At 39.3% G+C, this 72,089-nt stretch overlaps 1 long non-coding RNA gene across 1 annotated transcript; it reads left to right on the forward strand.

Annotated features, from left to right (window-relative positions):
- The first annotated feature begins 16,874 nt into the window (after positions 1-16,874).
- Positions 16,875-45,466, forward strand: LOC149122989 (uncharacterized). Its single transcript, XR_016218512.1, has 3 exons — positions 16,875-17,110; positions 42,666-42,784; positions 45,020-45,466. It is a non-coding gene; the product is annotated as an uncharacterized LOC149122989 (long non-coding RNA).
- Positions 45,467-72,089: the final 26,623 nt, after the last annotated feature.

Genomic DNA, 72,089 nt, shown 5'->3' on the forward strand with positions numbered 1-72,089 from the left:
GGTTAATAACCAGAATCTACAAAGAGATCAAGAAACTCCACAAAACAAAACAAACAACCCACTTAAGAGATGGGCCAAGGACCTCAATAGACATTTTTCAAAAGAGGAAATCCAAATGGCCAACAGACACATGAAAAAATGTTCAAGATCACTAGCAATCAGGGAAATGCAAATCAAAAGCACAATGAGGTTTCACCTCACCCCGGTTAGAATGGCTCACATACAGAAATCTACCAACAACAGATGCTGGCGAGGATGTGGGGAAAAAGGGACACTAACCCACTGTTGGTGGGAATGCAAACTGGTCAAGCCACTATGGAAATCAGTCTGGAGATTCCTCAGAAACCTGAAGATAACCCTACCATTCGACCCAGCCATCCCACACCTGGGAATTTACCCAAAGGAATTTAAATTGGCAAACAAAAAAGCGGTCTACACCCTAATGTTTATTGCAGCACAATTCACAATAGCCAAGACCTGGAACCAACCTAAATGCCCATCAACGGTAGACTGGATAAAGAAATTATGGGATATGTACTCTTTAGAATACTATACTGCAGTAAGAAACAACGAAATCCAGTCATTTGCAACAAAATGGAGGAATCTAGAACACATCATGCTGAGTGAAATAAGCCAGTCCCAAAGGGACAAATACCATATGTTCTCCCTGATCGGTGACAACTGACTGAACACCAAAAAGGAAACTTGTTGAAGTGAAATGGACACTATGAGAAATGGAGACTTGATCAGCATAGCCCTGACTGTTAATGAACAACTTAATATATTATCCCTCTTAGTAGTTTTTTTTTTGTCTGTTCTACTTAATATGACTGGTTTAATTCTGTAATTATCACACAGTTATTCTTAAGTGTTGAAATTTAACTGAAATGTGATCCCTGTTAAACATAAGAGTGGGAATAAGAGAGGGAAGAGATGTACAATTTGGGACATGCTCAAGCTGACTTGCCCCAAATGGTAGAGTTAGAAACATACCAGGGGATTCCAATTCAATCCCATCAAGGTGGCATGTACCAATGCCATCTCACTAGTCCAAGTGATCAATTTCTGTTCACAATTGATCATAATGAAAGGACTAAGAGTCAAAGGGAGCACGTAAACAAGTCTAGTACCTGCTAATACTAACCAATAGAATAAATAAAGGGGAGAGTGATCCAACATGGGAAGCGAGATACTCAGCAGACTCATAGAATGGCGGATGTCCTAAACAGCACTCTGGCCTCAGAATCAGCCCTAAAGGCATTCGGATCTGGCTGAAAAGCCCATGAGAGTATTTCAGGCATGGAAAGCCAAGACACTCTGGCAAAAAACAAAACAAAACAAAACAAAACACCTAAATGAAAGATCTCTGTGAGTGAGATCCCAGTGGAAAGAACAGGTCTTCAAGGAAGGAGATACCTTTCTCTGAAGGGAGGAGAGAATCTCCACTTTGACTATGACCTTGTCTAAACAAGATAAGAGTCGGAGAACTCAAGGGGCTTCCATAGACTTGGAAACTCATGACTGGTGCATAGGGAGATTACTGATGCCATAAACAGGAGTGTCAATTTGTAAAGTCAACAACAGGAGTCACGGTGCACTTACTCCTCATGTAGGATCTCTGTCCTTAATGTGCTGTACGTTGAGGCTTAATGCTATAACAAGTACTCAAACAGTATATTTCACTTTGTGTTTCTATGTGGGTGCAAACTGTTGAAATCTTTACTTAATGTATACTAAACTGATCTTCTGTTAAAAAAAAAAAGAAGAAATTATCAATTCCCAACTTGACTCTCACTGGGATTAAACATGACAATAGGTCTGATCTGATTTCATCATCATTTAAAAAATCATCTATTATTTTTCACTTTATGTTTCTGTGTGGGAGCAAACTGTTGAAATCTTTACTTAATGTATGCTAAACTGACCTTCTGTATATAAAGAGAATCGAAAATGAGTCTTGATGTGAATGGAAGGGGAGAGGGAGTGGGAGAGGGGAGGGTTGCGGGTAGGAGGGACGGTATTGGGGGGAAGCCATTGTAATCCATAAGCCGTACTTTGGAAATTTATATTCATTAAATAAAAGTTAAAAAAAAAGTATTTATTTATTTGAAACCTACAGTGACAGAGAGAGAGAGGGAGAGACAGAGAACGAAAGCAATCTTCCATCTGCTGGTTCACTCCCCAAATGGCCACAGCGGCTGGGCCTGGGCCAGGTTCAGGTAAAGAGCATTAGACTCTATTGGGATGTCCCATAGGGCTTGCAAGGGCTCAAGTGTGCCTTTCCAGGCACATTAACTTGCCACTGGATTAGGAGCAGAGAAGACAGAACTCCAGCTGGTGTTAATTTATCAGATGCAACATTGTAGGTGGCAAAACCGCTGCACCACAGCAGCCCCACACGGGCCCCACTGATGCATTTCTGTTTTTCTGAATATTTTTGATCAGTGTTTGGCTGAATCCACAGATGTGTAGCCACTGTATATGGAGGCTGATTGTAAGTGTATGTATATACAGTCACAGGGTGACTTCAAAGTATTCATAGAAAATGATGTATGTTTATTTTAGTGCAAGCATATTTTGAAGTTATATATATGTGTGCATGTTACATATATATATAATTTGTATTATGTATGTATAGTATGTATTATGTGTTTTGATATATAGTTTGTATTTATTGTATATAGCTTGTTTATAAAATGTACATGGTCTTTTAAGTCCATTTTCCATGAACTTTTTATGAGTGTGTGCATATATGTGTATGCACATATCCAATTGGAGATGTTAATAGATAACAAAAGACAAGACTCCATGTACATTAGAAAAAAAGAAAGAAGCATAACAGCAAATGAGTAAAATATTTTTGAATAAATTTAATTTCATTTTTGTAGAACTGCAAAACCCATAGTACATACTCATAGTATGTTTGCACAAGACAAACTTCGTAAATTGACAGCTTATGAATGAATTTGTTTATACATTTAGTGGGATTTCAGTGAATATGGTAACATGATATTTTTATATCAGAAGAAACTGATTTAAAGTTCACATGAAGGCCAGCGCCGCGGCTCACTAGGCTAATCCTCCACCTTGTGGCGCCGGCACACCAGGTTCTAGTCCCAGTCAGGGCGCCGGATTCTGTCCCGGTTGCCCCTCTTCCAGGCCAGCTCTCTGCTATGGCCTGGGAGTGCAGTGGAGGATGGCCCAAGTACTTGGGCCCTGCACCTGCATGGGAGACCAGGACAAGCACCTGGCTCCTGCCATCGGATCAGCGCGGTGCGCCGGCCGCGGTGCGCAGGCCACAGTGGCCATTGGAGGGTGAACCAACAGCAAAAGGAAGACCTTTCTCTCTGTCTCTCTCTCTCACTGTCCACTCTGCCTGACCAAAAAAAAAAAAAAAAAGTTCACATGAGGGGCTGGCTCTGTGGCGTGGTGGGTTAGGCCACCACCTGCAGCACAGGCTGCTCCACTTTTGATCCAGCTCCCTGCTGATGCTCCTGGGAAACCAGTGGAGGATAGCCCAAGTTCTTGGGCCCCTGCACCCATATGGGAGACCCAGATGAAGCTCCTGGCCCAACTCTGGCCATTGTAGCCATTTAGGGAGAGAACCAGTGGATGGAAGATATTCTCTCTCTCTCCCTCTCCCTCTCTCCCCCCATCTGTAATTTTGACTTTCAAATAAATAAATAAATCCTTTTAGAAAAAGTTCACATAAAATATGAAAAAGCAAGAATAGTTGAGAGAAAGAGAGCAAGAGCGAGAGCGAGTGTGTGTGTGTGTTCTCAGGATACACATCAAAACATATATTGTTAACCATCATTAAAAAGAGCCTGATTATGCATCTATACATAGATTATCAAAAGAAAAATCCACAAATGCATGCAAATTATCATGGGAATTTAGTTTATGTTGAGGATGGCATTTAGCATCAGTCTTCTAAAGATGGATTTGATAAATAGCTTTGGGAGAAGGGATAGACATCAGGGAAAACACTGGATCCTCTTCTCCAAATTTCATAAAAAGTTTTAAGTTTATCAAAGGCTAGATTTTTTTCCTAACGCCATGATAGTATTAGAAGAAATCATGGAAAAATATTTTATAACCTACAAGTGGGAACGATTTTTGGAAATATGATTATGAAACTAGAAATAAAAAAATAAAATTCACCTGGGAAAATATTTACCATTCATATTATAATTAAGAATTAATATACAAAAAAGTTACAATGCAATAATTGAGGCCAACCAAGCAACCCAATAGAAAAATGTAGCTTCTCACAAGAAAGGAAACACAAATAATTCTCATACAAATTAAAAACTCCTTAGAGGATGGCCTAAGTGCTTGGGCCCTGCACCTGTATGGGAGACCAGGAGGAAGCACCTGGCTCCTAGCTTCGGATCAGCACAGCACAACGGCTGCAGTACACCGGCTGTAGCGGCCATTTTGAGGGTGAACTAACAGAAGGAAAACCCTTCTCTCTGTCTCTCTCACTGTCTACTCTGCCTGTCAAAACAACAACAACAACAACAAAACAACAAAACAACTCCTTAGTTGACTAAGGGAACTAATTGAAAAAAAATTTTTTTTTTGACAGGCAGAGTGGACAGTGAGAGAGAGAGAGAGAGACGGAGAGAAAGGTCTTCCTTTTTGCCATTGGTTCACCCTCCAATGGCTGCCGCGGCCGGTGCATCGCGCTGATCCGAAGCCAGGAGCCAGGTGCTTGTCCTGGTCTCCCATGCAGGTGCAGGGCCCAAGGACTTGGGCCATCCTCCACTGCACTCCCGGGCCACAGCAGAGAGCTGGCCTGGAAGAGGGGCAACCGGGACAGAATCCGGCGCCCTGACTGGGACTAGAACCTGGTGTGCCGGCGCCGCCAGGTGGAGGATTAGCCTATTGAGCCACGGCGCCGGCCCTGAAAACTTTCAATGATCATATACCACTATATTTGATACCATGTGTCAGCAATAAATTATGTCTCAATATTAGAAAAATATCAGTCTGAGGTGTTGTGTATAGAATGGAAAAATGAAGAGGGAGGGGATAGTAATGGATGAGGGAAATGTTGGGAGGTTTTAAAATCCAGGTGAGAGATGATGGTGTAGTAGTGGATGAAAGTATTAGCATTTCTGACGGTCAGTAATACCCAGTTAAAGAGGTGGAGCGGGCTGGACATGAGGAAGAATGAGACGTGAGGAGTGAGAGAAAAGAGGTAGTATGAATGATTCCTCATTTAGACCTAAGCAACTGAGTGAGTATCAGCAGCCACATGAACTTGGAAGAGACTCCTGAATTCAAGAAAGGAATGCCACCCAGCTAGCACGTGGATCATAGCCTTGGGTGCAGGATCCTGCCATGGCTTGCCCAAATCCTAACTCAGAAACTATGAAGTAATACATATTCTGCTGTTGTAATTTATTACACAGCAACAGAAAGCTAAACATTTAAGGGTACTTGCATATACTTAAATACTTTATATTCTACCACTAGAGTAGTAGAATTGTATAAATATCAATGAGATCCTTACTTTTGATAATATTTTTCAAATCTTGTCTTGTCTTTCTTATTTTCTGTCTGCATGTACTAAATAGAAGTGTCCTAAAAGTTTCACTTCTAGTTTTGGATCTATTTCTCTATTCTTGTCTGTCAGTCTTTCCTGTATTTTAAAACTCTTTTATTAGGCTCAGATGCATCAACTGAATCAAAGATTGACTGTTTCATCATTGTGGAATGTTTATTGTTATTCTTGGTATATTTACTCTCCTAAAATCTAATTGTCTGATAATACTGCCAATCTTTTTCTATTTGGATGTATGTTTTCATGTTTGATAATTTTTAATCCTTTTATTTTTGCATCTACCTGTGTCTTTATAATTAAAGTATATTTCTTATGGTCAGACTAAAGTTAAATATTGTTTTTTTGTCTACTGTTAAGTTTTCTGCCTTTTAATTAGTATGTTTAGGCCATTTGCCTTTAATATAATTACTGATACAATACTATTTAAGTGCTTCATATTTCTCTTTGCTTTCTATTTGTCCCATGTGTGGTTTTTTACTCATTTCCTGCTTTTAGAGGATCATTTGAATATTTTTATATCAACTTTGTCTCCTTTAATGACTTTTTATTTATGTCTTCCTTTTTTAGTGGATGTTGTGACAGTTGTAACATATACCTTTATAATTACTCTTACATTGAAATTAATTATGCTACTTAATGTGTGATTCAAAATTTTACATTTATTTCTTCTGTCCTTTCTGTTATTGTCGTACATGTTGCTTATGTTATCAAGTCCATAATGTAGTTTCGTTAGGTTCCTATTGCTGCCATAGCAGATTACCATGAACGTAGTGACTTGCACAGTCTAATTTATTTTAAATTGTTTCAGACTGGTATGGGTCTCACTGGGTTAAGATCAAAATGTCAGTGGATCGTATTCCTTTCTGTAGGTTCTCAGGGAGAATTTGTTTCTTACTCATCTAGGTACCCAGATTCAGTTCCTTGAAATTATAGAATCAAAGTCCTCATTCTCTTATTTTTCTGTAAACTGCAGCTTCCAAGCCAAGCTCCCATCCATAAGCTATTATCCAAGACTCTGGGGATCACCCTTCCAACACATGGGTTTTTTTGTGGGGCATCCAAACCATAACATGCAGCACTAATCTGATGCCTACATTATTAATATTTTTGCTTTATTTTTTTAACTTTTATTTAATGAATATAAATTTCCAAAGTACAGCTTATGGATTACAATAGCTTCCCCTCACATAACTTCCCTCCCACCCGCAACCCTCCCCTATCCCTCTCCCTCTCCCCTTCCATTCACATCAAGATTCATTTTCAATTCTCTTTATGTACAGAAGATCAGTTTAGCATATATTAAGTAAAGATTTCAACAGTTTGCACCCACATAGAAACATAAAGTGAAAAATACTGTTTGAGTACTATTTATAGCATTAAATCACAATGTACAGCACATTAAGGACAGAGATCCTAGATGAGTAAGCGCACAGTGACTCCTGTTGTTGACTTAACAAATTGACATTCTTTTTTATGGCATCAGTAATCACCCTAGGCTCTTGTCATGAGTTGCCAAGGCTATGGAAGCCTTTTGAGTTCACCGACTCTGATCATATTTATTTTTTTATTTTTTGACAGGCAGAGTGCACAGTGAGAGAGAGAGAGAGAGAGAAAGGTCTTCCTTTGCTGTTGGTTCACCCTCCAATGGCCACAGCAGCCAGCGTGCAGCGGCCGGCGCACTGTGCCGATCTGATGACAGGAGCCAGGTACTTCTGGTCTCCCATGGGGTGCAGGGCCCAAGTACTTGGGCCATCCTCCACTGCACTCCCTGGCCACAGCAGAGAGCTGGCCTGGAAGAGGGGCAACCGGGACAGAATCTGACGCCCCAACCGGGACTAGAACCCAGTGTGCCGGCGCTGCAAGGCGGATGATTAGCCTAGTGAGCCGCGGCACTGGCCCTCTGATCATATTTAGACAAGGTCGTAGTCAAAGTGGAAGTTCTCTCCTCCCTTCAGAGAAAGGTACCTCCTTCCTTGAAGACCTGTTCTTTCCACTGGGATCTCACTCACAGAGATCTTTCATTTAGTGTTGTTTTTTTTTTTTTTTTTTTTTTTTTTTTCCCCAGAGTGTCTTGGCTTTCCATGCCTGAAATACTCTTATGGGCTTTTTAGCCAGATCCGCATGCCTTAAGGGCTGATTCTGAAGCCAGAGTGCTGTTTAGGACATCTGCCATTCTATGAGTCTGCTGTGTATCTCGCTTCCCATGTTGGATCATTCTCTCCCTTTTTTTATTCTATCAGCTAGTGTTTGCAGACACTAGTCGTGTTTATGTGCTCCCTTTGGCTCTTAGTCCTATCATTATGATCAATTGTGAACAGAAATTGATCACTGGGACTAGTGAGATGGCATTGGTACATGTCACCTTGATGGGATTGAATTGGAATCCCCTGGTATGTTTCCAACTCTACCATTTGGGGCAAGTCAGCTTGAGCATGTCCCGAATTGCACATCTCTTCCCTCTCTTATTCCCACTCTTACATTTAACAGGGATCACTTTTCAGTTAAGTTTCAACACTTAAGAATAATTGTGCATTGATTACAGTATTCAACCAAAAGTATTAAGTAGAACAAACAAACAAAAAATACTAAGAGGGATAATGTATTGAGTTGTTCATCAACAGTCAGGGCAAGGGCTGATCAAGTCACCGTTTCTCACAGTGTTCATTTCACTTCAACAGGTTTCCTTTTTGGTGCTCAGCTAGTTGTCACCAATCAGGGAGAACATACGATACTTGTCCCTTTGGGACTGGCCTATTTCACCCAGCATAATGTTTTCCAAATTCCTAACAGGGATCACTTTTCAGTTAAAATTTAAACACCTAAGAATAATTGTGTGTTAATTACAGAGTTCAACCAATAGTACTAGAACAAAAAAATACTAAAATGGATAAAGTATTACATTGTACTTCAAAAGTCAGGACAAGAGCTGATCAAGTCACTGTTTCTCATAGTGTGCATTTCACTTCAACAAGTTTGCCCGTTGGTGCTCAGTTAGTTGTCGCCGATCAGGGAGACCATATGATATTTGTCCCTTTGGGACTGGCTTAGTTCACTCAGCATGATGTTTTCCGATTTCCTTCATATCCCTGATGAACATAGATGCAAAAATCCTCAATAAAATTCTGGCCAACAGAATGCAACAACACATCAGAAAGATCATCCACCCAAACCAACTGGGATTTGTCCCTGGTATGCAGGGTTGGTTTAATGTGCTCAAAACAATCAATGTGATACACCACATTAACAGACTGCAGAAGAAAAACCATATGATTATCTCAATAGACGCAGAGAAAGCATTTGATAAAATACAACACCCTTTCATGATGAAAACTCTAAGCAAACTGGGTTTGGAAGGAACATTCCTCAATACAATCAAAGCAATCTATGAAAAACCCACGGCCAACATCCTATTGAATGGGGAAAAGTTGGAAGCATTTCCACTGAGATCTGGTACCAGACAGGGATGCCCACTCTCACCACTGCTATTCAATATAGTTCTGGAAGTTCTAGTCACAGCCATCAGGCAAGAAAAAGAAATTAAAGGGATACAAATTGGGAAGGAAGAACTCAAACTATCCCTCTTTGCAGATTATATGGTTCTTTATTTAGGGGACCCGAAGAACTCTACTAAGAGACTATTGGAACTCATAGAATAGTTTGGCAAAGTAGCAGGATATAAAAATCAATGCACAAAAATCAACAGCCTTTGTATACACAGGCAATGCCACGGCTGAGGAAGAACTTCTAAGATCAATCCCATTCACAATAGCCACAAAAACAATCAAATAACTTGGAATAAACTTAACCAAGGATGTTAAAGATCTCTACGATGAAAATTACAAAACCTTAAAGAAAGAAATAGAAGAGGATACCAAAAAATGGAAAAATCTTCCATGCTCATGGATTGGAAGAATCAATATCATCAAAATGTCCATTCTCCCAAAAGCAATTTATACGTTCAATGCAATACCAATCAAAATACCGAAGACCTTCTTCTCAGATCTGGAAAAAATGATGTTGAAATTCCTATGGAGACACAGGAGACCTCGAATAGCTAAAACAATCTTGTACAACAAAAACAAAGTCAGAGGCATCACAATACCAGATTTCAGGACATACTACAGGGCAGTTGTAATCAAAACAGCATGGTACTGGTACAGAAACAGATGGATAGACCAATGGAACAGAATAGAAACACCAGAAATCAATCCAAACATCTACAGCCAACTTATATTTGATCAAGGATCCAAAACCAATCCCTGGAGTAAGGACAGTCTATTCAATAAATGGTGCTGGGAAAATTGGATTTCCACGTGCAGAATCATGAAGCAAGACCCCTACCTTTCACCTTACACAAAAATTCACTCAACATGGATTAAAGACTTAAATCTATGACCCGACACCATCAAATTATTAGAGAGCATTGGAAAAACCCTGCAAGATATAGGTACCGGCAAAGACTTCTTGGAAAAGACCCCAGAAGCACAGGCCGTCAAAGCCAAAATTAACATTTGGGATTGCATCAAATTGAGAAGTTTCTGTACTGCAAAAGAAATAGTCAGGAAAGTGAAGAGGCAACAGACAGAATGGGAAAAAATATTTGCAAACTATGCAACAGATAAAGGGTTGATAACCAGAATCTACAAAGAGATCAAGAAACTCCACAAAATCAAAACAAACAACCCACTTAAGAGATGGGCCAAGGACCTCAATAGACATTTTTCAAAAGAGGAAATCCAAATGGCCAACAGACACATGAAAAAATGTTCAAGATCACTAGCAATCAGGGAAATGCAAATCAAAACCACAATGAGGTTTCACCTCACCCCAGTTAGAATGGCTCACATTCAGAAATGTACCAACAATAGATGCTGGAGAGGATGTGGGGAAAAAGGGACACTAACCTACTGTTGGTGGGTATGCAAACTGGTTATTCCACTCTGGAAGTCAGTCTGGAGATTCCTCAGACACCTGAAGATAACCCTACCATTCAACCCAGCCATCCCGCTCCTTGGAATTTACCCAAAGGAAATGAAATTGGCAAACAAACAAGCTGTCTGCACATTAATGTTTATTGCAGCTCAATTCACAATAGCTAAGACCTGGAACCAACCCAAATGCCCATCAACAGTAGACTGGATAAAGAAATTATGGGACATGTGCTCTATAGAATACTATACAGCAGTCAAAAACAATGAAACCCGGTTATTTTTGCTTTAAATAGTCAATTATCTTTAAAGAGAAGAAAAGAAAAAACCCTTTTAATGTTTACCCACATAGCTACCATTTTTGCTACTCTTCATTTCTTTGTCTAACTCCAGATTTCCATCTGATGCAATGTTTGTTTCGCTTGAAGAACCCCCCTTACCTTTTTTTTTTTTTTTTGATTGAGTGCCTGTCTGCTGGTGCGAAAATCAGTCAGCTTCTGTTGACTAATAGTGATTTTATTTTGTGCTTATTTTGGAATTATGTTTTCACTGGTTATAGAATAGCAGATTTATGTATTTTTTTCAACTCTATAATAATGTTGCTTCGTTGTCTTTTGCTGCATTGTTTTTGATGAGACATATAAGTGATAACTCACATTTTGGTTCTCTCTTGCAGTGTCTTTTATCTCTGGTTGCTTTAAAGATTTTTCACATGGACTTCAGCAATTTCATTGTGACACGCTTTGGTGTTGTTTCCTTTGTGAAATTCATGTTTATGGTTCATTGAGCTTCTGTGATCTATAGTTCCTCAGTTTTCCTTAAGATTCAGAAGATTCCTGCCAATATTTCTTCAAACATTTTTTCATCCCTTCCCTTCCCAATTAGACTCCAATAACTGTCTTTTAGATGTTTGCTGTTTTGTACATTTCGCTGAGGTCCTGCTTAGTATTTTTTAGCTGTTTCCTTGTGCTTTAGTTTTGGTAGTTCCTATTGCTGTATTGTCTTATTCACTTATTTCATTATTTTTCCTTTGTAATGTCTATTACTATATTTGACCCATAAGGTAAAGTTTTTATCTCAGATAATTGATTTTTACTTTTTTAGGAGAAGTTGTATTGGGCTATATTTTATATGTTCTGTTTTTCATCTTATTGTGTTTCAAATCCATGAAACTTTTGTAATAATTATTTCAAAGTCCCTTTCTCTTTATTGTTTATATCTTTTCTCCTACTTACTAACTTTTCTTCTATTTGTGTATTATATTTCCCTGCCCCTTTGCATGTCTAATAATTACTGATTGGATAATGAGCAATGTCTATATTCCATTGCTTCGGTCTAGATTTTTATTGTTCTTTTAAGTGTTGCATTTTGTTTTGCAGCAGTTAGATTATTTGCAGTTTAATTGCAATATTTCCAGAATTATTTTTAGAGTTTTTAAAGGAAGGTACAGAGTAGCTGGTACTCTGGTGCTAGTTCAGTCCCACCAGTAATTTGTGATTTACTTGAGATTTCTACTAAATGCCCTGGGTGCTCACTGAGGTCTCTCTGCCCTGGCTTGTTGAAACTCATATACACCTTACTCGTGTTTCTGTTCTAGTACCCTACATACAATTCATATCACTATTATACGTCTTCTTTCTCTGCTAACTGTTCTTTGCCAAGCCTCATGGAACTTCATTCTACTCAGGTGCAGTTGTGTTTTGGCCAAGACTCAAACAGATCTAATTCCAGCCACCATATTCACCTGAACTCTTAGCTCTGTTTCCTGAACTGAATAAAGCTGCTGTACTCTGCTTAGATCTTCCTTTCTTATACTGCAGCCCAAAAGATGGAACTAGAAATCAAACTGAGATGATGACAGGGTTCATTCTGTTTGCTCTTAGGTTTTTAGGGTTCATAGTCCTCCACTCTTGTTGTCCAATCCAATTTTCTGGTGATGGGAAGGGTGATGCTGCTCTCATTATGCCATTGTTAGAAACATATGTTTGACACTAATTACTGAATTGTGGCTGGATACAGAAATGTGAATCATTGATTTAATGATTTATCATATTAAAGCAGATTTCCCTTACTCTAATTGATAGATGACATAGATAAGACATACATACATATATATGTATTTATACACACATATATATATATATAAATTAGGTTACACTTTGATTTTTTTGAGTTTGAAAATAAAATGCTATAATATATAGTTTAATCTACAAATTGTGTGTATACTCATCAGGTTAATAGATAAAACCAATGGATTTTGGGTCTGTGTTGTGGTCTAATGAGTTAAGCCATCTGCGATGCTGACATCCCAAATGGGTGACAGTTTTGAGTTTTCGGCTGCTCCACTTCTGGTCCAACTCCCTGCCAATGCACCTGGGAAAGCAGCAGAGGATGGTCCAAGTCCTCGGGCCCCTGAACCCACATGGGAGACCCAGAAGAAGCTCCTAGCTGCTGGCTTTGGCATAGCCTAGCCTTGGCCATCGTAGCCATTTGGGGAGTGAACCAGCAACTGAAGTTCTCTCTCTAACTTTTTCAAATAAGTAAAATGGATCTTTAAAAAAAATTGGATTTTCTGAATATCACAGTTTTAACATAGTCCTCAAAATTATGTGTAGACATAGCTTTGGACAAGGCTATCAGATTTCAAGCGTCCCAGCCTAAGTACCATGCCATCTTCTTTCGACATAGTTCATAATATTTACACAATTTGTTCTGTGTAGGGCTCAGTGTTTGCCAGGGTTTATTTTATCTATAAAACAAGGCTTTAATTTCCAAGTCTTTGTATGAAATTGTCCAAATCTATGCTGATATAAAAGAACTGAGAGGTAAACTTATGCTTTCATGAAGTTAGTAATAGTTTGCAGTCTCCAAGCTAATAATTACATGATAATGCAAGGCATATAAGAAATTAAAAGTGTAGTTTTTACCATGAGTAACTTGAAAAAGTGAATACACAAAAATACTGGCGGATGCAACATTTTTTAAAATGGTAATTCACATTAATGTAAATGCATATCTAAAGCCAAGGAAAGTGAGGGTCATATCTCAACTGACATAGAACAAACCACTAAAAAAGAAGTGAGTATGCATTTTATCTAGGCAGAGAATGTATTCCATCAGTGTGTGGAGATGTGTTTCTCTTGAGGAGTGGGTGATTCTGAAAAGGAGAGCACTTTGGATTTCAAGATTCAGCTGGTTGAAAAGCTCACCCAAATGGAAACAGCACAAAAAGTAGGAGATCAGTTGATTAGCTAAGTTTGGGGAGGCCTTGACATTCATTTCTACTTATTGGGAACAACGTGTTTCAGTTTATTTCTTGATGTAAGTGCGCTTTCTGATCTGTCATTCTTACCACCGTGAGTGCTGACCACTTTGACTGGTTCTGAGTTCACTGAAGTGTTCAACTTACCTATCATGGGTAATATTTATGTGCATATATTCCTGCATGTGATACATTTTAAAAATAATTTAGGGCAGCGGAAAATAATCATCTACATAGAAGGTATTGAGTGGTGTTGAGTACTCTGTTATAAGAAAAAAGCTGCATGTAGAGTGTAGTTTATTTCCGTGGTTGCTGAAAATTTTGTTCACAGGCTCATAATAAGGATGCAAACCACAAACGACTGTTTGCTACAAAATGTACTACAATTTCCTATAAATGATGCTTTTCCATAGGCCGCTTCTTTATGCTTGCCATACTTTAAAATTTCTCAAATCTATTTAAGAACACAGACATCTGTGTGGACATCTTTATTCTTTAAATTTTGTCTCTGATTGACATTCTAATCATTTTTTTAGAGAATTAGTTTATTTATTTGAAAGAGTTACAGAGAGAGGTAGAGCCAGAGAGAGAGGTCTTCCATCCGCTGGTTCACTCCTCAAATTACCATAATGGCCAGAGATGAGCTGATCGGAAGCCAGGAGCCAGGAGCTTCTTCCAGGTCTCCCATGCCGGAGCAGAGGCCCAATGCTTGGGTCATCTTCTACTGCTTTCCCAGCCATAGTAGAGAGCTGGATTGGAAGTGAAGCAGCTGGGACTCGAACCAGTGCTGCCCATATTGGGGTGCCAGCACTGCAGGCTAGGGCTTTAACCCACTGCACCACAGCGCTGGCCCAACATTCTAATCATTTTTGTCCTTCTAATTCCTTCAGTTAATTTTAAAGTGCTGGAAAGCAAAATATTCATGATGATAGTCAATTCTTAGAGATTATTTAGAGGCATAAAGCTGCTGCCTGCAGTGCTGGCATCCAATATGGGCACTGCTGGCTTGAGTCCCGGCTGCTCCACTTCCAATCCAGCTCTCTGCTATGGCTTAGGAAAGCAGTAGAAGATGGCCCAAGTCCTTGGGCCTCTGCACCAGCATGGGAGACCCAAAAGAAGCTTCTGGCTCCTGGCTTCGGACTGGCATAGCTCCAACTGTTGTGGCCAACTGGGGAGTGAACCAGTGGGTGGAAGACCTCTCTCTCTCTCTGCCTCTCCTTCCCTTTCTGTGCAACTTTTTCAAATGAATAAATAAATCTTTTAAAAAATTAACAAAAAACATTATTTACAAAAGTCCCATTTTCACTCATAAACCCTATTTGACAAGTTACCCCTAATTCTTGCTGTACACAAAAGTTGAAAGATTCTCTTGAACATGTATTAGGGAATTTAGCAGTAGGTTGTGGATAACTTCCACATGGTATTCTCCCCACACCCACATCCTCTTTTAGTTCTCTGAAGTGCATATTTCTTTAAAGGGCCATTCATATACAGATACTAAAGCTATTTTTCATATTTAATGATGGTGAATCCCAAGACCTAGACATGGGGGGACCTGTTCTACGCACTGGCTATTCTGAATGGACAATCTTGCAGGAGTCATTAGGACAGCATTCACATTCATAATACCCTCTGCAGTTACTCTGCCTGCAACGGTGCTGAAAATGTATGGAGCCCTTTTAGGATGTTTTCTGGCACAAAATCTCATAATTGGTGCCATAATCATGGTGGCTGGTCTTGATTATTGCAGAAAGTTTAACTGATTCGATATCCAACACTAAAAGGATTTTTGTGAATGCGACTGTTTTGACTACATAATGTGTTAAGCACTTTTGTCCTTAAGTGTAAAAGTACTAAGGGTTACAATTCAAAGGAGGATGCCCCTGTGAAAGTGCGAGTAGGCATCTGAAACCCTCAAAGATGAAGAGACTAACAATTATGCTCAGAAAACTCCCTGTGGGAAATGTGATGGTTTGCTTTGTTCTGAGATTCTCGTTTTCCTGTTGTGGTGCTGTGATCTTCGTGTTTGAAACTCGAGATGAAGTAGACCTTCATCTTCTATTCAGAGGCCTGACCTTCAGTTTCCTGTGATCCTCTGACTACAAGAGATAAAAGGGCCTTTCTTTGCAGTGGGATTGTCTAACAGGCATTAGAAACCATTTCAAATGCTCTGTGGAGCTAGGTGGGGCAGGCTGGAGTAGGATGGGTCCCTGCTGAGTAACCTTTACCTGGGACCTGACATTTGCAGTGCCTCTTGTTCCATTCACTGAGGTCCGTCTCTATTTTCAGAGTAGTGGTAGAATCTGGTAGAAGAAAATGGAGAATAGACCTAGATGGGAAGAGGTACTAAGAGTGGACAGATCAAATGACAATTGGAGCCAGACCAGGCCGCCCTGTTAGGTTCGTTTCTGTGGAATTGAGAAACCCAGGTTCAGAGTTAGAGGTGTTTGATGATTTTTATATGTTTTTGTATTTATACATATATATTTACATATTTTACATTGCTTAGCTTTTTTCTTTATTATTCTTTGGTAGTGTGAATCTCTAGTTCATTTCCTAGATAATATCATTCTGTGGTGCTAAAAAAGAAGTGGTTCTCCATCAGCAATTTCAGTTATTAAACACATCCCTTCCTGCCATTTCATCAGTTAAAAACATTGAATTTTTTCTGCTGCTTCCCCTAGAGAACAGTTTCCAGTCCTTCAGCTTGGAACACGAGACTTTCCCCTTCTTAACCTCCTTCTTGCCATATCTCCCAGCATATTCTAAGCTGCAGCTACAGGCCGTCCGCATACCTGGCTTAGAATTGAGTTTGTGCTGAATACATGGGCCGCAGTTCTTTTCTCACACCACACAGAGTGGCAGCTGATCTTCGTTCCTATCCTTACTTCCAGTCTGCTTGCCTCACTGCCACACCTCTATTTTTACTTTCTTCCATTCAACATTTTTTTTTTTTTTTTTTTTTTTTTTTTTGCAGTTGGCCGATCAGTTGTGTTAGGTTTCAGTGTCGTTTACTAAGTGCTGCACGTGACCTCACGGATTTGCTCCTGTTTCCTTTAAGGTACAAGGTTTAGTCTCTGGCATGTCAGTCTCTGCGCCATCTTCTTCCTTTGTTTCCCAGCTGCAGGTCAAGCAACTTCATCTCTCCATAGTCCTGATGGGTCAGAGCTGTTTGCCAGCCCAGGCGTATCCCGTGAAAGCTCTTTGGCCGAGAGCTACTTCCTGATGGTGCCTCTTAACGCTCACCGGCTGAGGCTATAAAATGCCGTCTGGTGAGTAACTCTTATTTCAAGACAACGTTGGAGTGTGCTCTGAGAATGTGAAAACTACACATGGCACAGCGTGTAGGTATGTAAGTTTGCATATGACACCCCCACCCCTGCCTTTTAATGGAGAATACCCAGAGAGCAACGGTTTTATTTTAAAAGTTTCCCTTAGGAAACCATCACTAAGCAGGATAGCTGTATGCTCTGTTTTCCCACAATGTGCTTTTTTACTTTCATATTTTTGTGTTTTCCCCCTCAAGTTGTTTTCTTTACTTGAAATATATCTTCTAGTTGTCCTTTTCAGCTTGGTGAACTTGATGACCGTACTTTCATTTCAATATCTCTCTGAATTGCCATCTTTCTGGGAAGCCTTCTTATGGCCACCTCCCCCCATTCCCACGTTCGAACTAACTACTATAAAAGTGAGCCCAATGGGTATTTTAGTCTCTATGGACATAGTTATCTAGAATATGCATCTGTTTACAAGTTGTCATCTGTTTGTCTAAAAGCCCCTTGAAGCTAAGTGAGAAGTATTGAAACATCTTCAAGAAATCTCTTTTAAGCCTCTAATAATTAGGACTTGGTCAGTTCTTAACTCCAACTTCAATATTACTTTCCCTTAAAAGTTCAAGGGTCTTTTGTTAGGCACGTGTCAGCTCCAAAATTGCATGGGCATCCTGGGAGGACTTTCTGAGGACAGAAGTGAGGGAGGAGGGTAAGAGGGTGCGTTTTGAGGGGACTTGGAATTCTCAGAAATTTTAGATATGACCTCCATGGGATTTTGTAGCTATCCGGTTGTGGCATCAATCTGATCTGGAGTGAAACCACTGGGGACAAATATGGTTGTTGAAAACATCTTGTGGTCCTTGAAATATGCTTGGCAGGTTTTTTTAAAGACATATTTATTTATTTGAAAAGAACTACAGAGAGAGATACAGAGATACAGAGAGTTCTTCCATCCACTGGTTTACTTACCAGATGGCTGCAACAGACAGAGCTGAGCCAGGCCAAAGTCAGGAGCTAGAAGCTCCACCAGGTCTCCCATGTTGGTGCAGGTGCCCAAACTCTTGGGACATCTTTAACTAATTTTCTCAGGCCATTAGCAGGGAGCTGGATCAGAAGTCGAGCAGATGAGACATGAACTGGTCCCATTTTGAATGCTGGCAGGCAGGATCTCTCTCTGCTAAGCCGAAATGCCAATTGCTCTCAAATCTCCCTTTTTAGATTTATTTATTTGAAAGTCAGAACTACAGAGGGAGGGAGGGAGAGAGAGAAAGAGAGAGAGAGAGAGAGAGAGAGAGAGAGAGAGAAACGAACAGCAGTTCATGTTCCAGATGGCCAAAGGCCTATGATTGGCATTTAAAACTGCTTTTCTTTGTAGCAAATTTCCATTTAGTATATTTACATGTTAATATCTGCAAAGAAACCCAACCCATTTCTTACGTTAGTAGATACTTAGACCTGGGAATAGTCCATGTAGATTAACCTGTAGTTTGATTCTGCCAGAAGACAATTACAGTAGATGGAGTTTGATTAGATAAGTTAACACAGGAGTTGTTCACTTTTTGGGTTACAGTCACATGGGGAGAGAGAAGAAATAGAAGCATTTACGGGTGGGTAATGCTCATTTGTTGGTGTGTGTGGCTGAAACCTTCTCAGTCACACACGTTGCCACCTCATTTTCCATAAAGGCACGATCTGATGACTACCTCTGTGTGTACCCCATTCTGTATTTCGTAGATTTCACCTATTTCATATCCTGGCCTATATTTCATAGAATCCTCCTGACAGTGCACTACTTTGGCAGATAAGGAAGCTGAAGCTCAGAGCTACTAGTGTTACACATCTTGTAAAGTATCGCCCATGTTTTGAAACCAGGGATTTCAGTTCCCAAAGCAGTTTATTGTATTCCCTTTCAAATAAAAACAACAAAGCTTTTACAAAAGAGTTTGCTTTTACCAGTAGCTCACTCTGACAGTCTCAGAGCCACAATACGTATCTGTAAATAATGAAGTAGTAATTATAAACATAGGAGATGGTAGCAGAGAATTGGTAAAAATGGCTGGAGCCATTTTTAAGAATCTCAGTGTGGTCCTGGCTTGCTTTTTAAATGCAGGAGCCACTGACAGTTTTGGAAGTGGTTGAGCTTCAGATGCTTTGCCTAAAACAAACTTGCAAAACTTCTAAGTGAGATTTTCCTATCACAGGAACTGACTGTGTACAAGGATACGTATCATTTGGCCCTATAGTGTTTACTAGTACTGTTGCTCGTCAAAAAATATATTTCAGAAACAGTGCGATTCTGAAGGCTATATTTCAAGAGGAAAAATTCAATATTTTTTAAGTTGAAAAGACCTATTTTTGAACATTGAAGTAGACTAGTCTGTGATGATTTTTTTTTAATGTTTGGTGGAATTTAACCTTTAACAGAATGATATAGCACTTCTAAGTTGTCTGACACAGAGACCTGCACTAAAATACCAATTTCCATCATAATCTTTACAAAGGTTGTTGAGGTAGATTAAACAAGTGTTTAAGGAAGCAAGTATATCTGATACTTTCCATTCTACCTTAGAAGAATGTGAATTCTACAGATTTTTGACACTTGGCGAGGGATCTACAAATGTCTCTGCCTCAAGGACGGTTTCACTTTTCTAAAAAAAAATCCCAAGGGATGAGATTATGATAACTTTTCAAAGGTGACAATATTTTAGTCACCTCTTCAAATGCAAACAAAATCAATCATGATTCTACTGCACATTGATTTTTTTTTACAAATCTTGTTGTATAATGTATTTATGTAAAATATATAGCCATTTGTTCATATTTCTGTGAAGCTTCTCTGTAAAAAATTAAAAGTGAATATAACTTTGTTTATGGTGCCAAGGTTTTCAAGATTGTTAAAAGGACTTATTACTAGTAAGAGTTTTATTCTGTTTTATTTTTATCCCCACTGAGTGTTCTATGAAGGAATTTGAAAAGCGTTCATAGAAAAATGGAATTACAAGATAATGTCCCTCTTATTTACGGAGGACCTCCTGCAAAGGCAAGTGCTATTTCTCAAAATTTGCAGGACTAAATTAATTGAATTCTCTTTGCAATCAAACGAAGTTGGTACTGTTATTATCTTCATTTAGCAACTGTAGAAACTGAGTTATAGAAGTTGAATAATTTGCCTAGTGCTATGTAGCTTGTTTAAGGGACCTTCAGAAAGTTCATGGAACATGTGTATTGTAAAAATCTGAGTATATATTTAAACATTTTTTTAAAGATGAACTTATTTTAGTTCTATACTTTCATGAACCTTTCGAAGTACCTTTGTATGTGAGGTGCCAGGGTTTTAGCCTATGTGGTTTCCCTAGGAAAGCCATTTGGCATAAGAAGGTTTGAAATTCTCCTTTCTCCTAGCTGAGTGTTGCTGAGATAATGACAATTACATGTAATGGGACAGTCACTCTGATCTGGACATGCCTTTGCTTGCACTGCTGATTTACCGGGCACACGCGCATAAAGGTGCGTGGGATGCTATGCGGGAAAGAGGGAAACACTGAGACAAGGAAGCCAGTGATAAATATCAGAGACCTGGAAAATCTCAAGGGCACCATCAAAGGTGAAGGCCTGCCTTGGCATCATGTCAAGAGGATCTGCTAAACATGGAAAATGGAAATCTTCATCCAGAGAAAAATAGAAATTCTTTAGGTGACAGAAGGACCACAAGCAAACGTCATTAAAATTTTGAAATCGCTTTGCAGGTCAGACTAAACAAAAACAGATTCAGGGAGTGAACACTGAGTGACTCCAAGTAAAGTAACTGCTGTGCCATTCTTGCTATTAGGACTGCTGGCTCCCATGTTAGAGAAAAGACAGGATCTTTTTCTGATTGAGGTTGAGGTGCCCTTCCTGGTTATTAGCTGCTAGAAAACAGAGTTGTCTGTTACTTCATTAATATGGATGGCTGACTTTCCTGTTGGTATGTAAAACCCAATAAATATAAAGATATCACATAAATTTCCAGCTGTCAGTTGCTAGGATTTCCTTGAGTTGACAGATAGAGTGAGTCACTTCCATCAGTTTCGGTAGAGTTGGGTTGACTCAAGAAAGTGAAGTCCACTCTAGACATTTCCACCAGGGGAAAGTAGTATCAGACTGTTTGATATATAGGTGACCATTCCAGACCCAATAAGGGACTGGGCATAACTCACATATGAACAACAACAGGAAACTGCTAGTATCTACAAAGCTGGGAGGACAGTGGATTACCTACAGGAAGCTAAAACTAAGGCACCGACACACCAGAGTTGGTTCTGTAGAAACTAGAGCTGTGAGATCCGGCCATTCCAGGTGATGCTTCTGAGGCATAAAGACAGAGTGACAGATGCCTATGCATGTTCTAAGCTAGCCCAAAGCCAGTGACAAGAAAGGTTGAAAATGTAACTATTAGGAGAAGGGCTGGGGACAGATTTTAGTAAGCAGACAATGATACTTGCATATTGATAGAATATGTATTTCAGAGAGTAAGAAAACATTTTGAGAGGTTACGTTCCCATGTTTCTCCAGCCCAGCCACACCTGCAGACAAACTTGTGGTATCCCGCAGTATTTTCTGTAGCACAACCCCTAGGTGTAAGCATTTCTGTAATTCCAGGTCTAGTTCTTCTAAGATAATGGAGGGTTTATGTGATTGAGAATTATCTCCTTGACTGAAATTTGATCCCCTTCTCTTCTTCCTCTGATGGCACTAGCTGAGTGGCATAAAACCCAGGTAATTAGGGTACTTTTCTGTCCTAACGATGACCTCCTGCATCCCTGGATCCAACTTTCCTGAGTTTAAGTTAGATCCTTGGTATGTTCTTCCACTCATCATCTGTACTCTGTAGACCCCCTCACATTGCTGCTGTGACGTTTCGTGCATCTGCTGCTGGGTCACACCTTGGGCGGGGCTGTGATACATTACATTCTCTTTCCTGCCTAAAATGGGTCAGCCCACAAAGCAGTTCTATTCTCAGCACCTGCAGACACCAATTAAATAGCTGATTGTCTTTATTCTATAATTGGTATATGTTCATTGCAAATAATTTAGAAACTGAAAATAAGCTAAACTAATAACACTCCCCCAAATCCTCTAATGCTACCAATCTCAATCTACAAGTATTGACATACCTTGTTGTGCCAGTGAATATACTTAAGCTACATGTTTTGAATGGCTCCACTTGCTTTTGTTATACTACCCAAATATTTTAATCTGTTGTTGTTACATGGGTATTACTTGCTGCTACATGTGTGGATAGTTTCTAATCCTTTTCTTTATAATATTATGAACACCTGTGTAGATATTGGTTGTATAAAATTCTCTCGTGCTTTGGTATTAATATATTAAGGGTTTCTAGTAAAAAGGGCAACTCAGGAATGTTTTCAAGAGGCAATGTGAACAAGGGCTAGGGACCATCAACACTGATTATATTATGATATATCCAATAAATCCTCTTTAAATTGTGTGATGCCTCCTTCCAATGAATTGGCTCTGATGAGATTATTCCAGGAAGCTCTCCTTTTCCCTTCTGGATTAGTCCATTTTTTCTGATAATCCAATGCCAAGACAGGATTAAAGATGCGATGAATTTGTTAGTGAAAATACCTGTGAGAGGAAACAGGGAGGAATCTGGTGGAAACTGAGAGAGCTGCTATACAGAAATGCCATTCTGACCCCCCAGTGAGAAAAGAAATGCCATTCTGACCCCCCAGAGAGAGAAGGAGCAAAGGAAGGATGATTGAGTGGAAGGAGATTCCAGTTGCTCAGTTCTAAGAAGAGGTTAGTAAGGCCACAGCAAGACATCAAGTCCAAGTTATCTTTTGGAGGAGTCTTGTGTCTCTCAGCAGTGAGTCTCCTTTAATATCCTTGCTGGCTGGGAGCAAAGACCTTGGGGAAATCATGGAGATGGATTACAGAGCACAGAATCCGGGGCTTTTGCTCAGTTATGCTCTTCTCTGAGAATCCGACAGGCTCATTTTTTGTGGTTGAAAATCATTACATTTCCATCCAGCCCCTAGAATAGCTCCTACTCATATCAGGTAGCTCTCTTCTGAGATCTTTCCCCTAAATTACCTTTGTCATGTGTTATTGGCAGGTCAGTCCCTAGAATTTGAGATGCCTGATATAGGAATCTAGATGGTGGTCCATGTATGTTGTAAGCTGACAAATCCAGGTCCATAATGACCTGGAAAATTTTGTTCAAATTTAGAATTCTCAGACATAGAATTTCCATCTGGAATGTGGTGGCCCAGGGAGAGTTTTCTTTTGTCTTGCTTTACTCTTTCAATCATCAGAACCCTCAGCTCAACAATACTCTACTCTTAGGCATGACTGTAAACTCTGTAAACCACAGGCACATGCCTGTTTGCCTCATCTTCCCCTCTGCCTGTGAATAAAGAGAAGTCCCTGAGCATTGCTACACAGGGTCACAGAGAATCATCTAACTGTGCACCTTGCTAGATGATAAGGCATACACAATTAGGGCATGGACTCCTGATCCATAGAAACATGGAGATAATAAATGTGTGTTTTTTAAAAAAAGATTTATCTACTAATTTAAAAGCAAAGTTAAAGAGAGAAAGGGAGAAATGCAAAGAGGAATCTTTAATCAGCTGATTCACTCCCCAAGTGGCCACAGTGGTCAGGGTTGGGCCAAGCCAACGCCAGGAGCTTCATCTGGGTCCCCAAAATGCATTCAGCTGCCCAGCTATTTGGGCAATCCTAGATTATGTTCTAAGGCATATTAGCAGTGAACTGGATGGGAAATGGAGCAGCTGGGACTTGAACTGGCACCCATGTGGGATGTCAGCACTGCAGGTGGAGGCTTAACTTTCTACACCACAGTGCCGGCCCCTTTGGTAATATTTTTATGCAACAATGGATAATTAGTATGTGAGGAGGGGACTGTGTTAATGTATTTATCACCTAGTGTGCAAATAAGTATTTCCTAAATGCAGGAATTAATCCAATGTGCATATCCACTAAGTGTAAATAATCATTTGAAGAGGCAAAGGGTGAAGATTCTACTAAACCAGGAGGTACAAGAGAGCAACTGTGGAGCTGCAGCTGAGAGCAGGTGGCAAGATGTGGATGCTGTATTGTCCAGGAGGATATAGTCATTAAAGTTAATGAAGTGCTTATAAGTAGAACAGGAATAAGTTTGGATGTCTCACCTGCAAGTGTAACATATTCCTCCTATTAGCAAGTGAAAGGTGGAGAAAATGAGAAACAAAACAAAACAGTCTAGCTGACAGGCTGTAATTCCAGCGATGTTTTCAGCCCTAGAAACTAGGAAGAGTGAGCCTCGGAACATGCTCCTAGGACTTCCTGTGGGTTGTGGAACTGACTCTGTGTTGTTGATCCTTGGTTTCTACTCACCAGAAGCAATCTTGCCATTAATACCTGGGAAAATGGAGCAGCCCCAAAGGTAAAAGATGTCAGCCTTGAGTCAGGAAGTTATTTCCCTTGTGAGGTCAGATGCTGAAGGAAGATGGTTGCTGTACCATACTACTGGATGCTTACTAATTCTCTAAGATTGCTTGAGTGTCCTTATATTTTTACTTGTGACTTTATCTTAATCTGAGACATTTTCAAACAATTATCAGGAAATATCTTGGTTCTGTGGTACAATGTGTGTACTGTTTCTCACGATTGAAGACCTACGCTTGAAACCTTTCTGGCTGCAGCTGAGTCAGAAATCTGAACTCTGAATTACCGAAGTCAGTATTCTCATGGGAAGAGAAATGGAAATACACCCAAGTCATGAAAACAGAAGCAAAAACTCGTTACTTCCTAATGGTGCACTTGTCTTTTGTAGGGCTGACCAAAAATAACCTACTGAGCTTTGACTCCCATTTGAAGTTCAAATATGATGCCCCCAGTATAAATTATAAGGCTTTTATCATGCCATTTTTATAAAAGTGAAAGATATGTACTGTGCTTTAAATTGTAGTAATGATTTGCTCATTCAGAGGTGGAATTTCTGACAACCTCTACCCTTGGGAACTCAGTCCACACATGGAAGTACAAAAATAAATGGATAAGTAAAAATGAAACATCCTTTAAGGCTGACATAATGGTTACGAAGGCATACACTTAATTCCTAGTGCCATCATCTTATTGACTTCTCTTTAACACATTTTTATTTTAAAAACAAAGCTTTTTTTAAAAATCTGATTTCCCAGTTTATAGCAGACAAAAAAGCACAAACTAGAAATGAGTCAGAGAAGAAGTTTCTGGAGGTGGTCTTCAAAATAGCAGTGATAGCTGACAGTCTGACAGGAGAGACAGACAGCAAAACTCAAAGATGATCACAGTTGAGAATAACGACCCAGGCAAATAAGGATCCTACAATATCCAGGAAACGCACAGTTAGGTCCAGCATTCCTTACTGAATAAGTCCTGTGTAGCAGTGTAATACTTTAATATTAAATAATATTTTTTTAATTCCTTCCAACTTTTAACTTTCACTTCTGTTTCCATGATGAGTAGAAGCTATCTATATTTGTTTGGTGTGTAGGATGGAGATGGAACAAAAAAGAGTCACAATTCTTGGCTTTTGAGTTCCTGTGCATACTTTTGAATATCTATGAAAGAGATAAAAGTCTTAAGCGCTCAAGCTCTCAATTGGAAGAGCCAGGGACTCAGGTAGGAAAAAAGATTTCATGAATTCCAAAAGCTGGACTTCACATAGTAAGACCCGAAGCCTGGAAGATTCGGAGCATGAAATTGGAAGCATGCTTGATGAGGTGAATGCCATCTCCCAGCCAGAGAGGATAAGAGAAATGGAGGAGGATAAGACTAGAACTTAGATACTGCCCAGGTCCCTTTAGGGGCCCAGTGCTACCTCTGGCTTTAGTGAATCTTGAGGGGAAGGGATTGTGATTAAAGTCTCAGATAGATTTAGGAGGTCAGAGGACAGCATCTTACAACTCTGGGTTGTAGAATAGGAATGCTGTGAGATTCTTAGGTAAACTATATGTACAATGGAATACCATAGGTCTCCAAAGTTCTCAGGAAGTAAGTCTTTCAGCGTTTGTCTAATACAGTGTAAGGATTAATAAAAGAGATTTCTAGTACCTTCGCACCTCCGAAGCACTCCCCTGAAGTGGCTGAGATGAGCCTGTACTCCCAATATCCATCCTTGTATCAGCAGTTGATGTGTGTGTTCCTAGCTGCCTTAGGCTGGAGACAAAAGTGATGAAGATGACTTAAGAAGTACAGTCAGATGAGGATGTGAAGGGATGAATGGATATGATAATTAGCTTGGCATAATCATCCCACAGTATACATGTGTGAGAGGGCATGTGTAGTATACATTGTTTGTCACAAAGGTATGCAGTTATTATTAGGCAAAAAAATAAAAATTTATGAAAGAAAGGACAGTAAGTATACATCATGACGTGTGCCTTTCTCCTGCACCCTCCTCTTGGTCCAGAACCCAATAATCTCAGAATGAGAAAGAAGGAAAGAATGGGAGGGAAGGGGTCCTGAATGGACTGAGTAACTCATCAGAAAGGACTGAATTTTAACCTAGAAAAACTAGAATTACTTTTCACCGGCAAAAGTGAAGAAACAGTGGCTCTTGAAGTAAGTTTAGTTATAAAGAACATTATCATTTTTGTGCATCCAAATGTATAGTCCAAAAATATTAAAACCTTATCAAAAGTTAAAATGGAAAAAAAGTTTTGGCATGTAAAAAGAATCTGAACTTCAGTTACAAGTTCTCCATGTATGATATAATAACAGCATTTGCTTTTTCATAGCATCCTACCTCTCCTTTTTATGACAAAACCCGAAGTGTATTGTCTTTAAGGACGTTGTTTTCAGAGAGAGAGAGATGCTTCCAGACCACATGGTCCAAGGCACCTGCGCACCATGAAGTAGGTGATGTGAATGTTGGGAATACCAACTGTGTCCTTCAAACAAGGTGCCTTGTCGCCTGTTTTTGTTAGGAGCTGCAAGGATGTGCATCTCGCACCATTCATTCCTTGTGCACACATATTCCAGCAAGCGGATGCATTTTCGTTACTTGCCGTCCTCTCAATCCTCTTCTGCTCTGCAGCACTTTTCATACATGATTAACACTCAGATGGCATTTTCTGCATTAACCTTGTGATGTCTGATAGGGAGAACAGAGACGGATACCGCTGTGCTGAAAGGTGTACACATAATCCATAATGAATAACTACAGCTCTTCAGGGACCCTGATGGAGCATCACAAGTAAAGGGAGATCCAAGTTGAAGAAGCTGAGTCCTAAAGAGCAATATGGCATTATTTGGCTCAGCCTGCAATTTAAAACATCTGTAAAGATTTTCCCCATGTGGCCAGGCTTAGTCCTCTGGCTCCTATACCTGTTTTGATTCTGCTCCCAAGTAGATTCAGAATAGCTGTCCCCAGTATCTGTGTCCCACAGTCATTGGTTTAGCTTATGCTGAAGGCAGCCCCAGAATCTTCTTTCTCTGCGTGTCCTCTGATTTAGCAAATAAGCCATACATCCATAGCTTGGTGACCTTTGATATTTTACAAGTTCCATCAGAGCTGTGGAGGTAGCAAGGGTTGGGGTCCAGGTTCTAGAGTAACATCTGTCGAATGTTGCTGTATATGTGCTTCCGGGCTGTGAAGAACTGCTGCTCTTTTCCACAAGCTACAAGGTGAATCAGCTCTGAACACCTAATTCTGAAAGAATACCTTTAGTTTTATTGTTTTCAGAACACTGATCATAACTTCAATTAATTTTTTGAATTGGTTTGACTTTCTGCTTGTTCCTGCACCAGTGGACAGGAAGCAGTTTTGTATGTGCAGTTGGATGCGCTTGTCTTTCCACTAAGTATTGCCAGTGGTGTTTTCGGTGGGGAAAATGATGGCAGTGCCTGTGCTGACTCATATGTATTCTTTGAAGCATTTGTGTACAGTAATATGGATGCCTTCATGCATTTCTGTGTGTTGAGGGGTGAAATCTTCATTGAGGAATTTTTTTTGCTGATGGGTAAACAACTATCATATCACTGAGTTTCCCAGCTGTTTGCTATGTTTGCTGTGGAGTCAAATATGAATAAGGCAGGAAGCAGTATCCTGTTATTGGCATTGATTAGATCAGATAGCATTTTCCTGTTTAAATACCTCATCAAGAACGGCCCAGTCTTAGGTCTTACCAATTATTTACTGCTAGTGCATTGAAGTATCTTTTAAAAATTTTATATAACGTATAAAAATGTCATATATATATATACACACATACATATATATATATAGATTCAGAAACAGAGTGATATTTCCCACCCTACCCTCCTTTCCACCCATGCTACCACCCTTCGTCCTCCTCCCTCCCTTACTCCCATTCTTATTTTTTGCAAAGATCTATTTTCAGTTAACTTTATACTCATACAATTAACCCTACAATAAGTAAAGAGTTCAACAAATGTATGGAGGAAAAAAACACTGTCCCTTAATATTTGAGATGAGGACTGTTAAAAAATCATTGCATCTCAAAGTGTCAGTTTCACTCCTATAGATTACCTTTTAGGTATTCTATTAGTTACCACAGGTCAGGAAGAATGTGTTGTTTGTCTTTATGAGACTGCCTTATTTCACTAAGTATAATGGTTTCAAGTTCCATCCATTTTGTTGCAAATGACAGGATTTCAATTTTTTAAACACTGTGTAGTATTTCATAGTGTGTTTTACCATAATTTCTTTATCTAGTCTTTTGTTGATGGACATCTGGGTTGTTTCCATATCTTAACTAATGTGAATTGTGCTGCAATTAACATTTGGGCACAGATGACTTTCAGATGATAACTTCTTTTTTGAGTAAATTCCAAGGAGTAGGATGGCTGAGTCATATGGTAGGTCTTTATTCAGATTTCTGAGGTATCTCCATACTGTCTTCCACAGTGGCTGTACCAGTTTATATTCCCACCAATAGTGGATTAGGGTACCTTTTTTCCTACATCCTCATCAGCATTTGTTGTTTTTTGATTTTTGTGTGACAGCCATTCCAACAGGGATGTAGTGAAATGGCACTGTGGTTTTGATTTGTGTTTCTCTGATGACTAGTGATCCTGAGCATTTTTTTGTGTGAATCTGTTGGCCATTTGAATTTCCTCTCTTGAAACATAACCTTTTCAAGTCCTTTGCCCATTTCTTAACTGGATTTTTTGTTCGTTGTTGCTGAATTTCTTGAGTTTTTTTTAATAGCTTCTGGATATTAATCCTTTATTAATTGCATAGTTTGCAAATATTTTCTCCCATTCTGTTGCTTGCCTCTTCACTTTGCTGAGTGTTTCTTTTTCAGTTCAGAAGCTTCTCAGCTTGATGTAAACCCATTTGTGAATTTTGGATTTGATTGTCTGTGCCTCTGGGGTCTTTTGCAAGAAGGCTTTGCCTATGCCAATGTAGAGATTCCCCAATGTTCTCTAGTAATTTGATGATATTAGGCCATAGATTTAGGTCTTTGATCCATTTTGAGTGGGTTTTTGTGTAAAGTGTAAGGTAGGGGTCTTGTTTCATACTTCTGTATGTGGAGATGCAGTTTTCCCAGTACCATTTGTTGAAGACGGTCCTTGCTCCAGGGACTGATTTTCGCTCCTTTGTCAAAGATAAGTTGGTTGTAGATGTGTAGATTTATTTCTGAGGTTTCCATTCTGTTCCGGTGGTCTGCATGTCTGGTTTTGTGCCTGTACTAGGCTGCTTTGATTATATCAGCTCTGCAGTATGTCTTGAAATCTGTATCGTGATGCCTTCAGCTTAGTTTTTGTTGTATAAGACTGTTTAGCTATTTGAGGTCTTATGTGTTTCCATGTGAATTTTAGCATCATTTTTCTAGATCTGAGAAGAATTTCCTGGGTGTTTTGATTGGGACACTATGGTATCATTTACAATTTCAAATAATTTTTTTTCATTTAAGACTTTACTGTATTAGTCAACTGTGAAATTTGTAAAAATGTATATTGATGGGTTCAGTCATAGGTAAGGCCTTGGGGTCTACATTTCCATCCAGTTTCCAGGTGCTACTTGTGATTTCTGTGCCGTACTTAAGTAGTAAAGCTGAAAGAGGCATTGTGGTGGGACAAGGATTGAAGAAACCATGTAAAGGCTTTCTCTGTTTCTATGCAACATTCCTGCCTTATCTGTAGTGGTGTAGTCTTTATTCTTTATTCCTTCCAACTTCTCTGAAATCATTTTAATATCTGTCTCATGTTTACACCTGCACTATGTGATGGGAAAAACTGCAAATTCAGCTCTCCCTGGTGATATAGCAATGCAGAGTGGTCTAAGTAAAGTCTTTCAGATCTATATGAAATTTTGTCTAGGCAGAATTGACTTGCCTTGGGATATTTTCACTCTGATTCTTATTTCATCAACTGACCTACTCAGGGACACTCAGGCTACTAAAAGCTTTGCCTAGATTAGAAAGCAGATATGAGTGAAATTTTCAACTTCTCAAGAGCGTTAGAGATAAAAGAATATGAAAGTTGAGCTCATTAGTTATTGACCAGCTTCTCAAAACAGAATTCTGTGAGTACTAGGACTGCAAAGATAGATGAAACATGGGAGAGTCAACTGTATTCATAAAGCCTTATAAATTCACATTTCTTTTAAATTGATAAATGATGCATGTATTTACCCAACTTTTATAACTTAGATCTAATATTTTATCTAATATTCTGTAGAGGAATAACTCTGAAATATTATTTACAAACAATATGTAGTATTATTCATCATCTCCATAAAGTGTATTTCCTCCATCAGTCACTCATGGGGCACTGAATTTGAAGTTGAACAACTTGAATCAGCTTACGAGTTAGCCTAGATGTTTCTCCTCTTCAGGTACAATGAGTTTGCTCTTTCTTTAAAACTAGGCCAAATAAATTTCTTCCCACTTAGTTATCTGGTATGTGCATATTTGTGTACATATTGATGTGCATATTTGAGGAACAGTATAAAATCATGAGTATTTTTGAAGCCAAATAAACCATGATATCAAAATAATGAGAGATATGAAGAACTGTACAAACTTTGTACAATAACCTCATTTGTTTTATTCAAATTAGTCCTTTGTAAAATATCTAGTAAACCAATATTTTATAATGATACATACAATATTGATGGATGCCTTGAAGAAAAATTTATTCAAATTGGTATTAAAACTGATGTTTTCTTTTTCAAAGAAATCTTTGCAAATTGAATTCAATTTCAGTAAAATTTTTAAATAACATCTGCACAAAAATCTCTTTTAGATGCTTCTTTACACACAAGAAAGGCCTGCATCAACTTTTCCAATATTGCAAAATTCTGTGACAAAATGATTTTAAAGCAAAATGAAATAAGACGATTTAACAATGTGCTGTGGTGTTCCACAGAGACCGGGATAGCCAGTACTAGATTAGAATGGCTGGTCTGGTAAATTGCCTAGAATTCTTATGGGGGAATTGGATAAAGGGAGACAGGGAATGATGAGGTCTTGAATTAGTTCTTGAGAGAGAAAACAAGTTGATTAAAAGTGAACCAACTCGATGGGGCTTGTGCTGTGGTGAAGGGCTTAAAGCCCCAGCCTGCAGTACCGGCATCCCATATGGGCGCTGGTTCGAATCCTGGCTGCTCCTCTTCTGATCCAGCTCTCTGCTATGGCCTGGGAAAGAAGTGGAAGATGGCCCAAGTCCTTGGTCCCTAGCACCCACGTGGGAGACTGGGAAGAAGCTCCTGGCTCCTGGTTTCGGATCAGCTCAGCTCTGGCTGTTGCGGTCATTTGGGGAGTGCACCAACAGAATGGAAGCTTCTCTCTCTCTGGCTCTACTTCTCTTGGTAACTCCTCTTTCAAATAAATTAAAATAATTCTTTTAAAAAAAAGTGGGGGGGAACCAACTTGCAGAGAATGAATCTACCAGGTTCGAGAACTTACTGTGTGAGAGCAATAGAGAATAGAAAGTCACGGGTTTTTAATGCATGGCTACTTGAATAGATATTGCTATTAGCAGAATTAAGACAACTAGGAGAAAGACTAAGTTACTAAAGAGTGCAGGAAAGCAATTTATTAGGTGTGTGTTGAGTTTAAAGAGGGGGACCACATGTGGTAGATATAAGCAGATAATGTAGGAGTTCATGAGATGAGTACTTACAGGCCACCAATGTAGATTGGAGTGTTGTCTGCATTTAAGTTCTGGCTGAAGCTGTGATAGTCTAAAAGAGCTTCAAAAAGTTGATGGAAAATGGAACTAAGAGATGTGTTCATTTTGATGCGTAAGTGTGTGAAATCCCTGCATAGTTTTTTATACTATGTATTCTCTATGAGCTTTTTGAAGACTCCTCCCATGTAAGTTCCCTAGGGATGATGAGTGGAGAATTATGAGTGAATTCTTAATGGAAAGCCATTACAGGAGAGAAGTTTTGTTCAGAATATACGGACTGACAGAAAGGAAGTGATGGCAGTATCAAATTTGGGGATACGAATGGAGTTTCTTAGAATGGTGATTGTATTCTTGTGTCTTCTCAGTCTGTTCATCCTAACCGAATACCACAGTCTGTGTTATTCATAAATTCTGGAGATTTATTTCTCTGAATCACAGAGGCAGAGAAGCTGAGGGTCGAGATGCTCACTGAGTTGGTCTCTGGTAAGGAGGACACACTCACTCCTTCCAGGGGGGTGCCAGACTGCTGCATCTCTACACGGCAGAAGGAGCAGAAGCGGGACCACCACGATCCTCTCCTGAGACGGGAGACATGGAAGGGCCCCGCAGCTCTCTCCGATGTCGTTCATGGAGGCATTCATTCCAACAGGGACAGCTGAATCTTCATGACATAATATTTCCCAAAAGGCCCCACCTCCCAATTGCAATGGGTAATAAACTTCATTGTACACTTTGGAAGAACACAAACATTCCAACCATAGCACAGATCAAGCCATGAACTCTCCCTTGGTGTATTTTTTTTCTGTTACACTAAAAAGAAACCTGCTTCGTGCTGAGGCTGAATAAACATGCTCACTTTGAGTTGTTTCATCCCAGTATCATTTGTCTTCTTTCACTTCTCTTTTGCACCTTTCTAGCACTGGATCTCGCAGACTGTAGTCTGAAGCTTCTAGTTCTTGCATGATAGATGTGACCTATCTCTGGCTCCTTTTCCCAGTTCTACATGCAGTAATGACCCACACTTGCTTTCTCAATGATCAGTAAGAAATCTCATGTGCATATATGGTATAGTGAGTTCCTTCTCTCTTCTTTTTTATTCCTTGTGCTAAAAAACTATAAAATAGCATCTATTAATCTTAGCAATGCCTACATGTTTAGTACAGCATAGTTTACTACATGCACAATGTTGTGCAACAGACCTTTACAACTGGGCCATCTTGTGTAACAGAAGCTCTATACCCTTTACACACCTACCCTAATCTTCTCCTCCTAGCCCCTGGCAACCACTGCTCTACTGTTTGTGAGAGTTTGACTATTTTAGATTCTTCATGTTGGTCTACTTAATATTCTATTTTTTAAAATTTCTTTAAAATTTTTTTTTATTTATTTGAATGGCTGAGTTACATAGAGAGGAGAGGCAGAGAGAGAGAGAGGTCTTTCATCCGCTGGTTCACTCTTCAGTTGGCTGCAATGGCTGGAGATGCACTGATCTGAAGCCAGGAGCCAGTAGCTTCTTCCCAGTCTTTCAGATGGGTGCAGGAGCCCCATCTTCTACTGTTTTCCCGGGTCATAGCAGAGAGCTGGATCAGAAGAAGAGCAGCCAGGACTTGAACTGGTGCCCATATGGGATGCCGGCACTGTAGGCAGTGGCTTTATCCGCTATGCCACAGTGTCGGCCCCCCCTTGATATTCTCAAGATTAATCCACATTGTAACTTATGATAGAATTCCTTATTTTAGAGATATATTTAAACAAAACACTGAGTTATATAAGGAGAAGGAAAGATAGAAAAAGTTAAGAGAGAGGGGGAGATCACATATCTGCTGGTTCACTTCCCAGTGACTGCATCCGCTGGAGCTGCACCATGTTGAAGTTAGGATACAAGAACTCCTTCTGGGTCTCCCACATGGGTGGCAGGGGCGTAAACATTTGTAAAATCCTAGGCTGCCTTCTCAGGCACATTAGCAGGGAGCTGGATTGGGAGTGGAACAGCCAAGACTCTAACAGGCACTCATATTTGATGCTGGTTTTGTAGGCTGTGGCTTAATCCACTGAGCCAAAACACTGCTCCCCAATTTCCTTATTTTTAAGAATGAATAATATTTCATTGTGTATGGGTTTACCACATTTCCTTTAGCCTTTCATCCATTGATGGACATTTCAATTACTTCTGCCTCTTGGTTATTGTGAATAATGCTGCATTGTACTCAAGTGTGGAAGCAACTATTCAAGATCCTGTTTTCATTTTTTCTGGACATACAGCTGGAAGTGGGATTACTGGAGGGACCACATGGTTATTCTATTTTCAATTTTTAAAAGAAACTTCATATGGTTTTTCACTGCAATTGCACCATTTTACATTCTCTCTGCATGCAAGAGGGTTGCAGTTTCTCCATATCTTTGCTAGTACTTGTTTTCTGTTTCGTTTTAAATTTATGGTGACTGTCCTAATGGATGCGAGGTGACTTATCATTGTGGTGTTGATTTGCATTTAGTTATGTTGAACTTCTTTTCATATGCATGTTGACCATTTATATAGCTTCTTCAGAGAAATGTCAATTCAAGTCATTTTCTGATTTTTTATTTTTCTTTTGTCATTAAGTTATAGGAGTTCTTTATATAATCTGGATATTAACACTTTATCAGATAAATGATCTACAAACAGTTCCCCTCATTCTATAGGCTGCCAATGCCCCCTGTTGATTATTTCCTTTACTGATTAGAACTTTTCAAGTTCAATGTAGTCCTATTTGTCTACTTTTGCTTTTGTTGCCTGTGGGCTTCTTCCTTTTTATACAATGAAGAAGAGACATAGTGACTCTAAAATAATATTTGGACATTGGCCAAAAAAGATTACTGATGCTGAAATTCCTAGACCTACAAGGCCTGATAACTTTATCACCTTTTGGGTATTAAACATTTAATTTTCTTTAGGGGCTGGCGCTGTGGTATAGCAGGTAAAGCTGCTGCTTGCAGTGCCTGCATCCCATTTAGGAGCAGGTTCCAGTCCTGGCTACTCCACTTCCAATTCAGCTCTCAGCTATGGCCTGGGAAAGCAGTAGAAGATGGCCCAAGTGCTTGGGCCCTTGCACCTGAGTGGGAGACCTGGAAGAAGCTCCTGGCTTCAGATCAGCACAGTTCTGGCCATTGTGGAGTGAACCAGTGGATGGAAGACCTCTCTCTCTCTCTCTCTCTCTCTCTCTCTCTCTGCCTCTCCTCTCTCTGTGTAATTCTGACTTTCAAATAAATAAAAAATAAATCTTAAAAAATTTTTCTTTAATAAAAGTTAGTTTGTTGAGAGTAAATTCTTCCTGAGATCCTTGCAAGATCTTGCTTATTTGTCAAGACAGGGTGTATAGTCTGCTGAGAATGTCATTGTCAGATATGGATTGGGTCGGAGATATGTAGCTAATGTTTCTTTGAGCTGTAACACCTTGTTGTTCCTTTCCATATAAAGCAGAGAAATTCAATCAAGAGGAGAACTTCTAGCAAAGTCCATTAAGGGGCAAAGGCAAATAGTCCAGAAATCACAGAGGAGTTGCATGTTGTCCTTCTATTGACTGGAGCTGGAAACAAAGCTGCTTAATGCAGTTTAAGAAGCTGTCATTGCGAGAAGGACTTTGCTCAGTTTACTAAATGTATTGACTGTAGGATATAAATAAATCCCTTGCAAACAGATTTAAATGCATAGCAATTACAAAACAGCCATCCATTTTTTTCCTCTGCAATCTCAGGAGAGAGTAACAGCTGGTACAGCCACTTGCCTCAAAGAAATAATCACACAGCAAGACCCCTGGTTCCTTTTATCACCACCCAGCTTTTGGTAGCACCCCTTCCACTCTTGATTGTTAGGTAAAACAAGAATTGCTGTCATCCCTCGGTCACTGTTTCCCAATGAACATAATTAAAAGTTCTGAGGACAGCACAAAACCCTCTAACTAAGCTTTCACACAACTGACTCATCAGATGAGTCTTTGTAGGGAATCATACCCAAGTACCAGAAAGAAGGCTTGAAAGTCCTGGCCTGGGAAGGCAGTAGATGATGGTCCCTGTACTGGGGCTCCTGTCACCCATGTGGGAGATCATGATGGAGTTCCTGGCTCCTGACTTCATGGGTGGTGAACCAGTGGATGAAGTATCTCTCTCTGCATCTCCATCTCTTTGTGTCACTCTGCTTTCAAATAAATAAGTAAATCTTCTTTAAAAAAAAAAAAAAACTGGATACTGGGAAAAAGGCTATAACTCTTCGCACTATTTTAGAAAGTATGTTTTAAAATGTTCTCTGCCCTTCCACATCTACAACTTTTTCATTCTGATCTTGGTCACTAGAATCCTGGTGCTTCCTTAACTCTTCTTCCCTTCCCTCTTCTGAGGCCATCTGGATGCTTGCATCTTTCCAGTGTTGGTTGATAAACTAAAGCAATGGTATCTTTGAGTCCCCACCTTCTCCAGGATAGAAAATAGGAAGTGCAGGGCTTGTTAAAATTATGTAGGCCAGTATTTCATCCTCAAGTGAACTCATAGATGTCATTCTGAAGTGCCTCTGTCCAATACATTAAATAATGGTTTCAGGAAAAAAAACTTTCTGAAAACTTGGAGATACCACATAAAGAAATATTACATTTTTCCATTCCAATGTTAGAGCATATTGGGTTGGCTATTGTGATACAAAAAATTAGTATTTCGCAGAAAGATAAAGAAATATGACCAAGAAAATGTAATATGAAGAAATATTTAGTACCTGTTCTAAGATCACTTTTCTGATGATGAAAACACTTTATGAAGAACAAGTGAAGGCAGATGAGCACTGTGGTGAAATAAGAACATAGACGAATCTGCATTGAAAGTCTATTAACAAGATGAAGTGTGGTCCAGGTATCTTGCAGCTGTCAGCAGTGCAATTTCTGTTAGCTCTTGGAGTGCTGTTCAAATACCTGTAACAATGAAAACCCTTTCTAGGGAGTTAGTAGGACTGGCAGGGTATAAAAAATACCCCTAGAGTTGAAACAAATTTATACCTCATATCAGTTTTTTGGCCAATTTGATTTGTAAGTTAAGCCCCATTTTTAGTTTTGGCCAGAAATAAGCCTTTGAGATAATTTAACTTTGTTGTTTTATCTTTCCATTTTTAAGTAGTTATAGATTTACAGAAGATTGCAAATAGATATAGGGAACACCCCAGCATCCTTCCTCAGCTTCTTCAGAAGTTAATAAACATCTTACACAACTACTGAAAAGCGTAAGTCAAGAAACCGGCAATGGTACAAGCTATAGAGCTTAATGCAGCTTCATCGTCACATGTTCATAGAGTTAGTTATTTTTTAAAGATTTATTTATTTATTTGAAAGGCAGAATTACACAGAGAGAGAAGGAGAGGCAGAGAGAGAGAGAGACAGAGAGAGAGAAAGAGAGATTTTCTGTCCGCTAGTTCATTCCCCAATTGGCCACAACAGCCAGAGTTGTGCCTGTCTGAAGCCAGGAGCCAGGAGCTTCTTCTGGGTCTCCCATGGAGGTGCAAGGGCCCAAGGACTTGGGGCATCTTCTACTGCTTTCTCAGGCCATAGCTGAGAGCTGGATTGGAAGTGGAGTAGCCAGGACTTGAACCTGTACCTATATGGGATGCTGGCACTGCAGGCAGCTGCTTTACCTGCTACACTACAGCGCTGGTTCAGAGGTATAAAGTTGTATTATAATTTTATTGTAATCGTTGTAAAATTCTAAAATTTTTGTAAATCATTGCAAAATTGTAAAAAATTTTTTACGATTTATTTTATCTATTTGAAAGGATGGTGGAGAGAGAGAGAAAGGGAGAGAGAGAGAGAGGTTCACTCCCCAAATGGCCGTAACAGCTAGAGCTGAGCTGATCCCAGCTAGGAGCCAGGAGTTACTTCTGAGTCTCCCACATGTGCATGGGAGCCCAAGGACTCAGGCGATCCTCCACTGCTTTCCCAAGCATATTAGTAGGAAGCTGGATTGGAAGAGGAACAGCCAGGACTTGAACTGGCACCCATGTGGTATGCTTGCACTCCAGGAGATAGCTTTGCCCTCTGCGCCACAGTGCTGACCCCTATTGTAATTCTTTACATTGTCTGGATCTGCAACTTGGTAACCTACAAATCAAATCATCTAAGATGACAAAAAGCACAATTTGATGTTTGTTATCCTAAAAGAAGCTGCAAATATAATGATGTGGGAGCCTCAGATAGTCCTAATCCTGCCAAGTCATCACTGACATTGCACTGCCAAAGGCTTCCCTAATATGTACTGAGTGGCAGCCAAAATTATAATAGCAGCCTTTGATTTGGTAGGCGAAGTTTATATCAGTTAAGAAGGAAAAAGGACCAGCAGCCTTTGATAGCTTTTATGGAAAAGTATACGTAATACAATGTCAGTGACCCAGTTAAACTCCTTGGGTTTTCATTTTTTAAAATGTGCTTAATTTTTTTTGGCTGAATTGTATGATTTTATCTATTTTAATTTATTCATAATCTGATTGGCTGTGTTCTGACTGGAGGCTTCCTGTGATCTTGTAGCTGATTTGTTTGTTCTTCCCAATTCTATTATCAATTGTGTGCAGCCTGGCACACAGTAGGCGAGCGGTAAACATTGTCACACAGTGAATCACTGGGATGCTCTGTTGGCACCAGTGCCTCGTTTTCCTCTCTCTACTCACCTGCAACCATTGAGATTTTCCTGGCTCATGCCCTCAGCTCTGCAGGGCCCAGATGAAAACCGATTCCTTCAGGAGAACAAGTGAAATAGCCCTTGTCTTCCTGGTTCCTGTGCTTACAGGCGGTTTACGACATACTTTTTATTTTTCTATTTTTTGGTTAACGTTCTTCAAAGCTCTCCTTTTCCTTCACTGATTCAGTAATCACTTTTAGTTCTAATGCTATATATCTATGAGACCTTGTTTAAATTACTTTATACCTTTTTGGTTATTTTCTTAGCTAAAAAAGGAGACTGGCCAGGATAATCTCACTTTTCCATTCTATAATTTTTTGTGGTTATCCTGTTAATTATAACTGAAGAACAAAAGGTAAGCTCTGAAAGTTTTTATTGGTAATTGTCTTTATTGAGTGATTACTATATTTTAAAATAAATGTGTACATACATGTCCAAGTAAAATATACTTCTCATAACAGTGTCAAGTATGGATTTATGTATATGGTGAAGTCCTCCAGTCCTCCTCCAGATCCTCATCTACCCTGTTTCTTTACCTTCTACAAATGAATGCAGAAGACAATATTGAGTCATTTTGTACCATTTGTCCTGCAAACTACATATACATACAATATATAGTATACATTCCAATTTATTTACAAAAATGAGATTAGATGCTATGTATTTTTTCTTGTGGCTTGTTTTTTACAATAAATAAATAATATATATTAGAGTTTTGAGACAAGTGCTTCGTATCAGTTTCTATTCCATTGTGTGGTTATTCTATAATTTTTAGAGGCATCGTTTTACTGATATACACCTGGATTCATTCAAGTTTTATACAAATAGTAAGCCACATGCATTGTGGTTTTCATCACTGTGTATTGTATGAGTTAAATAGTTTTAGAATTAAATTAATTGGAGAATTAAAATATTGCTACTTATGTGGAAAAATATTACTTTTTTCGAAACCTCTCTGTCCATCCAATTGAGTACTTTTATTTCTCTTCCCAATTCTGCCTTTGTGCTCACATTTATTTATGTATTTTGGCTCCCCGTCCTACCTTTCTTTCTAATCTCACTGACTGCTCTTCATTTAGCCTGACAATAGGCAGGGAACCCTACATTTCATAAGGCTATTTTGTTTGGTCATGTTTAGTCATGTTTAGTCATGTTTGTTTATGTTTAGCATTGTTTGCAGTTGCTTCCACAAAGCCCCTCTCAACATTTCTAAAATTTAGAACGTTACTTGGGTTTCTTTGGCTGATTTTTTCCAGAGCAAGGAATCTCAGTAACAATGCTCTTAGGAAGTTATAGAATAAAGTGAACCACAAAAAAGCTGATAGTAAAATAAGCAACAGAAAGCCTTGGTACCTTGCTCTCCCCTCATAGCTACTGTCTAGCTTTAAGCTGTTGTTTAAAAATATATATTGGAGGCTGGAAATAGATGATAAAAGAAGCATAACTTTTGATGACGTGTTTTTGGAGCTAGCGTTTATTTTTGAAACCTATCCTATTTATTTTCCCTCTCTGAAACTTTCTGAGAGGAGGTGCAATGTGGTGGTTAAGAATGGCAGCTGGTATATCAGGGGAAGTCAATGGACAACTTTAAGGTCAAATTTTTCATCTGTAAGTGAGAACAGTACAGTTTTCCTCTTGATATTCTTAGAAATAAGGGTGAAATACTGGGGGTGGCATTGCGGTACAGCTAGATAAGCCGTTGTTTAGGATGCTGGCATGCCATATCAGAGTGCCAGATCGAGTCCCAAGTACCTCATTTCTGATCAGCTTCCTGCTAAGGTGTGTTGGAAGGCAGTGGATGATGGCTCAAGTACTTGGGTCCCTGCCACCCATGTGGGAGACCTGGATGGAGTTTCTGGCTCCTGGCTTTGGCCTGGCCCTTCTGTGGCTTTATGGCAATTTGGTTAGTGAAGCAGTGGATAGAAGATATCTCTGTGTGTCTATATGTATGTCTATCTCTTTCTCTGTCATTCTGCCTTTCATATAAATAATTAGAAAAATGTACATTGTTGGAGTAGGCATTTGGCAAAGCATTTAAGATGCTGGTTAAAGGGTGTTGTGGCACAGAAGTTTAAGCTACTGCTTGGGATGCCTACATCCCATACTGGGGTGCCCTGAATTAAATCCTGACTCTGTTTCCTATCCAGCTTCTTGTTAATGTGCACCCGAGGAGTCAGTTGATAATAACTCAAGTACTTGAGTCCCTGCCACTCACATGAAACACCTAAATGGAGCTCCTGGCTCCTGGCTGTGTCCTCTTCAGTCCCAGCTGTTGCAGCTATTTGGGAAGTGAACCAGAGAATGAAAGATTCTCTCTCTCTCTCTCTCCCCCCCTTCCCTCTCTCCTTCTCAAATCAGTAAATAAAAATGTTTAGAAAGGATGAAATTCTTAGCGTGTGTCTAACATATAAGTGCTAAAAGAAATAATGTACGTGCTAAATTGTCAAAGAAATATCCAGAAATGCATGGACATAACCATTGCCCCCAGGTACTAAAAAGCTAGTGGAGGGAAAGCTTACCTACCTACCTTCCCGCTTATCTACCTATTAATGTACCCATGAATCTACATTATTCTAAGAAGAATTTTCATAAGAAGAATAGTGATAGAGTAACTGAACAAGGAAGGGGTCTTTGCATCAGGATCTGAAAGAGAATTTCATTCATTGACAGAGAAACATGGTTGCAAGAGAGCTATTGTGTATAAAGAGAGAATCACAAAACCATGGAGGGTGAGAATGTGTGTATATGACATTGTTGGAAAGGAGTGAATGATTCAGTAAGAATGACAAATGGTCCTGGATAATGGATTACAAAGGAAATGGGAGGCAAAGAAATGAAGGCACTGAGTTTATAGAATAAGTTTGGTAAAGGAAGGTAAAAATAGCTTCCTTTGATTAATCTTTTAATTAACATTTGTGGAAAACATTGCTGTACTGTAGATTGAAAGCAGACTCAGCATAACAATACAGTTTTAGTAGGACTATATTAAAAGTTGAGTTGCTTTCAGACGATGTAGGAGGGTATGAAATTAAGAAGCATGTGAAAAGAGTTGGCCTGAAAAAAGGAGGGAACTTCTTGAGTTGCTCGAGAGTGAGGTAATGGTAGAGTTCAATTTAGAGGTCCTGGAAGAGAAATTGGATGTTCATGGTCATCAAAATATGTTTTACTGTTTTGATGTACTATAAGGTAAAGGCTGTAGGTGGTCCCTTGAATGCCTAAAGAAAGTGATGGATAGTGAGGAAGGCCATTTGGGAAGTCAGCCTGTAATGAATGAGTGGATTATGTATAGAAATGACAGTTTGCTTGAGGTTATAAATCTCTTTCAGGTAAGAATAATATCTTAATTTGATAGATTATCTCCAGTTGGTTTTGGCATTTCTTGCAAAGAGCACTGTTTGAAGGAGTAATCAAACTAGGAATTAGCAAAGCAGGATTTGACCTGAGACACTGACTTCGGAACCTGTACTCTTAATGCTTATTCTATGTTTCATTGCCCAGTGCACAGTGAGCAAGGCTTATTCCCCCTGTCCTCTGGAACTTATACTATGCAGCAAAAATACATAAAACATGCACATAAACAAAATATTTAAAAACGGTGGTAAATTCTTGGGAGGAAATGATTTTGAAAATAAGTTAGGAGATCATGGACCAGGGAAGGAGAGAGGCAGACGCTGGGAATCTGCTTTAGAGAGAGTGTTGCAAAAGCCCTGCCAAGGAGGGATAATTTAGGGTGGAACCTCAGGATTGAGAAAAGCCAGCCAAGAAAAAGGCTGGATACAGAACGTTTCTTGCAGAAGAAAGAGAATGCCTGATGGGTATAGGATGGGGAAGATCTTGGTGTGTCTGAAGACTTGGAAGAAGACTGGAGCAGAATGAGAGAGAATGAGAAGCATGAGATCGGATGGAGAGGCAGGTAGGTATCCTATCAGTTGAGGCCTCGATGACCATGGCAGGAAGTTAACATTCTTGATCATGAGAAAGAGCTGAAGAAATTTAATCCTGAAACGGACACAATGTGATGTATAGTTTAAACCAGTACCTGCTGATTTCTGAAAAGAATGGGCAGAAATGTGTTAAAGTAGCATCCAGGGAACTGGTAGGGGGTTGCCACTGCAGACAAACACAAATATAATGGTGACCTTGAATAGGGAAGTGGCTCAAAACCCTGCAAGAACTGCAAGAATGCCATATGTGTAGTGAAGGAGGAATCCCTACAGAGAAGGGAAAATGAAAAAGAAGTCTCAAAATGACTTCTAGGATATGGGCTTGAACAACTGGAGGATAGCGAGACACTTTTCTAGTGTAGAGAGGCTGGTGTATGAAAAGCTTTAGAAACATAAATCAACAGATTTGGAGTATTCTGTATTTGCAAGCTTGTGAAACATTTAAATGGAGATGTTATATAGTCATTTGTATACGCAGGTCTAGAACTTAAGTGGTAATTTATAAAATTTATGCATTTCCCCTTGTGGGCAGTGGATAAATGGTTTTGGTTTGTGGCTCTGAAGCTGTCTGGTAGAGGACATTCTTCGTTTCCATAATTTGTTCAGGGAGGGCTTGGTTTCTTAATGCATTTCATGAATAAAATTAAGTATTATAACTGTGTCATAGAAATAATGACTTACTAATGAGAGATGTAGTGTCTACTTCATGTATATAGATTCACTACTTTTTGGCAGGAATTTGGAGGCATGACCAACTCTGTTGCCACATTTTTTTTATGTACTGGCTCTGAAAGTGGAAAATAACTTTCCTCATAGCATTTTAACAAATACTTGCATTTACTTAGTCTGTGTATAGACTCATTGTCTCTGATATTCTCAGATTTAGAGAGGAAGATTGCTGATACTTTGTTTTCTTTCTGTCTATCAAAAAGTGAAAAAAATATTTGAGATTTACAGTAGTTTACTTACACATGTACAAAGCAAGCATGGACTAGTGGGCAGAAAAGGACCTGTACAGTTATCTAGCGTAACTATCTTCCCATTCCTTAATCTGCTTGGCAGCGCTCTTGTCAAAGGGCAACCAGCAAGTCTCAAATCCCCCAGTGTTACAGAACTCTCCACCTTGAGAAGGAATCCGTTCTTTCATGGAGAATCCCAGGCTGGTTGAAAATCCCTTAAGCTAGTCAAAATTGCTCTCTCCATTGATTTTAAGCAAGCATCCCTTTTCTATATCCTGGGACATGCTGCTGAAATCCACATTCTTATTTATATAGAAACACTTAATATGTCCTTCTGGATTTTATGTATTCTTTATTAAATATCCTCACTGTGTTAACATTGTTCACCTGTGACATTAGCTTTTTTGCCTCTGCATTGCCTTCCAAAATGTAGTATGTCTATAACCATTACATGGGCAAGCAAAATAATCCATATGCAGTTTCATCAGTGAAGAAGAGATTTGAATTTTTACCTCCCACATTAGAGATAAGATATTTTGATTAAATTTTCCTAAAACGTCACTGGATTCTTGGACATATGTATTGGCTTAAAACTTTTTTAATATTTATTTTGTTTATTTGAAAGGCTGAATTAGAGAGAGAGAGAGAAAGAGAAGGAAGGAGGGAAGGAGGGAAGATCTTCCACCTGCTGGTTCACTCTTCCCAAATAGCTCCAATGACCGGGGTTAGGGCAGGCCAAAGCCAAGAGCTTCTTCCTAGTCTCCTGTATGGGTGCAGGGGCCCAAGGAATTGGGCCATCTTCCACTGCTTCTGCCACATGCATTAGTAGGGAGCTGGATTGGAAGTGGAGCAGTCACTAATTGAACTGGCCTCCAAATGGGATGCCAGTATGGCAGGTGGCAGCTTAACCCATTACACCACAAATCTAGCCTCTAGCTTACACATTTAAAACTGATAAAAATGACAATAATAATGACAACAGAATTCCAATGATTTAGTGTGACATGCCAGTCAATTTGATAAGCCCTTTATATGTAGTGTTTCAGGAATTTGAGTTTATAGTTAACCAAATCTCGATGTATTTTTAAATGATGCTACAAGCCATGCCTCTCCTAATCTGATTTTTAATATATACATTTTGGATTCAAAAAGAGGTCTTTACATTTCTCCTTTTAAATTTAATTTTATTCTATTTGGCACATACTGTCAAACTGAAATTCACTTTTAAATTCCTTTCATTTATAGATTTGACAAGTGTTTCTGCTCTACTTTCCATCATACTATTAATAAAGCAAAGTTGAGAAAGACAAGGTTAGGGGTAGTGTCATTTACCACATCACTGGAAACCTTCTTTGAGATTGGGACTTCTCCTTGATAATAACCTTTTGAGGAGCTGGTGCTGTGGCCTAGTAAGTTAAACCTCCGCCTGTGGCCAGCATCCCTGTGGGCACCAGAGTCCCAGCTGCTCGTCTGTCTTCTGATCCAGCTGCCTGCTAATAGCCTGGGAAATCCGTAGAAGATGGCCCAAGTGCCTGGGCCCCTGCACCCACGTGGGAGAGCCAGAAGAAGCTCCTGACTCCTGGCTTTGGACTGACTCAGCTCCAGCCGTTGCAACTATTTGGGGAGTGAACCAGTGGATGGAAGACCTCTCCCTCGGTCTCTCCCTCTCTCTGTCTGCACTCTGCCTCTCAAATAAATAAATAAATCTTTTTAAAAAGAACTATTTGGTCCTAAATTATTTAGCTCCAGCTGTGTTCCATCTCTACCACCATACCATCACACTTGTTCCTATCACAGCTCCCTAACTCTGTAAATGGCTTTACCATCCAACGAGTCTGCTCAAGACAAGGATCTTGGTGTTATCTTCAGTTAGTTTTCTTGTTCATACCCAAACTGTTGCCAAATCTTCCATACATGGTGTGAACACACACATTTCTCTTCTCCATGACCACTGTCTACTCCCAGCTGCCATAACTTCTCGTTCTCAGCCATCTCCTCCCACCTAGCAGTAAGTGTATATCAGGTCCTGTTCCTGACCTGCTTAAAATCCTCAAGAACCTTCTCATCCTACTTAAAACAAAATCCATCTTTACCATGCCTCAGGCCATACATTGTCTGACCTTTGACCTCCTACCATTTTCCTTTGTCTTTGTCTGCCCTGAGTACAAGTGTATTCCCTTCCACATCTTCACACATCCTTTTCTTTCTGTCTGTAGTTCTCCTTCCCTTGCTCTTCAGGCACATAGCTATCTATTCCTAAGCCACAAGTCTCAGATAAGATATGACCTTATCATAGAGATGACATTTGGCTGCCAAAATAGCTCCCTCTCCCCACATACCTCACTATCTCAACACTTTGCCTGATTTCTTTGTATCACTTATCACTATCCTAAATTACTGTCTTTTTACATTTTTAAGTTTATTTTTATGTATTTGATTTATAGGGGAAGAGAGAGAGAGAGGAAAGAGAAAGAAAGAAGGAAAGAAAGAGAGAGAGAGAGTGAGAGGGAGCAATCAAGAAAGAAAGGCAAAAATGTGATTTCCATCCACTGGTTTACTTGTCAAGTGCATGTAACAGGCTGAGCTGGGTGAGATAGAAGCCATGAGGCTGGAACCCAATGCCAATTTCCCACATGGTTTGCAGGTAAGCAGTTACTTGGGTCATCACCTTCTGAATTCCAGCGTGCACAGTAGGAAGAAGCTGGGCAGGCTGAGTCAGGACTGGATTCCAAGTGCTCTGATATGGAGTGCAGGCATATCAAGCAGGTCCTTAACTGCCACACCAAATATACCCAAGCCTAAAATTACTCTCTTTGTTGTCTGAACTCTTTACTGAGATATGAATTCTTCACAGTTGGGATCTTGTCTGTTTTTTGTGTCACTTTGTTCCTGGTGCCTGAAGTAAATAACATGTAAGAACTTAGTAAATATTTGATATTTGTTGAGGGGATAACAAGCTAATTTTCTAATTGCTAACTCATGTTTCTGTCATTCCATTGGTCAAAGTGTCTTGTTTAAATCAACAAGTGTGTTAATGACCCTACTTTTAGATCTCCCTGTTAGAAAGATTCTAAGGAAGAAATGATTTTAATTGGATGTGACTTCTCTGAATAGGCTCATTAGTCAATGAGTTCACAGGTGAACATAAGGGGTTAATAAACTTCCTGAGACACTGCAAAATTTTGTTTGTGCTAATGTATACAATTTTAGGAGGATAGGTATCTATCGTATATTTTAGTTATCCATCTCATTTAGAGATGCAAGTGTTCATAACTCGAATTAGATTTCTGAAAGTTTTTTTTTAAGCCATTCATGAAAAACCAAAGCTACGCATTCATAGTGCTCACATGCATTAGCAGCTTTAACCAATAGTGCCAGTGCTCTGATATGCACTAGAAGAGTGTGAATCCACATCTGCACGCAAGGTTCCTGCAAACCAGGTTAATAACAATGCCAGGAGCATACTAGTGCTTCTCAGAGCAGCTCCTTCAGCCTATACTCCTGCGCTGCATCCAAAGGAGTTTGCTGGCTCTTCTCTGTAGCCTGACAGTTGATCTGCATAAGTGGAACATAGAAAATGATGTCAGTATCCTGCAAAACTGGGATTGAGAGTAAAGAGCTGAATTACAATTTTCTTTCTTTTTTTCTTTTCCATATACCAAAAGGAGTCTTCCAATACTGTGACGCACCCACAGTGTGACTCATTCTTCCTAAATCAGTTGTGTACTGCCAAAAAGCTGGTTAAGTCATTGTGCACAGCAATCAATGTGCTGTTGTAATAAAGCAACTACTCAACAGAAGGGTTCTCACTTTTTACTGGGATATTGCAGTACACCATGTATCCCCAATCTGATACTGCATTGTTTGATCCCTTGTATTTAACAACTCTGTGTTTCCTTTGAGTCCCCCATATGAGTTCACCCTCTGTGACGAAAATCTTTAGCAAAATGAATGCATTATCAATGCATTTTCCCAGCACATTTCTGTTAGGTTAGTGCCAAACCAATTATCTACATTTAAGGAGACAAGTATGCCACTGTGAGGAATATTTCTTAAATTATGCCACTCTGCACAGAGTTCATGATTTTGTACAGAATTTAAAATATAACTCTTCCAATAAAATACAGTTAAATAAAGTAAATATCCTAACTTGTCATAAGCCAGCAGCACACCACTCAGCCACTTAATCCATGGAATAAACCAGGCAACAGACATAAGAAGTGGGGCAGAGTGAAAGGAGTTAAGAGAAACAGAGAATTCAGTTACCCTTGATAGCCTTCTGTTTATTGTTGGCTTTATGGAAGAGGGTTTGTGGGTGAGAGAGTATTTGAATTCAGTTAACTGAGGGTTTGTTTCTCGGTTAGCCTGAGAGCAAATAAGGGCCTGGAAGTAATATACATAAAAGAAAACCGTGCTACAGTACTTCGTTAAGACGTGTTGAACGCACTGGATATATGGCCCTTTGGATGGTGAGGAACATAGAAAGGTGCATTTTGGAGTTAATATTTTACCTCCTTTGACAGTGAAGTAATTTACATACACACACATCAATACACACTTATCCACTCCTATATCCCCTTTTGAGGCCTCGTGATTTTCATAAACTCATTTTTCCCCAAAGATTTTGTAATGAATTTTATAGGAGTCTGCAGTGGGAAACATCAACACGCTTCAGAATATGACTGAATTTGGCACCTGTAATAAATTTCCAGTGTCATTCTCTGAACCTGATAGACCTTGCTAGAATTTTAATAGCTTCTCCACATACCTGCAAATACAGCTACAGTGTCTGTCACCTTTGGAAAATAATCATTCTGACATGCTTTATTCACTTACAACTCACTTGACACGTTTTCAGTTACATTTAAATGTGAGCTTCATTTAGTCCCTCATTTCACATAGCAAAGGTTAGGTATTCATTACATAAAATGTTTCCAGAGATAGAGAGACTCAGATCAACAGAATTAGAATGTAACAAAATGCACTTGGTGTTCTTGGTAAATCTTCTGTGTTCAAAATATATTTGCAATTAATTACAAGTGTCTTTAATGGGATTCAGGCTAATGGGAATATCAATATTGACTGTATCCTATTCATCTGCATTTCTTTTGGAGAAAAGGTTCATTTCTTTGGCTTATGAGGGGATATTTTATGCTTGAAAACTTGAAGTTTGCTGATAGAAGGCGAGAACCGAGTCATTATTCAGATATTGCATTTGAAATCTTCTATTTGAAGCATTTTCCTTTCCATTTCAGTTTGAGAAGGTACAGAAAGATTTCACATTTTGGAAGCATTAGGTAATTCATTTCAAAGCTAGAATGAGTTGGCAAACTGTCGAGGACATAGATGGGCCAAGAACTCAACTTTTCCCTTTTTATTGAGAGGGGATTTGGGGCCAAGGGAAACTCGAGGAAAGAAGACAAAAGCTCAAGAATGAAGTAGCTTTCCACTTCGTGATTGGTTGCCCCTTGCCAAACTGGAGTCTTGCGGGCTAATGTGGCCTCACGCTGCCAGCCCCCTGGCATGTACTTTGGCAGATGATTGGATGATGTGAGACTGATGTCTGCCTGGTAGGTGGCTCTGTTGCTAGAGATTGTGGCCGACATTCAATTTACAACGTGAAGGTGGAGGTAAAGGATGATTTCAGCCCCTTCAGGCAAGGAGCATGGTGTGTTGATGAGGACTCCGAATAGGAGCTTGTCCACCGCCAAGCTCAGGCAGCCAAGTTGTTTTCTGAATACACATGCAAATGTGTCATTTCCCCATGGCTTCACACAGCCCATAGCGGACAAGGAAAGGGGAGGTACAGGGAGAAAGCCATTGGAAGGGGGGACGCTTTATTTTATCAAATTGCTCTGCAGAAAATGCCAATCAGGGCATGGGGCTACTGCTTGACATCAAAATGCTCTCTGGGGTAAATGTTGATATGATGAAAAAGTTTTCTAATAAGTAAAGGAATGATTCTACTCCCAGGCATAGTGTAGGAAGGGAGCTTAAAGGAAGATTGTTCCTCATAAAGCGGTCCTTGTTAAATTACATTTGTACTGGCCTTTGGATTTCTCAAAGTGCCTTAATTTTTCATAATCTCTTGTGTCCTCTAAAAGGGCCCCGTGAAGAAGTTCAGGCAGACATCTTATGAGAGGAAAATAAGGACTCTACAATACTGAAGGGGCCTGCTGAAGGTCGCTCACTCTGCTGCACAGCCTCCCTGGAGAAGCTGGGAAAACAGAGAGAAAATGTTCTTGTAATGAACACAGTAGGGCCACATCTCTTATCCATTAACCCCAGACACAGGCTTTAGTTCCTCACTGCCATCCCTTCCCACCCCCTCCACTCTAACCTGTGCACTTAGCACAGCACAGACTGTGGAGGGGCTGGACTCCAAGTCACAGATAGCGCGTGAGATTTAACTCCAAAAGGATCAGAAACCTAAATGTAAGATGTAAAGCTATCAAGTGTATAGATTAAAATGTAGGAGAAAATCTATGTGATCTTGGATTTGTGGATGAGTTTTTGGATATAATATCAAAATCTTGGCCTGGGAAAGAAAAGTTAAACATTATTAAAATTAAAACTTTGCACTGTGGAATATATCATCAAAAGAATAAAGACAATTCACTGATTGGGAGAAAATCTTACAAATCAGACATTTGAGAAGAGGCTTTTATCCATAATACATTTAAAATTCCTAGAAAAGCAACAAGAAGAAAAAATCTAGTTTAAAAATTGTCAAAAGATCTGCACAGTCACTTCACTAAAAGGGAATATACAGATGTCAAATAGGCATGAGAAAAGATCTACCACATCATTTGTTAAAAGAAAAATGAGACATCACTACACAGACATTAGAATGCTTAAAATTCAAAAACCAAGAATGTGACTGGCTGGCAGAGGGAGTCTTGGCTTTGCTCACAGGAGGGTTAACTCCCACAGTGATAAGTCATGTTGATGGTACCTATCCTTGAACCGATGCAGTGAGAATGGCACTTTACCTGTGTGGATTTCTTTTAAAAACCCCATAACTCAAAACTCACCATAAGAAAAACATCAGATAAATGCCAACTGAGGAACATTCTAGTAAACATCCAACTAGCGGTCCTCAAAACTGTCAAGGTCATCATAAAAAGAAAAGTGTGAGAATCCCCCTAACAGACAAGAGGAGCGCAAGGAGACTTGACAAGTGGAGTGTAATGCGGTGTCCTGGATGGAACTCTGGGGAAGAAAGGCGCGTGAGACAAAACGGAGGAAATGTTCATCAATTATAAAGTTGAGTAAATAATAATGCGTGGCTATTGTTTCATTAGTGGTGACAGAGGAACTATTCTAATAGACGTTTTTGGCAGCAGAAACTGAGTGTCAGGTACATGGCAGCTCCCTCGCTGTAGAATAAAACTATCATAAAATAAAAGTACATGAACCATGAGAAATTGCAAAAGAAAAACTAACAGAATGGAACAAATCTTACAAGGAAATAAGAATATTTTGAAAATTTTCACTTGTCCTTCTTTGATGACCAAGTGTTCAACAGTTCTCATAGCAGCAAAAATGCTCTAATGGCCCGAAGCCATTGGTGATGGTTTTTATTCCTCTTATCAGTATAGTTCATTGGTCCTTGACTTTGGTGTGCAAAATAATTACTCCAGTATTATTGACCAAAACATGTAGAAGGGATCTTTAGAAAGTTCAAGGAAAATGTGCATTAAAAAATGATGCATGAATTTTAGGTAATTTTTGCACCAAAATAAACTTGTCCTTTAATTCTGATTCCCCACAAACTCTTTGAAATCCCCTCTTACCTTATACTTCATAAGACTCAAGGAAATTTCGAGTTACAGATGAAGAGGATTTTGGCCTTGTTTTCTGACTTTGTAATCCAACCCATTTGAAGCATGTTGGATCCTTTGGCATGGGCCAGAAAGGGTGTGCTCTGAACAGAATTATGACTGATACAATTATTTATGTCTATTTAGAAAAGAGAAGCTACAAGAAAGTAGAGAGAAAAGATTCCTTTTGCCCTTTAGTCAAGAACAATTTGTATGGTCTAAAATTTTCATGAAACATAATTACAGAAAATAAAATGTATGTGCACTCAACTTTTAAATCAAAATTAAATTGTAATTTAAGAGAAGAATAAAAATAAGTTACAGTCAAATAGCATACATTTCAGTATATAAATGTATGAGCACAGTTATACTAACAGATAAACACAAAGCTTTATCGTTTTCCAAATTTTGAAAATACCGTGAAGGTGGTTCAGTAGTGTCCTGTTAAAACACTGAGAAACTGAATTGCCAATGAAACTGTGAATTTAGATATGTAAATTTAAAAGGCATTTTTGGAATTCATAGGCAGAGAGACAGAAAGCTCTACTCTGCTAGTTCACTCCTCAAATGCCTGAAATGGCCTGGGCTGGACCGGAGGCTGAGCTGAGAGCTGGAAACACAATCCATGTCCTCCATTTTGGTGGCAGGAACCCAACTACTTGAGCCATTGTTAAGCCCAGTTTGATTGTCCCCAAAGACCACCAAGGAGCCGGTACCACTGTAAAACACAGGAGAGTTTTATTGCAGGTCCGGGCCTGGGCTCTCAACTATCACTGGCACAGCAGGTCTGGTTGAGAGCCTGACTCTTCCGTTAACAGGGTTTTTAGAGACATTCTATGCATTATAGCACCATTCAGCAAATCATCTCACTCTGTGGGAAATTCAAAGAACATCTCTTTTTTTTTTTTTTTTGATTTTTTTTTAAACTTTTATTTAATGCATATAAATTTCCAAAGTACGACTTATGGATTACAATGGCTTCCCCCCCATACCGTCCCTCCCACCCACAACCCTCCCCTTTCCCACTCCCTCTCCCCTTCCATTCACATCAAGATTCATTTTCGATTATCTTAATATACAGAAGATCAGCTTAGTATACATTAAGTAAGGATTTCAACAGTTTGCTCCCACACAGAAACATAAAGTGAAAAATAATAGATGATTTTTTTAAATGATGATGAAATCAGAGCAGACCTATTGTCATGTTTAATCCCAGTGAGAGTCAAGTTGGGAATTGATAATTTCTTTTTTTTTTTTTTTACAGAGGATCAGTTTAGTATGCATTAAGTAAGGATTTCAACAGTTTGCACCCCCATAGAAACACAAAGTGAAATATATTGTTTGAGTACTCGTTATAGCATTAAATCTCAATGTACAGCACATTAAGGATAGAGATCCTACATTGAGGAGTAAGTGCACAGTGACTCCTGTTGTTGACTTTACCAATTGACACTCCTGTCTATGGCATCAGTAATCTCCCTATGCTCCAGTCATGAGTTTCCAAGGCTATGGAAGCCCTCTGAGTTCTCCGACTCTTATCTTGTTTAGACAAGGTCATAGTCAAAGTGGAGGTTCTCTCCTCCCTTCAGAGAAAGGTACCTCCTTCTTTGATGACCCGTTCTTTCCACTGGGATCTCACTCACAGAGATCTTTTGCAAGAGTGTCTTGGCTTTCCATGCCTGAAATACTCTCATGGGATTTTCAGGCAGATTCGAATGCCTTTAGGGCTGATTCTGAGGCCAGAGTGCTATTTAGGACATCCGCCATTCTATGAGTCTGCTGAGTATCTCACTTCCCATGTTGGATCACTCTCCCCTTTATTTATTCTATCGGTTAGTGTTAGCAGGTACTAGACTTGTCTATGTGCTCCCTTTGACTCCCAGTCCCTTCACCATGACCAACTGTGAACTGAAACTGATCACCTGGAACAGTGAGATGGCATTGGTACATGCCACCTCGATGGGATTGAATTGGAATCCCCTGGTATGCTTCCAACTCCACCACTTGGGGCAAGTCAGCCTGAGCATGTCCCAAATTATACATCTCTTCCCTCTCCCATTCCCACCACCATGTTCAACAGGGATCACATTTCAGTTAATTTTCAACACTTAAGAATAACTGTGCATCAATTACAGATCTAAACCAGTCATATTAAGTAGAACAGATAAAAAAACTACTAAGAGGGATAATGTATTTAGTTGTTCATTAACAGTCAGGGCTATGCTGATCAAAGAACATCTCTTAAAATTTATTAGTGCATCCAGCGGCGGGAATGGACCTAGTAAAGGTGGTTGGATGGCTTTTGGGGTCAATGCCTTTTAAAATGATTGGCTAAAGTATAGCGTCTGAGCCGCTAGGGTGTGTGTGCCAAACTGCAGGGTTTTGGGATATTATCAATCACCTTAGCTGCTTGAAAAGACACCTGGAACTTTAGGTATTTCCCTGCTATCTGCTGATTGGCTGTTGCTGGGGGTGTTTATCACAAGGGGGATTTATTTTTCTTTTTTTAGGAGCTTTTGGCTTAGGGTTCAGGGCCCGGCAGGCCTGAGTTACCAGTTGGAGGCCTATTCTAAAATAGCTGCACCTTGACCCAGGCTCAGGTCTCTCACCATCACCATTGCAACCCAAGAATTCTGTTGGCAGGAAGCTAGAGTCAGGAGCTGGACTTGAACCTACATAGTCTGATGTGGAACACAGACATCTTAGCCACTAGGCTGATCTCCGGTGGAAGGAACAACATATGCCAAGGTACAGAGGTCTGTGACTGGATCATAAAACCTGTAGCAAAAGCAACAGGAGGCTGAGTCCAAGTATAAAGATCAAACAAGTGCTGGGTTGCAAAGCTAGATTATGGGATTAAACCTCCTTATTTTATAGACATAGAAATGAATATGGGCTGGCGCCATGGCTCACTTGGTTAATCCTCCACCTGCGGCACCAGCATCCCATATGGGCGCTGGGTTCTAGTCCCAGCTGCTCCTCTTCCAGTCCAGCTCTCTGCTGTGGCCCAGGAGGGCAGTGGAGGATGGCCCAAGTGATTGGGTTCCTGCACCCACATGGGAGACCAGGAAGAGTCGCCTGGCTCCTGGCTTCGGATCAGCACAGCACCGGCCGTAGCGGCCATTTGGGGAGTGAACCAACAGAAGGAAGACCTTTCTCTCTGTCTCTGTCTCTCTCTCTCTCACTGTCTGTAACTCTACCTGTCAAATAAAAAAAAAAAGGAAAAAAATGAATATTTACGGATTTGGCCAAGATAATTAAAAAGGAATTTATGCTAAGGTCTTAATATGTATTTTTGGTACCTCAGCTCTTTTCAAAAACACTTCTGAAGATGATGTACAAAATGCTTATTGATTAAGAAGCAGAAACAAAGTCAAGAAAATTACATAAGCCCAAACGTCCTTGTGTGCAGTCACTCCAGTCTCTTGTCCCCAAGGGGATGGTTTTGGATGGGGGAGGCATAACATCCACACTCTACCTTCCGCTGTTTCCGTAAGGTTTTCACCTGAGTCTAGCAATTTCGGAGAGAACTCTGTGCTCAGTCAGGATTTTCCTGCAGGGTTTTGAATTGGTTCTGAAACGGTCCTGCTCCTGCGTGCTGTGGAATGCTGATGCCTCAGTAGCCGGGGGAGCGAGCTGAGCAGGCAGCTTGGCTGACTCCATCTTGCAGGCTAAAAATAGCCATAATGATGATGCAGTTTGTTTTGCCTGCAGCGTTTCCTCACAGCTGTGACTGCACCCGCCTCCAGACACAGGGATGCACCGTGAAGAGCAGTGATGTTTTAGGAAAAATCCTTTGAAAGCTTGGAAAATGAAAATGCATGGAGGTTAATTATCATTCCTGGTGGGCTTTTGTGCCCAGAGCCCAGAGAGTCATCCTTGACATTTTGAAATGGGAAACCTCCATACTGGCCAGTGCTCATGCCTTCACATGGTACTTGGGTCCTACTCCTGAAACTTCTGAAACCAGTGCTGTCTAAGTCGTTAATGTTGGGGCTAAGGCTTCATATCCAAACAGGAATAACCTGAGTGCAGTAGCATAACCTGAATTGTAAAAGCAAAAACATCAGGTACGCTTAAACTAGAGTCATTCTGATCTGAAATGTGAATATTATAGATAAATGTTTTGCCATCTTTTGAGTAATAAAAAAAGTGTTTTTGGGAAAGAAATTGTTAGAATCAGGGAAGTGGCCATTCACGGAGAAGATTGGAGAAGGGCTGTAGAGTGTGTGAAATGTATGTGAAAACTGCATGTTTTAAAACATGATTTAGGATTGTTGCTGTTTCGCAGGCTTTGCAGTTTTTGGATGCTTATGGGCTAAAATGACTTGATCAAGTATTATGATAATGACACATGAGTCAAATTATGAGCTTAATTATAATTACCATCTTTATACAGAGTTAATTAATAATAAAAGAGTACATTATATAATCTCTCTGTTTAATGAAATTCATTATAAAGGCTCCCAAAGGCCTAAATGTAGTTTTAAACAAATTGAACCTGTGACTGAGGTTAAGGCTATTAATGTAAATGTGGTCTGGATCAGTCACTAAAAAGATCTGAATAAGACATTAGGCCCCAAGTGTTACAGCGTAAGACCCTGATGACATATCCTTTTCCTCTGCTGAGCAGAACACATAATTTAGTGACTTTCTGAGTAGTCTTGAAATTTAGTGATAAAGCTGAGACTGTCATTTAGCGTAGATGATCCAAATAGCTGTATTCAACACCTTTGAGTGTCAAGTCTGACATTTTAAGGTGTTGGAGGCATTTGCATGCACTGAAGTGGATCTATTGAGGATGTAAGCTTTGCACCACTAACTATCAAACTCTCACATTGAGAGTAGCAATGAATGAGAGTCATGTACATGATGTGTAAGGTTATTGAGATAGAAAATGTTTGGAGAACAAAAGAGAGAGAAGACATACAGGCCTGTGCTCTTGATAAAACCAACCCCCTGAGCCATGTACGGAGGACATTTTGCATCTTCAGAAGTCCCTGGTTGGAATGTGTGCCATTATATTCCGTTAGCTGAACCAATTAGCCAAGGCCCTAGAATGAAATGAAATGATTCAGAGCTAACAGACATCAGACCACAGATGAAGCCTAATGAACAGGCCCTAGAGAGACCGTGGAAGCTTGACTCTTCAGAAACAGACTTCAGAGCTGTGAAACCCACACCGAAAACATCAAATATTTTCTTCTGTGGTTTGACCCATGCTCTGTTTTCCTGGGTAAGACCTTCGGTGCTACAGTTGAGACATCTCAGTACTGCACTGATAGGGTTACTAATATACAGTTATAGCTCTTCAAGTATTTTTGTTTTATATTTTTAAATTAAAAATCTTATTTGGTTAAGAATTTTTAAGTGATTTTATGGACCTTTTGTTTCTTCAAATTTCTAAGTAACCCTTGTTCTTTTTAAAGGAGATTTATTTATTTATTTGAAAAGAATAGTGACAGAAAGAGACAGGGAGAGAAAGAGGGAGAAGGGGAGAGAGAGAGAGAGAGAGAGAGAGAGAAAATCATACATCTGCCAGTTCACTCCCCAAATGGTCACACGAACCAGGATTGGGCCATGTAAAAGCCAGAAGCCAGGAATTCCATCCGGGTCTCCCCCAAAAGGGTGGCAGGGGCCTCAGGACTTGAGCTATCATCCGCTGCCTTTCCAGTCACATTAGCCAGAAGCTGGACCAGACACTCAGCAGTCAGGGCTCAGATGCACTCTCTGCCATGGGATGCTGGCATTGGAAGCAGTGCCTGAACCCACTGTGCCACAACCCCAGCCCCTTCAGCAACCTTTATTCTGTTCACAAAAATAATTCACTCTAGGAAAAAATGAAAACAAAGATGAATGAAACGAATGATGGTGATAACTAACACCAGTATAGAGCTTACTATGTGCCAGGTGCTATTTCTAAGTGGTATACATATTCTAACTCATTTATTCTATAGAGTGCAAAATGATTTTTAAATTAGTCATCCATTTTGAGGGAGGCACAAAATAACTGCTGAACAAATATTTAATACATATTTGTCAATTAAGATGAATATTTTAGGACTGTAGTCATGTATACTTGCAGAGTTTTATTATAAGAATGGGATCATATATGGGTAGAAACAGGGAATTGTTTAATTGGTTTATAGTTTGTGTTTGGATGATGGAAAATTTCTAAAACTAGATAGTAGTGATAGTTGTAAAATATTGTGAATATGCTTACTGCCACTAAATTAATCACTTAGCATGGCTTACTGGTAAATTTTATGTTTATCTTAGCACAATTTAAAAGTCATTTAAAAAATGAGACCATACATACTATTCAGAAACTTTTCTAAAAAAAGTACATGTATTTAAATCATTCTCTGAACAATGAATGAACATGTTAGATAACTATAGCGGTGATTCTCAATTCTTTTATATTCCTCCAGCATACTTAAAACATTCCTATTTAAGAGAGTAATTTTGATATGGTCAGGAGAAAGTGAGTGTGTTGGTTAAAGCCACTCTAATGATTCTGATCTACTAAGATTGGACCATCCTGAGAATTTCTTATCCATGGTATCACTCTTAATATGTACATGCGTAAGTTTGATGATAGTTATATTCCAGTGTCGGCTTTCTCCATGAGTTTGAGGCAGCGCAGGGGGAGCATCGGATTTTTTTACCCAAGTGTCCATTGATGATTTTGTTGTTAAAGAGCATGAGGTATATGCATATGTGGGATATTACAGTATTTAAAAGCAAGGAAATTGTGATTCATCATGCAATGTGCATTAATCTTGATGCTTTTATTCTAGATGGAATATGTCAGTCAAACAAATGACACATACTTGGGGTGGGCATTTGGTGCAATGTTTTTTTATTTTTAATTTTTTTAGTTGTAAAATCTTTTTATTGTTAAATATATACAAATAATCATAAAGTGGAGAAGCTTAAGTTACAAAAGATATTGTCATATAAATTTGGATTTATCACTTAAAATGACCTCACTAATCATATGGTACAGTACTAACTGTATGTACTGGAGGGATTCTGTATTTAGTACATGATAATCTTCCAACACTCAAGAAGCATACGGTCTTAGGGGTTTAGGAACTTATGTAGTTAGTAGACAGAAAAAAAAAAGTCTTAATGGAAGGATGTTCTAATGAGCAGTGCTGGCATTAGCAAAAGAGCTGCCTCCAGCTGCCTGGGAAAAGGAGGGGTAGGCTTCGGAGAGAACATGCTGAGACCTGAAGGATGAGCAGTGTGTCAGGTAGACTAACAGGGATAAAGTACCACAGGGACAAAACAACACAGCTTGTTCAGGGATCTACCAACTAGCTCAATAGGAGGCATAAAATAGCAGAACTACATCATCAAGGCTGTGCATGCTGCACAGGATTTTAACAGTGGATACCCTGGCGCTGAGAGTCCATTCTCCCATTTAGAAACTATCTAGTGCTGTTTGGCCGGTGCTGCATGTGGTAAAATACCACAGAACTGCAGGAGAAGTCACCAGGTGGGATTTTCAAATGCATTCTCATAGAAAGATGCATAAAGATGGAGGGAAGAACTGAGGTGTTTCTTTCCATCTATTCTTTTAGCCTCTTGCTTGGTTGGTCTACATATCCAGAACGTAAGTCACTGAATCTGAATTTTTCAAATGCAGATTTAAGAGGCTGGGTTGTTTTGGTGATGGGATTGATAATCATAGGTATTAGAAGGGATGCTATAATTTAGGTATGGTGTTGAGCTATCTAAATTTCTATAAAAGCTAGGCCTAAGATATAGTTTTACCTAAATTTAGTAATGAGAGGTAGGAGGTCAAAAAAAAATTCTGAGATTGAGGCAACCAGAATTAGGGAGTAAAGAGAGAGAGTTTAGTAAAGTCCCGTGATCATTGTTTTTTGGAGCTTTGCTAGTAATTCACCATCTGTATTAGTTTCCTAGGGCTACCATAGCCAGTCAAATGCTGCAAACAGGGTGGCTTTGAATGAAACAAATATATTGTCTCCTCGTTATAGAGGCTGCAAGTCCAAAATCAAGTAGCTCAAGGTCATTCATTCCTCCTCTGAAAGCCTAGGGAAGAGTGCTAAACCTCTTCCGATCAGGCGGCTTACCAGCATTCCTCGCCTTGCAGACACATCACTTCAATCCCTCCCACCATCTGAGTTGTCTTCTGCCTGTGTGTCTCTGGTTTCTCTGTCTCCTTTTATGAGGACACCAATTATATTGGATCAGGGGCTCACCCTACTTAATGTGACTTCATTTTAATCAATTCATCTGTAATGACTCTATTTCTAAAAAAAAAATGCATTCTGAAGTATTGGAGGTCAGGATTTCATATCTTTTGTCTTGGGATTGGGATGGACTTCAATCCACAATAAATATTCATTTTCAAAATACTAGAGTTACATATCTAATAATAATCAAAGTGTTATAAAGGTTGAATTTATGAGAGAGAATTCTGAGATGCAGAAAACTCAAGTATATAGGGCCTAGTTCATGTAGCTCCCTTTAGGCACATAGGTGCTCACATATGTGGCTATCCCTTGAGTGCTGGGAAATAGAGAACCTCTAAATGTGAACTTTGCATACATTTAAGTAAGTATGGATAAGGATCCATGGATGTGAGTGAGTATATTTGTGTGAGTTAAGGGAGTTTGTATTTAGCTGCTTATTAAATCTTTTAAAATGTGTTTTATTTGAGAGGCAGAGTTAGAGGAAGAGACAATCAGAGAGGTCTTCCATCCACTGGTTCACTCCTCAAAAGGCCACAAGGGCTAGAGCTAAGTCAATCCAAAGCCAGGAGCCAGGAGCTTCCCTCCAGGTCTCCTACAGGGTTGCAGGGACCCAAGCACTTGGGTTATCTTCCACTGCTTTCCCAGGCCATCAGGATAGAGTTGGATCAGAAGTGGAACAGCTAGGACTTGAACCGGAGACCATATGGGATGCCAGTGCCCTAGGTGGAGGCTTAACTACTACGGCGCAGGGCAGGTCCCCTGTTTATTAAATCTATCTGACAAGATGATTTGCAGATGGGGATTTTCCCTTTCTGCCTTTGTCACACTGATGGCAATGTGCTTCAGTGAGAAGCAGTGGATAGGAGTAAGGAAACGTGGGTTTTAGACTTTGCTATGCCACTAATTTGCTTAATGATATAGAGTGACCGTAAAATTCATGATACAAACTGGAAAATTTTGAAATTGAAAGATAATTCCACTAATAATGATACCACCTGGACACTAATAATTATATCACCAGGACAACAGGAATAAATCAGAACTGGACAGGCCAACTAGGATGGATGCTGACTTTTATCTTTATTTATATTTTAATTTTCATTTTTAATTAACTTTAAACAGATTCAATATGACTTGTAGACACTATTCTGAGAACATAATGATATTGCCTTCCTTCAGTCCTTCCTCCCTCCCCTCTCTCCTTTCTTTCCTTTTCCCTTTTTTTTCTTTAGTTTTTGAGAAAATAAGTTTTAAATTTATATTACAGTAAAAAGGTTTACTATGTCACCAAATAAGACGGTTAACAAGTAAAAAGCAAAAAGAGCCTAGTTTTATGGAAATATGGATAACAGCAATAAACAATAATTGAATGGGAAAATGACCATTTCACTCAAATATATTGAATTCTGAAGTAATCACAGATCATTAAAACTATAGTAGTATAATCTTAATCATGGTTTGATAAAGGTATAAAACAAAGTTTTACAAAAGTACATCTGCAGCAATGCTTAAATGCATAGACATTTCTTTTTTCTTTCTTTTTGTTTTTTAAATTTTACTTCCCACAGATAAGGAGGAACGTGTGGTATTTATCATTCTGGGACTGGCTTATTTCACAAGATGGCCTCCAGTTACCTCCATTTTACTCCCAATGGTAGAATTTCATTCTTTATAGCTGAATAATATTCCACTGTGTATATATACCACATTTTCTTTATCCATTCATCTGATGATGGACACCTTGTTGGTTGCTTCCAAATTTTGGTTACAGTGAACAGTGCTGCAATAAACATGGTGATGTAGGTATTTCTGATACATTGCATTCAAGTCACTTGGGTATGTACACAGTATTGGTACAGAAGGATCATATTGCAAGTCTTTTTCTATTTTTTAAGAAATCTCCACACTGTTTTCCACAGTGGTGGCACTAATTTACATTTCCTCCAACAGAGTATAAGTGTCCCCCTTGTCCACATCCTCACCCACATTTGTTACTCTCTTTTGTCGCTCCCCCTCTTCGTGGAGGAGCGACACAGGACCCTGCGCTGTTCTTTCGTCTGCTCGGCCCTCCCCGGGTTTGCTGCTGGTTCTTCCCGGGTTGGCTACTATCCCTTCCACCTCCGTGGAAGGGCAGTTCCCCCTGGCCGCATTCCCCACTTCCGCAGGGGAGCGGCACACCGCCGGCCGGCTTTCTCGGGGGCTGCACGGGTTCCCTTAGATGTTCCCCATAGATGTTCCTGGTGCATGCCGTCTCTCTCCTCCTTTATAGTCCTCCTCCGCCAATCCCAACTCGGCTGCCCACACGCCGAGCACGCTGCTCTCCAATCAGGAGCAAGTCCCACAGTTAACCGGCTGAACTGGAGGCAGCTGTGCGGAAGCTGTTTACTTCTCTCCCAGCGCCATACTGTGGGAGAGCAGATGCATAGAATAAGTCTTAATTCGAGTAACTCAGTCTAGTCCGGATTGCTCCCCACATCTTTCATTAGCCATTCTGATAGGCGTGATGGGATATCACATTGTGGTTTTGATTTGCATTACCCTGGTGGCTAGTGATGTTGAACATTTTTTCATATATTTGTTAGCTGTTTGTATTTCTTCTTTTTTTTTAACTTTTATTTAATGAATATAAATTTCCAAAGTACGGCTTATGGATTACAATGGCTTCCCCCCCATAACGTCCCTCCCACCCGCAACCCTCCCCTTTCTCACTCCCTCTCCCCTTCCATTCACATGAGGATTCATTTTTGATTCTCTTTATATAAAGAAGATCAGTTTAGCATACATTAAGTAAAGATTTCAACAGTTTGCTCCCACACAGAAACATAAAGTGAAAAATAATAGATGATTTTTTAAATGATGATGAAATCAGATCAGACCTATTGTCATGTTTAATCCCAGTGAGAGTCAAGTTGGGAATTGATAATTTCTTCTTCTTCTTCTTCTTCTTCTTTTTTTTTTTTTTTTTTTTTTACAGAAGATCAGTTTAGTATACATTAAGTAAAGATTTCAACAGTTTGCACCCCCATAGAAACACAAAGTGAAATATACTGTTTGAGTACTCATTATAGCATTAAGTCTCAATGTACAGCACATTAAGGACAGAGATCCTACATGAGGAGTAAGTGCACAGTGACTCCTGTTGTTGACTTTACAAATTGACACTCCTGTCTATGGCATCAGTAATCTCCCTATGCATCAGTCATGAGTTTCCAAGGCTATGGAAGCCCCTTGAGTTCTCTGACTCTTATCTTGTTTAGACAAGGTCATAGTCAAAGTGGAGGTTCTCTCCTCCCTTCAGAGAAAGGTACCTCCTTCTTTGAAGACCTGTTCTTTCCACTGGGATCTCACTCACAGAGATCTTTCATTTAGGTTTTTTTTTTTTTTTTTTTTTTTTTTTTCCAGAGTGTCTTGGCTTTCCATGCCTGAAATACTCTCATGGGCTTTTCAGCCAGATCGGAATGCCTTTAGGGCTGATTCTGAGGCCAGAGTGCTGTTTAGGACATCCGCCATTCTATGAGTCTGCTGAGTATCTCACTTCCCATGTTGGATCACTCTCCCCTGTATTTCTTCTTTTGAGAACTGTCTATTGAAGTGCTTTGCCTGTTTCTCAACAGGACTAGATTTTTTTTTGTTTTTTAATTTTCTAATAATTTTCTAATATATTCAAGGTATCAATCCTTTGTCAGATTGGTGGTTTGCAAATATTTTTTCCCATTCTGTTGTATGTCTCTTCACATGATTGATCATTTCTTTGCTGTGCAAAAGCTTCTTAGCTTGATATAGTTCCATTATTTTGTTAGTTGCTCACTTTCAATGAAAGAGAATTTAAGTGACTTCCCCATTCCATAGTTTTCTTTAACTTATATTTTTGTTTTTTAATGTATTCAATATGGTTCATAGTTAAATTCAAAGAATATAATGACATTCTTCCTCCTTTTTCCTCCCTCTCCCTTCACTCCCTCTCTTTCTTTTTTATTTTTTTTTTTTAGTTTTTGAGATAACATTTTTAATTTACATTAAAGTCAAGGACGTAATGTTCCACCAAATAGAGTTCAACAAGTAAATAGACCCAAAAATGTAATATTATATAGCTACTAAAAAAAATGAAATTCAACTATTTGCAGCAAAATGGATGCAACTGGAGTGAAATAAGCTGGACACAGAGGACATATACTGCATGTTCTCCCTTATATGTGAGAGCAAAAATATTAAAAAGAATAGAAACAAAAACATGATGCCTTTGTGCATCAATCTTTCTGCAAATATAGTTTTTTGTCAAACTTTGTTTTATACCTTTGTCACACCAATGTTCTCTGGTTTTCTAATTTATGAAATAAGATGGCTTTCATTTCCCAATTTATCAATTCCAGACTTCATTGAAGATTCTTTCTTGATTACAGGTTTCATTGAGCCAAAATTTTAACTGAGTTTGAGTTTTTGATGAGGACTAAAGTTTATTTTTAATAATCAGCTTTAATGGATTATACCTTGAATATAATAAATAATTTTTGATGAGGTTCATCAGAATTTTGCAGATGTGTGACTACTGAAATGATTTAGAAAGGACGTATATTCTGGGTTTATTTGTTCTGTAATTTAATTAGATTAATTAGCTTGATTGTGTGTGAGTTTTCTATATCCTTACATAGTCTGTTGATCTGCTCATTTAATTATTGGAAAAAAGTATTGAAACATTTCGCTATAATTTTAAGTGTTTAGTTTTTCTTCCATTTTGATCAGTTTTTACTTCATGTATGTAAAGGTGCTATGAGATGTACATACATTGAGGATTGCTATAATCTACTTGATAAATTGACCCCTTTATCTTTCTGAAATAATTCCTTTTATCCTTGGTAATATTTCTTAGCATGAAATTTAGTTTGTGTGATATTAACAAAGCTATTCAGGTTCTTTGGTTTCCTGTTTGAATGGGATACCTTTTTCATAGTTTTATTTTCAATTTATCTGTGTCTTTATATTTAAAGTGAGTATTTTGGTTGACAGCATATTATTATATTATACCATATATTTGTTCGTTTTATCCAAGTATTTTTATCTCTGCTTCTCAACTGGAGTATGTTGACATTTTACATTTAACATAACCCAATAAGTGAGTTTAGTTTCTTGATAATTGTTTTTATCATTTGTTTCAACTTTTTTGTTTTTTCCCTACTTTCCTCTGACTCTTCTAGATTAATCTTTTATTCCATTTCATCTCTACTCATGGCTTAAAGTTGTACCTACTTATTTTATTCTATTTTGTTGTTGTTTTAAGTCATCTCCTAGTCATGAGTTATATGTTCCTTTTTATCACCGTGCCTTCTAATGTTTTAGTTGAATTATGGTCCTTGTAAATTATATGTTCTTGGTTTACATATTCAGTTGTATTTTTTAAAAATTCTGTAGGGTGCTGTTTGAGCATGAAGTTACAGCCTTTGAAATTAATTGGATCATTGTATTCTTTGTAGGGTGAGCTAGGTAAACCTTTAATATAGGGAAAATTTGGCACCAATAAGGAGTTATTTTTCTCAAAATGTTTTCCAATGCTCTTTGTACTATATAGTGTTTCCATTTTTTCCTGGTGAGAATAGGGTTGATTTTGAGACCCACATGCAGTCTACTTACTGATTTTCAACAGTTACTTCCATGTTCTTGGGCACTCGCCTCTGATTCATGGACAGATCAGTGTTCAACGATTCTTCTGAGCTCTTTCTGTGCAGTTCCCTATCCCTGGGTATCTAAAAGACAAATTCTACTTGCCTTAAATTCCTCAAACTCCAAAGTCTCTTCCACTTAGTGGACTCTGCCTATGATTGGGCCCTTCTTCTTTGCGCTGTGGCCTTGTACCTGATTACTTAGGGAATTACTTAGTGCTGCCATTGCTTTTTCCATTTTTTTTTTGTGGGATCAAAAACAATGGCTGCCCATTGTTCAGTTTTGTAGTTGTAAATCTTATCCATTTTACATCATAATGACTGGACCAGAAGTTAAAGACTATTTCTTATTTGGTTGTCAGAGAATTATAATTATCTTTATTATATAATTATTATTGATCATAGGCTTTATAAATGAATTATTGATTGTTAGTTCCAGTTAAAAACACTAACCAATGGAGTCTTCACTCTTTACTTGCTTGTTCATCAGGACTTATCTTCATCCATTAATCATTCCTTGAATACTTAATTGCCTAGAGTAGGCCAAGTCCAATATTCAGTAGATTTAAAGAGTGTAGTGTATGTTCACAATGTTCTTTCCAAAGGCTGCTATGAACACTTTTGTAAAGCAAACCTGATGATTAGATTTATTTTTCTGTATAAATTTGAACTTGCATATTATTATTTTACTTTTCTTCTTTCATACTGAGGTCGTTGCTTTTCCCTTTGGAGGCAAAAAAGACAGAGGTGATTACTGAGTATAAATTTCTACTATCTTTGGAAAAGGGGACATAAACCATAGAGAAACCCACTTCCACTTATGATTGTAAAGTTTGGAAGGCAATGGAAAAGATATATTGTCAAACACATACATTCTGATTTCTTACCTTGGGAAAAAAAAAAAAAAACACAGAAAGCATCAGGAGTCACATAAAGAAAGAGAAGAGAGCTAACATGACTGACCATGGCAGGAAAATCTATCAAAGCTTTGAAAATAATCACTTATTTTTGTAGGTAGTAAGTCAAATTTTCTGTCCTTGGGCGTTTTATAGTAAGTGAAATTGGGTAATGTGAAATATGCTCCTTCTTCTGTAATACACCCTGATATTTCTCTTTATCAGCCTAACAGATCTTCACTGTCTCTTGGTCTTTTTGCCTTTTAGCCATCTTGTTTTTCCCCCAATCCTTATGAATTCTTTTTTTTTTTTTTTATTTCTGCTCCAAGACAAAGCTTCTACACTTTGCCTTACAGAATTACTATTCAAATCGTGTCTCCTCTAGCCACCTTCCAAGAATGTCCCCACTTGGTTCTAGTTCCGGTGACTGAAGTTCTCATTGAGAATACTGCGAAACTGTGCACATAGTTAAATAACGGAGAGGATCATGGCTGACTTTACACAGAGCATGAAGTCTCAAAAACTCTATTTATGATAGTCAATATTTCTTTAGTGAAATAAACAACAATGAATAATCCACAATTTTTGGATTATTTCTCTAGGATTCAAAGCCAAATAAACTAAAATAAAATTCCTTGCCTTGGGATGTCTTGTCCCCAGGATCTGATTTCAGTCATTTGAAGCTATTTCTTCCAAACTTCTTTTACAAAACACACCACAGCTAAATTTCGCTCTTTTTTTCTAACTTTGCACCTTCTCTTCATTTTCCTTTGAAGACCATTTTCACTTCTGTGAAAGTGAAAAAGACCAATTCGAATACAATCTTGTTTTCTAAGACTTCCCTCTTCCATTAGTCACAATCTTCCAAAATTGTTTCTCAATGTTTCTCAGTGACAAATGTGGTATCTTTCTGTATTCTGTATAGAAATTTCCTAAGCTTCAGAGATTATTTTAATGGAGGGTGAGTAAACATTTCAGTATCTTTAGCAAATATACTTTATCCTCTAAGGATTGTCTGCCTCCTTATGGAAAACAGGAACAAAGCAAGAGACTTTAGTTTTGTTTTAAGCCAAAGTCTAGACTTTGTAAACTTTAACTTTCAACATGACCTTCCACTATGAACCCCTAAAGCATTACTTTTTTTGAGTTATAGCACTGTGTTTATAGACTACATTTTTATTTCCTCAAGTGAAATTGTAGTAAGATAGAAAAAGACTCTACTACTTTACCAAACACTTAATTTTTGCAGTTATATTACTACCTGTGTGAAAAGTTAAGTCTGGTAGATTTATTGCCTTTTTCTGTATTACACTTTCAACTTGAAAATCCACATATTTCATTTATACAAGTATTTATTGATGGAGATCTCAGAAAAATGATAGAGGTAATTGCAAAAATATTTGAAAAGTTTTCATTTTTTAGTGTTGGAACTCTGCAGCCTGCCTGCAGGATCCAGCTGACCCCAAAATTAGATGCTGATCCGGGAAATGAAAATAGAATAAAAGGGGTACTTGCCAGCTTCTGACAGACAAAAAAGGATTTTGAAGCATGGTAATCAGTGGAAATTCAAGCTTGAGTGAGAGAAAGAGAAAGATCTTCATCCTGTAGTGTCATATGAGCAGAATTCTCAAAGTTCACAGAGAAATGGACTTACAATAGGCTATTTTTGGTGAAGAAGTTTGAAATTCATGCAGAGTTTTTTTAATAATACACATTTTCCAAGAACTTTTTGAAGATCCCTCGTCCAGAGTTTGGATGCCAAATTGAGCGCTAGGCTGTCTGCCTTGGAGTCTGTTCTGTCTTGTGGTTAGGAGGCAGGTAGGGAGGAAAACGCAAAGGGGCAGCCAGCTTAACACAGTGGAAGTTCAGAGGGACCCCCAGAGGTACCAGAGACGATAGAATCCTGACCAAGACCAGAGGGGTTGGCGTCTAAGATTTCCCAGTGGTTGAACTTAGCTTTGAGGACCACAAGGCCAAACAGCACCTCCTGAGACATGAGCTGTCACCCCAGACATGAAAGGAGTCAGAGCATACCTCCACATCTTTTCATGTGGACATCATGGTATCCATGTCTGTCTCAATATGTTTTACCCTGAAGTCATCTTAAAAATGTCCAGGAGATATTTCTGGGGACAGAAATTTGAAACTGGGATTGACACTGTGGTATACTGAATTAAGCTACCACCTGCAGCACCGGCATCCCATAGGGTCACTGGTTCGATTCCTGGTTGTTCCACTTCTGATCCAGCTTCCTGCTATTGTGCCTGGGAAAGTAGCCAGTGATGGCCCAAGTGCTTGGGCCTCTGCATCCACGTAGGAGATCCTGATAAAACTTATGGCTCCTGGCTTTGGCCTGGCCCAGTCCTGGCTGTTTGTGACAAACTGGGGAGTGAACCAGTGGATGGAAGAGATCTCTGCTTCTCCCTCTCTCTGTAACTGTGCCTTTCAAATAAATAAAATTAATCTTTAAAATAATAAATTTCAAACTAAGCAGTTTGACAAAAAGTCCCAGCATTTTCTGACTGGGATATTTAGGAATAAAACCAAATTGAATTAATCAAAGTGAATCATTAGTTATTATTATTTTTTTTTGTTGTTGTTGTCTACCCAGCAGTTAGCAATCATGAGGAAAATCAGTTAAGCTATAGTAAAATCAAGGAGCTGGCATTTTCTTTGATGATTAAGAGAAGCGTGGACAATTCTGTGACTATGTCACAGAGGCCTGGTGGCTTGGATCTGGATGAGTCAGTGGGGAAGGACAGTGGCAAACGTTGTAAATGCTTTCTTCTCTATTCTAGAACCCCCGGTTGCTGCTTTATCTTCCCTGGCAGCTCTGCTCTCTTCCTTGGCTTACCCTTGTAAGCAGATGTTACCCTTTTCACTTTAGGGAAGGACACAAGAAAAGTAGACTGGGAAATGATTATTGTACTTAGGGTAACTGCCAACAGCTGAATATTAGATATCCGGTGCTTTGAGGTTTTGGTGATTGGGTCATGAGTGGTTCTTCACTGATGTCTTTAGACTCCACTCTGCTGATGGTTCTGGGGTCTTCTTTGTTTTAATAGAGCCTATGTTTGGGCCGGCGCCGTGGCTCACTAGGCTAATCCTCCACCTTGCGGCGCCGGCACACTGGGTTCTAGTCCCGGTCGGGGCGCCGGATTCTGTCCTGGTTGCTCCTCTTCCAGGCCAGCTCTCTGCTATGGCCAGGGAGTACAGTGGAGGATGGCCCAAGTCCTTGGGCCCTGCACCCGCATGGGAGACCAGGAGAAGCACCTGACTCCTGGCTTCGGATCAGCATGGTGTGCCGGCTGCAGCGGCCACTGGGGGGTGAGCCAATGGAAAAAGGAAGACCTTTCTCTCTGTCCACTCTGCCTGTCAAAAAATTAAAAAAAAAAAATAGAGCCTATGCTATACGAGGCTCTTGCTGGCTACCTCTGATAAATCCTTTCATGAACTACATCTCTTCACTCCAGAGATGAATGTGCGAGTTCCCTTGTATAAAGAAATGAGCTGTTGTGATAATTTAAAAATATATTTCCATCATGTTACATAAGATGGCGGCAAGTAACACTCCATCAGCATCTTTGCTAGGATTATGGACAATAGGAGTCGCAGTAGCTTGGGTAAATGGGTAAACGGGTGGAAGTTGCTTCTGGGAATTGGCAGGCTCAGGTGTACTTCAACTTACAGTTGTCTTCACTTGATAGAGATGCCTTTGTAATTTCTAGAATCCCAGCAGTAACCATGTAGACTTGAGGGTTTGAGCTGGAATGAATAAATTTGTTCATGGCTCTTTCTTCCATTGCTCCCTGTAAGGACCCTCACCTAACCTACCCTTTAAGACAGGGCACTGTGGCAGAATACACAGTTCATTTTACTTCAGTGCTTACAATATAATATGTTCTCTGGGCCATCAAAGAAGGAGGTACCTTTCTCTGAAGGGAGGAGAGAACTTCTGCTTCGATTATGACCTTGTCTAAATAAGATCGGAGTTGGCAAACTCAAGAGGCTTCCATAGCTTCGGCAGCTCATGACAAGAGCCTCGGGTGATTACTGACGTTGTAAAAAAGTGTCAGTTGTTAAATCAACAACAGGAGTCACTGTGCACTTACTCCCCATGTAGGATCTCTGTCCTTAATGTGTTGTACTATGTGAATTAATGGTATAACTAGTACTCAAACAGTACTTTGTGTTTCTGTGTGGGTGCAAACTGTTGAAATCTTTACTTAGTATATACTAAGTTGATCTTCTGTATATAAAGATAATTGAAAATGAATCTTGATGTGAATGAGATGGGAGAGGGAGTGGGAGATGGGATGGTTGTGGGTAGGAGGGAGGTAATGGGGGGAAAAGCCACTATAATTCAAAAGTTGTACTTTGGAAATTTATATTTATTAAATGAAAGTTAAAAGAACAATATAATATGTTCTCTTGCTTTGAAGCTACCGACCTATTTATTATACCTGGGAAACATTATGCTTTTTGTTACTTTCCGAGTTTGCTTATCTTTCCCTTTGCATGGAAGGTCCTTCCCATGTACAAGTATAAGACACATACATTTCTGCTCAGCTCAGCTCGTCTTCCAACTTTTTCCTGACTCGCTGCTTCTGTCTTATCTGCTGCTCTCCATATTGAACTGTCTGTCCTATTGTCTGAGTGTGCCTTATAAATATTACCATTTTAAAACATTTTACTTTATGCTATAATTGTCTGCTTTGTATTTCTTCTAAATTTTAAACTCCCCAAAGACAGTCTTTCCTATTTTGAATCCTCAGCACCTTACATAACGCATGACACTGGGCACTCAGAAATATTAAATGAAGGAAAGAAAGAAATATACAGCTGTAATTGGAACTCCTATAGTGTGCTTGGCCAAGTTGAGTTAAGTTCATAATTTATTTTATTTTATTTATGAGAGAGAAAGAGAGAGAGGGGGTGAGAGAAAGAGAGCGAGAGACACATACTGCTAGACAGTATGAGAGAGAGAGAGAGAGAAACACACTGATAGACATATTTATTTGACAGAGTCAGACAGTGAGAGAGAGCAACAGAGAGAAAGGTCTTCCTTCCATTGGTTCACTCCCCTAATGGCCGCTAAGGCTGGTGCTGTGCCAATCCAAAGCCAGGAGCCAGGTATTTCCTCCTGGTCTCCCATGCAGGGGCCCAAGCACCTGGGCCATCCTCCACTCCCCTCCCTGGCCACAGCAGAGAGCTGGACTGGAAGAGGAGCAACTGGGACTAGAACCCTGTGCCCATATGGGATGCCAGTGCCGCAGGCGGAGGATCAACCACGTGAGCCATGGTGCTAGCCCCCAGTATATTATATTAGTAACAAAGTATAAGCTAGTTTACTTACTTTCCTCCTAATTGATGTCCAGCACCTAAGGAGATAAGAGCAGCATATTTTAAATAGAAATGGGAAGCCTTGGACATTGTTGTTTGTTGGAAATGGGTAAACCTCGGGAAGGTTTCACTCGTGAGAATCCATGAATGGCCCATGTATGGCTATAAAATATGGCAGTGTACAGATAATAACAAAATTGGTGTTGAGGGCAACAGTTCTTGTATGTGTAAATCAATCTAAGTCCCTTAAAAATTTGCTTAGTATAAATCCTACATAAAATAATTGTCCTTGTGGTAATTTTATTTATTTTATATTAAAAATTAACAAATGTATAAATGTTATAAGTATGCACAAGACATCATGTAGTGTT

The sequence above is a fragment of the Oryctolagus cuniculus genome, chromosome 12 (genome assembly GCF_051225735.1).
Source record: "Oryctolagus cuniculus isolate XC-2025 breed Fujian yellow rabbit chromosome 12, ASM5122573v1, whole genome shotgun sequence".
Classification (NCBI taxonomy): Eukaryota; Metazoa; Chordata; class Mammalia; order Lagomorpha; family Leporidae; genus Oryctolagus; species Oryctolagus cuniculus.